The 62,527-nt window shown below is 42.9% G+C and overlaps 3 protein-coding genes across 8 annotated transcripts in view; all 3 read left to right on the top strand.

The window, feature by feature from the left end:
- The first annotated feature begins 5,923 nt into the window (after positions 1 to 5,923).
- On the top strand, positions 5,924 to 19,285 carry BORCS7 (BLOC-1 related complex subunit 7). 2 transcript variants are annotated; one of them, XM_030334975.2, is made up of 5 exons: positions 5,924 to 6,133; positions 15,265 to 15,327; positions 15,440 to 15,483; positions 16,442 to 16,462; positions 17,997 to 19,285. In XM_030334975.2, the coding sequence occupies exons 1-5, from the start codon at positions 5,996 to 5,998 to the stop codon at positions 18,046 to 18,048; spliced, it is 318 nt and encodes a 105-aa protein (XP_030190835.1). In that variant the 5' UTR covers positions 5,924 to 5,995; the 3' UTR covers positions 18,049 to 19,285. The 2 variants fall into 2 exon arrangements, with proteins under 2 accessions (XP_030190835.1, XP_030190836.1); XM_030334976.1 differs by having other exon boundaries at positions 5,954 to 6,133; positions 16,442 to 16,478; positions 17,997 to 18,574.
- Positions 19,286 to 25,709: 6,424 nt separating this feature from the next.
- AS3MT (arsenite methyltransferase) lies at positions 25,710 to 45,291 on the top strand. Of its 4 annotated transcripts, XM_030334799.1 has the most exons (11): positions 25,712 to 26,372; positions 26,563 to 26,603; positions 26,905 to 27,032; positions 27,949 to 28,099; positions 28,709 to 28,845; positions 29,574 to 29,643; positions 31,237 to 31,318; positions 32,989 to 33,120; positions 33,457 to 33,599; positions 36,145 to 36,279; positions 44,634 to 45,291. In XM_030334799.1, coding segments are annotated over exons 1-11 (1,125 nt in total). In that variant the 5' UTR covers positions 25,712 to 26,371; the 3' UTR covers positions 44,739 to 45,291. The 4 variants fall into 4 exon arrangements, with proteins under 4 accessions (XP_030190657.1, XP_030190658.1, XP_030190656.1 ...); XM_030334797.1 differs by having other exon boundaries at positions 25,710 to 26,372; positions 26,563 to 27,032; positions 28,709 to 28,830; XM_030334798.1 differs by having other exon boundaries at positions 25,711 to 26,372; positions 26,563 to 27,032; positions 27,949 to 28,051.
- A 14,723-nt stretch (positions 45,292 to 60,014) lies between these two features.
- CNNM2 (cyclin and CBS domain divalent metal cation transport mediator 2) overlaps positions 60,015 to 62,527 on the top strand; it is a 149,298-nt gene continuing 146,785 nt past the window's right edge. The window contains exon 1 of one of the 2 annotated variants that reach the window (XM_030334031.2): positions 60,015 to 61,802. In XM_030334031.2, coding sequence (XP_030189891.1) covers positions 60,182 to 61,802 — 1,621 coding nt within the window. In that variant the 5' untranslated portion in view covers positions 60,015 to 60,181. The remainder of the gene's footprint in view (positions 61,803 to 62,527) is intronic. The other variant, XM_030334032.2, reaches the window with a different exon arrangement.

Genomic DNA, 62,527 nt, shown 5'->3' with positions numbered 1-62,527 from the left:
AAATAACATTTAAAGAAGTTAATTATTTTAACTTATTTTATTTTTATTAAAAATTTTTTAATGTTTATTTATTCTTGAGAGAGGGGGAGGGGCAGAGAGAGGGGGAGACACAGAATCCAAAGCAGGCAGCAGGCTCCAGGCTCTGAGCTGGCAGCACAGAGCCCAATGTGGGGCTTGAACTCACAAACTGTGAGATCATGACCTGAGCTGCAGTCGGACGCTTAACCAACTGAGCCATCCAGGCACCCTAACTTATTTTATTTTTATTTTTATTTGAAGTATGCTCCTTGGGGCTTGAACTCATGACCCTGAGACCAAGAGTCACACGCTCTACCAACTGAGCCAGCCAGGCACCCCAAGAAGCTAATTATTTTAAAGGAATATCAGCTATTAGGTTACATTATCTACCCTTTTATTTGGGTAAGTTAATATGCCCTAGAAAGAGCCACAGTTTAGCTGTTTAGACAATTTGACTTCTAGTAAGGAACTGGATTTTACAAGAATAACTAGACTACTTAGATCAAACCTGGTGCTGTCACTTTTTATATTTGCTAAGAAGTCAATCAACAACCAACCTTGGGTCAAGATTTAGTATTAGCATGTCCAAAAGTTCTCTTCTGGTCATGGATGCTTCTTGAATTATAGAAACACAATCTAGGATTCTCCTTCATTGCGTAAAGGTTATAGTGTTTCTGGATTAAGAAAGTCCCATCAGAAGATGATAATATGAGAAAGAGAAAGTAACAATAATTCATAATTAGTTAGTGGAAAAGGACTGGGTGATTTCAGTTAGCAAAAGGGATGTAATAGCAGCTAGTCTCCAGTCTTAATAGACCTCAACCATTAAACCTCAAAGGCCAGCTTTGGGGCATCTGGGTGGCTCAGGTGGTTAAGCATCCGACTTCAGCTCAGGTCATGATCTCGCAGTCCGTGAGTTCAAGCCCTGCGTCGGGCTCTGTGCTGACCGCTCAGAGCCTGGAGCCTGCTCCAGATTCTGTGTCTCCCTCTCTCTCTGACCCTCCCTCGTTCATGCTCTTTCTCTGTCTCAAAAATAAATAAACGTTAAAAAAGTTTTTTTAAAACAAAACAAAACAAAAACCTCAAAGGCCAGCTTGGATTGGGTTGGAGACTAATGTGCCTATGATTCCATCGATTCTGTATGGAACACTCCCTTATACATTCAAAAGAAACCAGATAATCCTGGAAAAAAGCAAATTTCCTTGTGACATGGCTTTGTATATAGAGATAAATAATAGCAAAAGCAAGGCAAGCAACAGAATTATCATGTTATTGGCAAAAATATTTATCAAACAATATACCACCAAACAAAAGGTCTAATAAACTTATATAAAGACGTAGATTTCATAACTAGATGGTACATCTCCAGACCCAAAGGTCTGATTACTTAATACAGAGATCCAGGCCTAGTAACCTTATGCAGGTCCAATAAGTGCACCTGTTGCTCTGAGGGTCTGGAATGCTGTAAAATGAGGGTCTTCAAAATGGTCTTGGTGGAATCTCTAGAATTGTCAAAAGATGGTAAGACTGGAGCTCAATAAAAATAGACAAAACTGAATTTGGTGTTTATTATAATAAAGGAGCGTAGGCAGTCTCTCTAAGCAGGATAGACTGCTGATCATAAGAGAGTTTTGGGGAAGCACAGACTTCAGCAACTGATGGACATCAGAAGGTTGATATTATCCTTTGTAGAAGTAACTTGGGTGAGACTATTGTCGATGGACTGGCACTCTGAGGGGTAATTGTTGGCATGGATCAGTTCCTGGATGACTGACTTTCAGAAGTGACCCTGATTGCTTGATTTGCAAAAGGGATCCACTCAGGTGAGTTGTCATAACTGACTGAACAGATTTCAACCAAGTTCTGGTGGCATAATAGGTTTCTATTTCCGTATAAAAATATTACCAGAAACAGTGGCTTAAAACAATACACATTTATTATCTTATAGTTCCTGTGGGTCAGGAATCCAAGTACAACTTTTCTGGGCCATCTACTTAGGGTCTCACAAGGCTGCAATCAAGGTGTGAGACAGGGCTAGGTTCTTATCTGGAGGCTCAACTGGGTAAGGATCTATTCCCCATTTGTCTGATTGTTAGTACCATTCAGTTCTTTTAGGTTGTTTGACTGAGTGCTTCTTTTCCTTTCTTTCTTTTTTTTCTGGTTGCCAGCTGGAGGCTCATTTCTCAGTGACTAGATGATGCTTGCAGTTTCTTGCCATGTGGAGTTCCCCAACATCCCATTTGCTTCCTCACAGCTGGCAAGGGGTAAAGAGATTTCAGCAAGATGGGTCTTATGGTCTTTGTAATCACATAATCATGTATGCACAATCATGTATCTCTCATCACCTGTGCATATTCTATTGGTTAGAAGCAAGCCACAGGTCCTGCCCCCATGTAAGAGAAGGGGATCGCCAGGAGGTGGAGAGCATGGAAGCTACGTGTCAGTGGCCAGTCTGTCTATCACAGGTGACTACTTGTTACCATGGCTACTTAACAGTCTTTTCCTAAATTTGCGGGTGTGGAGCAACTGGAATCCCCTACGCTGCTATTGGGAATGTAAAATGGTAAAAACAAAAACAAAAACCCCAAAGCTTTGGGAAGTGGTTTGGCAGTTTCTTGAAAAGTTAAACACTTATATGACCCAGCCATTCTACTCGTAGACATTTTCCAAGATAAATGAAAACAACCTACATAAGGACTTGTATGTGACTGCCATAGCAGCTTTATTTATAATAGCCCCCAAATGGAAACAACCCACATGGCCATTGGCAGGTGAATGGATAAACAAAATGAGATATATTCAAATGATGGAATATTTCTCAGCAATAAAAAGGAACAGACTAGTGATACACACCAATGCGGATGACTCTCAAAATCATTATGCTGAAAGAAGCCAGACAAAAAGAATACTTTCTGGATTACTCCAATTATATAACATTCTAGAAATGCAAATTAGTTTACAGCGCTGGAAGGCAGATCAGTTGTTGCCTAGAGTGAGGGATAAATGGACTGCAAAGAGAGACTTGGAAATTTTTGGGAGTGATAAAAATGTTCTGTATCTTGATAGTGGTGGTGGTTCATAGGTGAGTGCATCTGTCACACTAATCAAATTGTAGTTTATTTTTTTATTGTTTTAAATGTTTATTTCTGAGAGTGTGTGTTTGTAAGTAGGGGAAGGGCAGAGAGAGAGGGAGACAGAGGATCTAAAGTAGGCTCTGTGCACTGGGTGTTGTATGGAAACCAATTTGTCAATAAATTTCATATATATAAAAAAAAATAAAAATAAAATAAAATAAAATAGTAGGTTAAAAAAAAAATAAAGTAGGCTCTGTGCTGCCAGCACACCTGAGCCACCCAGGCACCCGTAAATTGTACACTTTATTTTTTTTCAGCCACAGAATGGATTTTATTACCATATTTGCCTTGAGAACTTTTAATTACCAAGTCAGAAATCTCTCTTTCTTTTTTACCATTTTCATTATTTTTAAAAAAATTTTTAATTAAAAAAAAATTCAAATCCAAGTTAGTTAACATATAGTGTAGTAGTGACTTCAGGACTAGAATGTAGTGATTCATTCCTTACATATAACACCCAGTGCTCATCCCAACAAGTGTCCTCCTCAATTCCCGTCACCCATTTAGCCTATTCTCCACCCAGCACCCTGCCAGCAACCCTCAGTTTGTTTTCTGTATTTAAGAGACTCTTATGGTTTGCCTCCCTCTCTGTTTTTATATTATTTTTGATTCCGTTCCCTAATGTTCGTCTGTTTTGTTTCTTAAATTTCACATATGAGTGAAATAATGATATATGATTTCACATATGACATGATATTTGTCTTTCTCTGACTTATTTCGCTTAGCATAATACACTCTAGTTCCATCCATGTTGTTGCAAATGGTAAGGTTTCATTCTTTTTGGTTAGTGAATAATATTCCATTGTATATATATGCCATATCTTTTTTATTCTTTCATCGGTAAGTGGACATTTGGGCTCTTTCCATACTTTGGCTATTGTCAATAGTGCTGCTATAAACATGGGGGTGCATGTGCCCCTTTGAAAAAGCACTCCAGTATCCTTTGGATAAATACTTAGTAGTGTAATTGCTGGGTCATAGGGTAGCTTTATTTTTAATTTTTTGAGGAAGCTCCATACTCTTTTCCAGAGTGGCTGTACCAGTTCGCATTCCCACCAACAGTACAAAAGGGTTCCTCTCTCCCACATCCTCGCCAACATCTGTTGTTGTCTGAGCCATTAATTTTAGCCATTCTGACAGGCATGAGGTGGTATCTCAATGTGTCTTTGATTTGTATTTCCCTGATGATGAGTGATATTGAGCATTTTTTCATGTGTCTGGTAGTCATCTGGATGTCTTCTTTGAAAATTGTCTATTCATGTCTTTTGCCCATTTCTTCACAGGATTATTTGTTTTTGGGGTGTTGGGTTTGATAAGTTCTTTATAGATATTTATCTGATGTGTCATGTATAAAGATCTTCTCCCATTGCATTGTTTGCCTTTTAGTTTTGCTGACTGTTTCCTTCGCTGTTTTTATCTTGATGAGGTCACAACAGTTCATTTTTGCCTTTGTTTCCCTTGCCTCCATAGACATGTCAAGTAAAAAGTTGCTGTGGCCGAGGTCAAAGAAGTTGTTGCCTGTTTTCTCTTCTAGGATTTTGATGACTTGTTGTCTTACGTTTAGGTCTGTCATCCATTTTGAGTTTATTTTTGTGTCTGTAGTAAGAAAGTGGTACAGGTTCATTCTTCTGCATGTCGCTATCCAGTTTTCCCAACACCATTTGCTGAAGAGACTGTCTTTTTTTCCCCATTGGATATTCTTTCCTGCTTTGTCAAAGATTAGTTTACCATATGTTTGTGAGTCCATTTCTGGGTTCTCTGTTCTGTTCCATTGATCTATGTGTCTCTTCTTGTGCCAGTACCATGCTGGTCTTGATGATTACAACTTTGTAATACAGCTTGAAGCCTGGAATTGTGATGCCTCTAGGTTTGGTTTTCGTTTTCAGGATTGCTTTGGCTATTTGGCATCTTTTGTGGTTCCACACAAATTTTAGGATTGTTTGTTCTAACTCTGTGAAGAATGCTGGTGTTATTTTGATAGGGGTTGCAAACTGTACACTTTAAAAAACATAGTTCTTGCACATAAATTAAACCTCAGTAAAATTAAGAACAAATTAAATGAAAGAGTCAACAGAGACATGAAACTAGACACTTGGAGGAGAAAGTAATGTTGATACTGAGTACAGGTTATTTTGAACGAAATTTGCAGTATAACACCATTTTCATCTTTCCTGCATTAGCTAATAAAGAAATAGAGCTACATGAAACATTTCAGTTATTCATTTCCAAGGTGATGATCAGTGTGCTTTTAATAGAACAAAGAGATCATTTGTCATCAAAAATTACTAGTGATTTTGAGCACTTCCTTCATTTCTAAGCTGTTTACATGGCTCATCCCACAGCCTGGGAGCTCCTCAGAGACAAGGACTGGATCTTTTTTCTCTACCCTCAGCCTAGCACCCAATTTGATATTTAGTTCATGAAATTTTACTAAAGTTGAACTAAATGATCTTAATTCATTCTCATAACCCTTTGGAGACTTGAACATTATTACTTTTTTCTTATTGATAAACACAAGACGCAAAGATTTTGTAATCTGCAGTCACACAACTAAATGGCAGAAGTAGGCCTGTAATCCAGGGTTCCTGATTCTAACCTATGGATTTACTGAGATTGTCTTCCATCCCGTCCAGAGAGGTGCACCTGGGCCTTGTCTTCCTCAGGTTATCAACTGAGTAGTTTAAATGGATTTAAAGTTAGCTAAGGTCAACCTCCGCTAGGCGCATGCGTTCCTTCCTTTTCCCACGGGGTAAGAGACACCACCTCGCTTCCTTCCGCTTTGCGTTTCTTTTGGCCCCAGCGACTCGCCGTCGCTCAGGAGGAGGCGTTCACTAGATGGAGTGATGGCGACTGGGACGCCAGATTCTCAAGCGCGATTCGGTCAGTCTGTGAAGGGGCTCCTCACAGAGAAGGTGAACACCTGTGGTACGGACGTCATCGCGCTCACTAAGCAGGTGCTGAAGGGCTCCCGGAGCTCCGAGGTGAGCTGAGAGTGGACTTTCCGGCCCGATACCCCGGGGGCCCGAGTCTTCCATAGCTGTGGGAAGGGGGATCGCGTTTCCTCCTGGGAATTGTAGGCTGTGAACTGCTCTGCCGAGGAGTAGAGCTCGTTCGCGAAGGGCGCGTGTTGCATTCTGGGGTGTGTAGTCTCAGTGGGATTAGCGTTGTAGGGAGGGAAAGAAATGGGCCGGTGGGAATCCGCTGTAAAGTGGAGATTGCCACAGGGCAGCGGAAAAGGTAGTGGTCCCAGCCAGTTCCTAATCTGTTTCATGGGGTTGTTTCTAGGGAAGGAAGTTCTTTCTCTTTCTGCCTCCCAAATTCAGCATGGTTTTGCCCTCAACATCTCACATTCTTTCCACACTTTTGTGGATCGTCTATGGATTTGTTCTTTTCTGATTTGTCTTTCTGGCCATATTCTTGGTTTTCTGTCTCTTAGATTAGCTTTCTCCTTTGCCCCGATTTCCCCTTCATCCTCTAGCTGTTTCCATGAATGGAGTCATATGATGACTTTTCACACCAGAAAGTTTTATGTATGTTCACTTTGTATCCCCCCCCCCCCCAAAAAAAAGACCTATTTATTGTACTCTGAGATATTCACCCATGAGAAATGAAAATATATGTCCACACAAAGACTTGTACATGTGCATAGTACCATTATCTGTGATAGCTCCAAACTGGAAACAACCCAAATGTCCATTGAGAAGTGAATGGACAAACAAAATGGTTCTGATGGCTCAGCCATTCCACTCCTAGGTTTTTATCCAAGAGAAATGATTACATGTTTCTCATTTTGTTACACACATAACGTCTTATCTAAGTTCCTGTTTTGGTTTCTTTAAACTGGAACAACATCTTGAATACATCTGTGAAACAATCTGAGTACAAAGTCTTTAGATATTTGTGAATTTCTTCTATAGACCTTTACCATTGTCTTGCTCATAATTAACTCAATAACAGTGTCTTTTTTTTTTTAATTTTTTTTTTCAACATTTATTTATTTTTGGGACAGAGAGAGACAGAGCATGAACGGGGGAGGGCCACAGAGAGAGGGAGACACAGAATCGGAAACAGGCTCCACGCTCCGAGCCATCAGCCCAGAGCCTGACGCGGGGCTCGAACTCACGGACCGCGAGATCGTGACCTGGCTGAAGTCGGAGGCTTAACCGACTGCGCCACCCAGGCGCCCCTCAATAACAGTGTCTTAACTGCTCATCTTCAAGTATTGCTTATTTTCAACTTAGTTTTCATAATAATAGTAACTCTGTCTCTTTTAACTCCTATTTCATCAGTTTCTATATTGTTTTATTAAGTTATGTAATTGTAGTAACAAGCATAATATGGCCAGAAGCTTTTGGACTTGCATGTGAATATTCATAGCAACTTTATTCGTATTAGTTTAGGGTCCAGTAGAATTGTCTTTACAGAATTACCTTTCATTTTATGTCCTTAGCTTTGATTGATAGAGACTACAAGAAACAACTGTATGAAGAAGCATTTACTAGACTACTATTATTGAAGTCACTGATTTGGTGATCCCGAGTATGTTTTGTGTGCGGTTACACATTATATACTCATTTTAGGATTCAGTATCAGAGGAAAGTCTATCTCTTTTTGAAGAATTGTTATGTTGTCTTTTATCAAATGAGAATTATGGACTTGGGGTGTTTCACTTTTTGCCTTGGTTGCACAGAAGTTCTTACATCAGTTTTAGTGGGAGACACATTTACTTCCTTCTCCTTTTAATGACTTTTACATTCTGTTTTTTTTTTTTTTTAAAGTGTGTGGGTGTGTATACACACACACACACACACACACACACACAATTAGGTATTAGGTATAAATTGCCTTGAATCTTTTTTGGAGGAGAAACAAGGTATAAATATATAAGTTTAAAAAATAGTGTTCATAGTTTTTTTTTTTAATGTTTATTTTTGAGAGAGAGAGAGAGAGAGAGAGAGAGAGAGAGAGAGTGGGGGAGGGGCAGAGACAGGGAGACAAAGAATCTGAAGCAGGCTCCAGGCTTGAGCTGTCAGCACAGAGCCTGACGCAGGACTCGAACCTACCAACTGTGACATCATGACCTGAGCTGAAGTTGGACGCTTAACTGACTGAGCCACCCAGGCGTCCCAATAGTGTTCATAGTTAGCCACCAGTATGTATTTGATGGCTTGAGCAAATGGCCAAGAAAGAATTCTTGAGATGTCTTTGGTGCAAAAAAAAGTGATTTTATTAAAGCACGGGGTTAAAGCACGGGGACAGGATGCGTGGGCAGAAAGAGCTGCACTGGGGTTGTGAGGAGATGACTGATAATATACTTTTAAGTTAGTGGGGGTTGGGGATAGCATAAGTCTCTAAGGAATTTGAAAGCAAGGCTTTCAGGACCTTGAGGGGACAGCTGCTGTTAAGATAAGGTTACTTTTAGTCTTTAATAAAACAAAAACATTAAGCAAGTAAGGTAGCCATGAGTTCTTTGAGCAAGGTCATCCTCTGCATGTTTCAGGTGTCTTATCAGTGGGCTGCAAGCCGAAGGGAGATTTAATTTATGTTACTTTTCTCTTGGCTTGCCAACCACCAGTATGTATTGAACATCCATATTCATCATAATAAACTTAACCATGTGCTGGACATTGCTGTGTTTTATGTAGCTTAATTCATTAAATCTTTATTTACATAGAGGAGGTACTTTTCTTACATAGAGGATACAAAGAGGAATTTAATTTGACCAAGGTTACAGAGTAGCTAGGAAGGGGCAGAACTAGGCTGAAACCTACGCAGACTGGTTCTAGGCCCGCAATCTTGGGCACCACTTCTCATGTGGTAGGAGGTGGTTAAGTGGCCAAAAAGCCATGGTGTCATCATTGATTACCCTAATGTCACTTGCTCCTTTCTGTTCCTCCTTGTGTGTTTTTCACATGAGATTCTTCCATAGTAGATTTAGAGTGGGTGCTTAGTGAGTGGTGTGGATTGAATTAAACTGAAATCAGTCCCTCTTTCTGTGAGGATTGACTCATCATCTGTCAATTCTCTGACTTTTGCCTTTTATTGGATCTCTTACATGGTACTTATCACATACCATATTGACTTTTCATATAGTTACTTACGTATTTTTGCCATTTCCTTTACTAGACTATAGATAATTTGGAGTATCTTATTGATTTTCTTTTTTTGTCTTTGGTTTTTTTTTTTTTTGTAGTATATATCAGTACTGTACTTTATTCCTTTTTAAGACTGAATAATATTGCATTGTGTGTATATACCACATTTTGTTTATCCATTCATTTGGTGATGGAGATTTGTGTTATGTCTACCTTTTGACTTTGTGACTATGCTTCAGTAGACATGTGCATATAAATATCTATTTGAGACCCTGCTTCCAATTATTCAGGGTATTTACCTAGAATTATAATTGCTGGATCATATTCACATGGTAATTTTATGTTTAACTTTTTGAGGAACCACCATGCTGTTTAGCACAGTGTACCATTTTTATCTATCTGTTTATTTTTATTTTTAAAAAAAATTTTTTTTTCAACGTTTTTTTTTTATTTATTTTTGGGACAGAGAGAGACAGAGCATGAACAGGGGAGGGGCATAGAGAGAGGGAGACACAGAATTGGAAGCAGGCTCCAGGCTCTGAGCCATCAGCCCAGAGCCCGACGCGGGGCTCGAACTCACTGACCGCGAGATCGTGACCTGGCTGAAGTCGGATGCTTAACCGACTGCGCCACCCAGGCGCCCCATATCTGTTTATTTTTAGAGAAAGAGAGATAGCACGAGCAGGGGAGAGGGGCAGAGGGAGAGAGAGAGAGAGAGAGAGAGAGAGAGAGAGAGAGAGAGAGAGAAAGAGAAAGAGAGAATCTTAAGCAGGCTCCATGCTCAGTGTGGAGCTTGACGTGGGGCTCCATCCCATCACCCTGGGATCGAGAGTTAGAGGCTCAACTGACTGAGCCACTCAGGCACCCCTCATTTTTTATCATAGCCATCCTGATGGGTATAAAGTGGTATTGATTTGCATTTCGCCAGACTAGTGATGTTGAGCGCGGTTCTTGTTCTTATTGGCCATTTGTATGTCTTCTTTGGAGAAATGTCTATGAAGGTCCATTGTCCATTTCAACATTGGATTTTTTATTTGAGTTGTAGGAGTTCTTCATGTATTCTGAATGTTAATCCCTTATCAGATATTATTTGCATATGTTTTCTCCCATTCTGTGAGTTTCCTTTTCATTTTCTTGATAGTGTCTTGAGCTCAGTGAACTGAATCTCCTAGAGAAACAATGTCTTAAGTGTTTACAGTTTATTTTCACAGAACAACCTCTGCTTCTGATATTTTGGGGTCTAGTGGCAATTGTCTTCTCCAGGAGCGTACTCCTTTCTGTTCCTTAGACTTTCTTCTCCATCTCTTTGATTTGATATCGATGTAGCCCAAATTGTTTCAGAACCACAGGGCACCTCCTTGGGTCAGTCCTGAGGGAAAGGAAGCTCTTAGTCTCATTGTAGACATGCAGCCTGATTGTTAGTTTCAATACTTCTTGGCCCTTAGGGCATTGCTTCTCTTTTCAACAGTCTCCATGTGGCTATTTTGTTTGATTCGCTGACAATTTCCACGTGTAAAGCTCTCCTTCCACAGCATTCATGTAATAAATATTTATTGTCTGCTATGTGCCAGGAACTATTCTAGGCGTAAGGGAGAGAGTGGTACACAAAACGAGCAGACCCTGTACTTAGTAAGCTTACATTTTAGTGAAGAGACAGATAAACAAATGAACCAAAAACTCAGGTGGTGATAAATATTACGAAGAAAAACTAAGCTGGGAGTAGAGGGTGATGAAAGGGTTTTCCTTAAATAGGGTGATCAGGGAAGGGCTCTCTGAGGAGGGGACATTTGAGCAGACACTTGAATGAAGTCAGGGAGCAAGCCACGTGGACGGCTGGAGGCAGAGTGTTCCAAGTAGAATAAGTGGCAAATGCAAAGGCCTTGAGATGGGAATGCGTGCAGGGTGTGCAAGGAGGCCAGTGTGGCCGGAGCACCAAGTGGGGAAGAATGTGCCAGCCTGTGCCCTCAGCACAATGAATGCATATGACTCTTACGCTCCTTCTGTGTGTGCCTGCATGTGTCCTCCAGTCCAGTTGTGTGCTGAGTAAAGGGTCCGGTGTATTTATCCTAAACCTGTGTAAGGTGTATGCCTACTATTGTAACCACATTATTTATTTTATTTATTTATTTATTTTTTTTTAAAAATTTTTTTCAACGTTTATTTATTTTTGGGACAGAGAGAGACAGAGCATGAACAGGGGAGGGGCAGAGAGAGAGGGAGACACAGAATCGGAAACAGGCTCCAGGCTCTGAGCCATCAGCCCAGAGCCCGACGCGGGGCTCGAACTCACGGACCGCAAGATCGTGACCTGGCTGAAGTCGGACGCTTAACCGACTGCGCCACCCAGGCGCCCCGTAACCACATTATTTAATGCAATAATATGGAAAATGATTAGAATGAAAAAAAAAGAGGGATGGTATTGCTATGAAAACTAAGCTGAAAAATCTTGTTGAAGACGAGGAGCCAACAAATAACTCAGTAACAATACTTGCTGAAGGTGAATAGCTAAGATTGCTGTTGAGTTACTTATGAACAAAACAATGGTAACAGCCTAGGGGGAAATACTCAAGACGTTGTTCCACTTTAAAGAAGCCCAAACCGGACATCTTCGATGGTGGGTTATGATGTGTTAATGTGCGTGGTTGGTTTATGCAAGAAAATGATGCAGAATGCCCATGGATGCATATGTCATCAGAGAAGGGGCCTTGGCCCTGCATTGCAACAGCTCCTGCATTCCACGAATTGTGAGTCTCCTCGAGTCTATCTTCTAAATGATCGCTCCTCCCACCCCCTTTAACGGCCACTTCCGTGGCTCAGGCTGCTTTCCTTGCTTGCCTAGACTATGGCAGCGTTTTTCCAACCAGTCTCTCTGCCTTCAGTCCCCACTCCACTCCATCCTGCTAGCAACACTTCAAACACAGTAAATCCGATTAGGCTGGACCTTTAGTCTCAGCTTAGAAGTCACTTCTTTTAGGAAGTCCTCCCTGAACTTCTGCCCCTGTAATGGGTCAGACACCTCCCCCCCCCATGCTCTCAGGTCATCCGGTGTTTCCCCATAAGCAGTTACCACAAGGTATTGTAGGGCCTGTGTCTTCTTTGTAACACATTGTGAGCCCTGTGAGGACAGGGGCTATGTCTCTCCCTGGTGGATCTGAGCACTTAATAAACATGCGGTGACTGACTGAGTGAATGAATGAGGAAGATTCTGTTTGAACCTTGTCTTTCTGCCATCAGTTTGTCAGTCACTGTCTCCCATCTGTAGGACTTTGGAATTTGCCACTTAAAAGTGGCCATAGGGAGGGAACAGGCACTCTGATACATTGTGGATGGGGATGCAAAATGGTATAACCCTAATGGAGGCGGATTTGGCAGTATGTAGCAAAACTAAAACCCTCTGATCCAGCAATCACAGTCATGATTCTGTGAGTCTATCCCAAAGATACTATAGCAAAAAGACACCAAGATATATAAGATATTTTTTGTAACGCTGCTTATAATAGCAAAGACTGGAAATAGCTCCAAAGTCTACCCCAGACGACTAGTTGAATAATCTTACAGTGACATTTCTGTATTTCTTTCTTTATTTACTCACTCACTCACTGACTGACATTTTAGAGAGAGAGCACACGAGCAGGGGAGAGGGGCAGGGGGAAGAGGGAGAGAATCTCAAACAGGCTCCACGCCCAGTGCAGAGACTGACACTGGACTTGGTCCCATGATGCTGGGATCATGACCTGAGCCGAGATCAAGAGTTAGATGCTCAACTGACTGAGCCACCCAGGCTCCCGGCTTACAGGGACATCTGTGGAGTGGAGTACTCTGCAGCCGTAGAAGAACAATGTGCAGATGCGGTATATGTTGCTGCAGATCTGTCTCAACATACATTTTCAAGTGAAAATAGCAGGGCAGAGAAGAGTGCATGTAGAAGGTTACATTCTAAGTAAGGAGAGGAGATTATATACATATGTCCACTTTTAAAAAGAAACAATGGGAAGATAAACCCAAAACTAAAACACACACACACACACACACACACACACACACACACACACACACACACACATTTTTAAAAAATTGAGTAGGCTCCTTGCCCAGCATGGAACTTGAACTCACAACCCTGAGATCAAGACTCACATGTTCCACCAACTGAGCCAGCCAGGTGTCCCTAAAAAAAAATATTGATGCGTAGGGGAGAGAGAATGGAGAGGGGAAGGGACAGGGATGGAAGGTCTTATTTTACTGCTTTGACTTTAGAAGCACATAAAGGTTTTTTAATTTTAAAACAAAAATGGAGATAAATAACAGTTGCTGTGGGGGAAATTATCTGGGAGCTGTAGCAGGGCTGGTGCTCCTGGTGAATTTGAGGTCATTGGTCCACTTTTCATCAGAATCTCCCTGACCCAAGGGAACAGGGACAGTGGGTAGGACACATAGTAGTAGCTCTTCTTACGTGGTTGGACTTAATGTCTTCCAGGAACAGGGTGCGACAATAGGCCAGAAACTTCTGTCGATCTCCTCTTGGCTCTCAGTGCCCACTGAGTCACCACTTTTGGCCACAGGCCACCCACCCAAATCAGAGCTCAGCTTTTGTGCTGTCAGGGTCCAGCTATCAGCTATGGGAACTCATCAAAATCTGCATCCACATTTATTTCCTTCCTTCCTTCCTTCCTTCCTTCCTTCCTTCCTTCCTTCCTTCCTTCCTTCCCTTCCCTTCCCTTCCCTTCCCTTCCCTTCCCTTCCCTTCCCTTCCCTTCCCTTCCCTTCCCTTCCCTTCCCTTCCCTTCCCCCTTCCTTCCCCTTCCCCTTCCCCTTCCCCTCTTCCTTCCTTCCTTCCTTCCTTCCTTCCTTCCTTCCTTCCTTCCTCCCTTCCCTTCCCTTCCCTTCCCTTCTCTTCTTCCCTTCCCTTCCCCTTCCCCTTCCTTCCTTCCCCTACCCTTCTTCTCCCTCCCTCCCTCCCTCCCTCCCTCCTTTCCTTCCTTCCTTCCTTCCTTCCTTCCTTCCTTCCTTCCTTCCTCCCTTCCCTTCCCTTCCCTTCCCTTCCCTTCCCTTCCCTTCTTCCCTTCCCTTCCCCTTCCCCTTCCTTCCTTCCCCTACCCTTCTTCTCCCTCCCTCCCTCCCTCCTCCTTCCTTCCTTCCTTCCTTCCTTCCTTCCTTCCTTCCTTCCTTCCTTCCTTCCTCCCTTCCCTTCCCTTCCCTTCCCTTCCCTTCCCTTCCCTTCCCTTCCCTTCCCTTCTTCCCTTCCCTTCCCCTTCCCCTTCCTTCCTTCCCCTACCCTTCTTCTCCCTCCCTCCCTCCCTCCCTCCTTTCCTTCCTTCCTTCCTTCCTTCCTTCCTTCCTTCCTTCCTTCCTTCCTTCGGCTTTCTCTCTCTCCCTTTTAATTGAAATATAGTTGACATACAATGTTACATTAGTTTCAAGTTTACAACACAGTGATTTGCAACTATGCCTATAGTTGTGCCCACCGTAAGTGTAGTTACATTTTCTCCTTGTCTCTGCCTGGCCTGTCAGCCATCCTTCGTGTGATGCTTTCCCGTTTCAGCCCTGAGCTTCTTGTAAGGCCTTTTTTGTTCTGTGTCTCTCATTCCATTTCTAAACAGCTGTATTCTTATTATCCTTTGTAGCTCTACCCTAGTTGCTGCCCCCTCACTCCACCCCACATCTCAGATTTGTCTCTAAGAAACCAAAAGGTTAAGTTCTCACTGGGCCCGTGGAGCCAAAGTTTTCTTTGCAGATTTCTTTCAGCACTTGGCTAAGAAGGTACGTGAGGAGCTCTGCAGTTCTGGAGCTCTTGATCTCAGAGGTGGAAAAGAGGTGGAGCCCATGCCACAATGGCCAGAGTGACCATGAAGTTGGATTTTCAACGTGAACAAATGGAAAATTATCCTCTGTTACATTTGGAGTTTTTGTAATTGTGGGGGGCGGGGAGGGGAGGAGAGAGGGCGGCGGTGTAACAGCTGCAGAGAGAAGATGACAGGAAGTTCCGAGATTTTGATTACCACTTTATTTTTGTCTTCCAGCTGCTAGGTCAGGCAGCTCGAAACATGGTACTACAGGAAGATGCCATCTTGCACTCAGAAGATGTAAGAAACACTTCCTTTTATGATTTGGGTTTTATATACATAATTTGTGTGGCTACAGGAAATGGAATGTATATATTTCTCTTTTTGTGTGTGTTGTTGTTTTTTAATGCAGAGTTTAAGGAAAATGGCAATAATAACAACACATCTCCAATACCAGTGAGTATGCCCTCTCCAGTGACTACTTGCTACAAAATCATTATCCTCAGGCTGCCCCCTGTGGCCTTTGTTCTTCAGCACATTTTCCTGTGAAGGCAGGAGTAAAAGTGGGCTTAGTCAAGGATGAGCTCCTTCTGGAAAAGATGGCTGAGACTGCAGAAGAGGTTGGGGTGTGAGGTGAGATCAAGAACAGGAACTACCTCTGGTGAGCCTCTCTGTATCTCTTTGAGGGCTCCTCAGAGGGAGAGACTGTAAGCCCCCTGAGGGCAGGGTCCACACCAGGACCACGTTAGCACGGTGCCTGGCACCCAATGGACACCGAGTCGGTATTTGTTGACTACCTGTGCCCAAGGTCTCTCCTGGGGAGTCTGCTCTTGCACTAGGGGATCAAGTGTAACTCTGACCTGTATCCCATAGCCTCACGTATGACCCAGCCCTGGCTACATATAAATGATCCCGGAGACTTTGAAATGTAGAGAACCCCTTCTCTGTTGTAATTTTGGATAAAATTATAGTTAGCTTTTCGTCATATTTAATTTTGCTTTATATTTTATATAGTTGATATTATACTTATGTACCTGCTGTATGGTTAAGAGTTTAACTCTTGATATTTAGACAGCTAAATGTTCGTTCTTGGGGTGTGCGCATATCAGGTGTGTGACCACTAGGTTGCACATTGTGGACTGAACGTGAGCCATGCACGTGTATGGTTTTTGCACCATCTCCCTTGATCTGATAGGGTATCGTTACCTGTTTAGGTTTAGAATCCTTCTTTTTAGCAACCCTGCACTCAGATGTTGAACAGAGCTTCAAGAACACAGTCTTAGGCTAGAATGAAGAGAAATCCAGAATGTGACAGAAGCTGGAGATTTATTCTGCCTGTGTATTTCTAGCCAGAAGTTGCACTAGTCTTCTGAGATTTTTTATGTTTATTTTCCTCTTTCCTTTTCTGATTTAGGCAAGAAGCTATTCAGAAGAAGTAAGTAACCCCAAAGGTAGGGGACTTGGGAGCAGGGAGCAGCAACTAAAGCAGGCTGCAGGGAATTCTACTTGCGGGCTGAGGATCATTGTGAAACTCTGGTTGACATATGCCCTTAAATTGACATATGCTCTGGGATAGCTTATTCGGGGTATAAAGAAGACAGTACAGTTGACCTTTGAACAATATAGGTTTGAATTACACAGTTCCACTTACACACAGATTTTTTTTTTATAAATACAATATAGTATTGTAAATGTATTTTCTCTTATGATTTTCTTTTTTTTTTTAAATATTATTTTTATTTTGTGTGTGAGAGAGAGAGACCAAGTGTGCCAGCGGGGGGAAGAGCAGAGGGAGAGGGAGGGAGAGAATCTTAAGCAGGCTCTCCATGAACACAGAGCCTGACTCAGGGTTCGATCTCTGTCATGAGATCATGACCTGAGCTGAAACCAAGAGTCAGATGCTTAACCGACTGAGCCACCCAGGTGCCCTGTCTTCCTTATGATTTCCTTCCTTCCTTCCTTCCTTCCTTCCTTCCTTCCTTCCTTCCTTCCTTCCTTCCTTCCTTCCTTCCTTCCTTCTTTCTTTCTTTCTCTTTCTTTCTTTCCTTCCTTCCTTCCTTCCTTCCTTCCTTCCTTCCTTCCTTCTCTCTTTTCTTTCTTTCTTATTCTTCCTTCCTCTTCCTTCCGTCCTTCCTTCCTTCCCTTCTTTCATTCATTCATTCATTCATTCATTCATTTATTTTTGAGGGAGAGGCAGAGAGAGAGAAAAGAGAGAATCCCAAGCAGGCTCTGCACTGTCAGCTCAGAACTCACGAGATGTGAGATCATGACCTGAGCTGAAATCAAGAGTCGGATGCTTAACTAACTGAGCCACCTACACATCCCCTTATGATTGTCTTAGTAACATTTTTTCTCTAGCTTACTTTATTATAACAGTGTAGTATATAATACATATACAACATATGTGTTAATTGACTGTTTCTGTTACCAGTACGGCTTCTGGTCCACAATAGGCTATTAGTAGTTAAGTTTTGGGGGAGTCGGGTTATATACTGATTTTGACTGTGCAGGATATCAGCGCCTATATATCCCCTATGTTGTTCAAGGGTCGACTGTATATTTCAAAGGTATACAGTAGGTCAATTCACTGATAGTAAAGGCTTTCTAAAAATTACAACGTGTAGAAGCCACCCTTAATGAATAGAAAACCTTCTACATTGATAATATTCATTAAGTAAATTAAATGTGCTGAAGTCAGTAAATAGTCTTGTTTTTTTGAGTGGATTAAATCTGTCCCTTATAACATTGGTTATCTCTAACTGGTTTTACAAACCCTTTTTTTTTTCTTTTCTTTTCTTTTTTTTTTTTTACAAACCTTTTTTTCATAGTTTAAACTTCTGGGACCCTAGAGGACCAATATAAATTTTGATTTAGCTTCGGGAGTACTTCTGTGTTAAAGTACAAACTGAACAAAGAGAGGTCTTTATTGCTCATTCCAGATAAACCTTTTTCTCTTTTCTAATTTCTAGTGTTGAGCAGTCTTCTGATCTACAGGACCAGCTGAATCATCTGCTGAAATAGTGCAGCTTGTAAGAGGGCAAAAGCACTTCTGTGCCGACACTGAGAAGGAAATCTTTTACTTAACCACTGTGCTATGGGTTTGACTTTCCATTTTCTTCTCCAAAAGTTAAGTTAGAACAGATTTGTGATGGTGTATAATTCCTCCTGAAAGAAGCTAGGTGGTTGAATTTTGGAAGTACTTCTTGAAGCAGAGTAACCCATGGTCTTATTGAATTTTTTAATTGCTCTGTTTAGTTTGATGTTAAAGGAAAATTAAAAGAGGTCTTAGTTTTTCCCCTAGAACTTTTATATGTCAAAAGCCATATCAACTAAATATGATCCTTAAGCAAATACTGAATAATGTTTTAAATTCAGAATTAGGGATTCTATTGTGAAAACATAGGACTAATTAATATTCTTTTTTAAAGACTTTTTTTCTTTTAATCATACATTCAGAAATGGTAATAGGTAATACCTGTTCTTTCCCTTCCCTTCCCTTCCCTTCCCTTCCCTTCCCTTCCCTTCCCTTCCCTTCCCTTCCCTTCCCTTCCCTCCCCTTCCCTCCCCTCCCCTCCCCTTCCCTCCCCTCCCCTCCCCTCCCCTCCCCTCTCAGAGGAAATACTTATTTTATTCATTGTAGCAAATTCCTGAATGAAAGGTAGGCAAATGGTATCATATCTGGCCAGGTGCAGTCTCCTCCCTTGACTTGTATTCCTAGAGTTTCTTTGTTATTACTTTTGATTAATTGGCCTTGGGTTCATTTAAAAATTTTGCTAGTCATCAGCAAATTGACTTGTAGAACATTACTGCCAAATGCAAAGGCAGTTGAATTACTGGGAATGGTTGCAGCATAGGGTCCTGCCATGGTGAAAACCTTATGTTTTCAGATACTTACCCATGTTTATTTAACTCATCTTACTAAAAGGCATTGCCTTTGAATGTCTTTGCTTTGTTTGAATTTTAAATGGGACTCTATCATGTTCTAGTTAGTTCTTCACTAAGAAATTGGGAGAAGCTGACAGGAAACTGATGTTTTCACTGAAAGAAAAAAAAAGCGAGTAAGAGTCCAATTTAATTCATATTGTATATCGAGCCAGCTAATCATATTAGATTGTATTTATTCCTCATTTTACCTATACACATTAATTTAAAGTAAAAGAAAAAAAACTAGATATGAAGGAATTCAGTTATGCTATTCATTCTGTAAACACTCATTACAATTATTAAATGTAAATGGGCTCAGTTCACCTTCAAAAAGAAGGGTCACAAATTTCCAGCAAATGTCATGTTAAGAGTAAAACATTTGAGGGGTGCCTGGGTGGCTCAGTTGGTTGAACATCTGACTCTTGATTTTGGCTCAGGTTTAATCTCATGGTTCATGGAATAGAGCCAACACTGCGAGCCTGCTTGGAATTATCTGTCTCCCTCTCTCTGTGTCCCTGCCCTGTTCCCTCTCTCTTCCTCAAAAATAAATACATTTAAAAAAAAGAGTAAGACATTTGAAGCATTATTGGAGGATGTTACCAACACTTTCTATTCAACATTTTGCTGGAGGCCGTATCTAGTGCAGAAATTAAAAATAAATATGGGGCACCTGGGTGGCTCAGTTGGTTAAGCGTCAGACTTCGGCTCAGGCCATGATCTCGCGGTGAGTTTGAGCCCCGTGTCGGGCTCTGTGCTGACAGCTCAGAGCCTGGAGCCTGCTTCGGATTCTGTGTCTTCCTTTCTCTTTCCCTCGCCTGCTCACACACTGTCTCTCTCTGTCTCAAAAATAAACATTAAAAATTTATTTTATTTAATTAATTAATTAATTAATTAATTTTTCAATATATGAAATTTATTGTCAAATTGGTTTCCATACAACACCCAGTGCTCATCCCAAAAGGTGCCCTCCTCAATACCCATCACCCACCCTCCCCTCCCTCCCACCTCTCATCAACCCTTAGTTTGTTCTCAGTTTTTAAGAGTCTCTTATGCTTTGGCTCTCTCCCACTCTAACCTCTTTTTTTTTTTTTTCCTTCCTCTCCCCCATGGGTTTCTGTTAAGTTTCTCAGGATCCACATAAGAGTGAAACCATATGGTATCTGTCTTTCTCTGTATGGCTTATTTCACTTAGCATCACACTCTCCAGTTCCATCCACGTTGCTACAAAGGGCCATATTTCATTCTTTCTCATTGCCACGTAGTACTCCATTGTGTATATAAACCACAATTTCTTTATCTATTCATCAGTTGATGGACATTTAGGCTCTTTCCATAATTTGGCTATTGTTGAGAGTGCTGCTATAATCATTGGGGTACAAGTGCCCCTATGCATCAGTACTCCTGTATCCCTTGGGTAAATTCCTATATTTTTTTTTATTTTTTAAGGTTTATTCATTTTTCAGAGACAGAGAGACAGAACGTGAGTGGGGGGGAGGGACAGAGAGAGAGAGAGACACAGAATCCGAAACAGGCTCCAGGCGCTGAGCTGTCAGCAGAGTCCGACCTGGCGCCCGAACTCACGGACGGTGAGATCATGACCTGAGCTGAAGTCAGATGCTTGACCGACTGAGCCACCCAGGCGCCCCCCACCCCCTGCCAAAATTTTTTTAAATCTCGGGTATAGAGAATATGTTGGAGGATAATATTTTTTAAATAGTGAAAACTCAAATTCTATGCGAGAAAAGTTATGTGATGATACCTAAGCTGTGCTGTAAAGTAAGAAAATCATGCTTTATAGCTCTATTTTAGGGATAAGGGTGGAAATGTTTTGTTTTTTTTTAAGAGGTTTGTGGTTAGAACTTAGAGAGGAAATCAAAATAGAATAAGAAAACCAAGCATGCATGATAACAAATTTGAAAAATGTATGTCATTAATTGATGCTTATAGATTAAATTGGTAAAGTATCAGGGCACCTGGCTGGCTCAGTGACTGGAGCATGTGACTCTTGATCTCGGGGTTGTGAGGTTGAGCTTTATATTGGGTGTGGAGACTACTTAAAAATAAAATCTTAAAAAAAATTAAATTGGTAAAGTATCAGCTCAATCATAAAAGTACAAATTAGTAAATTTATTATTGGGTGGGAGGTACATAGAATACATCAATTAGATTGTAAACGCATGATTTATCAGCTTGATGCTAAAAATTTTATTACTAGTATCAAAATGTCTGGTTCCTTATAAAGCTGTAATATTACAAAACTGACATTTAAAAGAGAATATGTCCGGGGGCACCTGGCTGGGTCACTTGGCAGAGCATGCGACTCTTGATCTTGGGGTTGTGAGTCTGAGTCCCACACTGGGACCAGAGCTTACTTAAAAAATTTTTAAAAAGAAAAAAAAGTCATTTGCTAGTGATAGCTTTCCTGAGACTTTTCCAAACTATCAAAGAACTTCCATATACTGCCAAAGTATAGAGAATGATAGTAAGATACTCAGTTCATTTGCTGAAGTAAATATGACTTTCGTTTTTATGTTAATTTATTTTTAAAGGTTTTATTTTTAAGTAGTCTACACCCAGCGTAAGGTTCCAACCTACAATCCTGAGATCAAGAGTCACATGCTCTATCAACTGAGGCAGCCAGGTGCCACTATGACTTTCAATTTTAAAAATTTAAGTAAAATAGGGGCGCCTGGGTGGCTCAGTCGGTTGAGCGTCCGACTTCGGCTCAGGTCATGATCTCATAGTCTGTGAGTTAGAGCCCTGCGTCTGGCTCTGTGCTGACAGCTCAGAGCCTGAAGCCTGCTTCGGATTCTGTGCCTCCCTCTCCCTCTGCCCCTAACCCACTTGCATTCTGTCTCTGCCTCTCTCAAAAATAAACAAACATTAAGAAATTAAAAAAAAAGATAAAGTAAAATAAGAAAATTTTGGAGATTCTTATTTATGAACATCGATGCAAAAATCCTAATAATATCTCAGAAAAATTGAACAGAGAAATATTTTTGAAGAATTGCTAAGATAATTCCAGAATTATGAAGTTGATGTAACAGCTACAAGACACATTACATTAATAAGAAACATTAAATCGTATATCGCTATAATATACACCAAAAAGGCATTGGAAAAAATTAACTTCTATTTCTAATTAAAACTATATAAAATTTTTTTTCTCTCCAAAGAGTTCTTTCTAATGAACCAACATGTATTATTTGGTGAAGAAGAATCACAGAACCCCAGAATCTTAGAGCTGTACAGGTCCTCAAAAGTGATTGAATTCAGCCCCAGGTTTTACAAATGAAAAACATGACTGGGGACAGGAAATGATTCACCCAAAGTCACCGAGTTTGGTGATAGGCCTTTTGAGTACTAGTCTAGCTCTATCATCTGCTACTTTCCTTATAAATAGAAACAAGGGTGCTACTTGTCATTTCTAGTATTTAACATAATACAAAGGAAAGCATGTTGGAAGTACTTTACCATTTACCCCTGCAGTCGCATTTCTAGCAAGTAAACATCCAATTTGCGGAAGCCTTTACTGAGGGATGCTGGCCATTTTGAAAATCTGCCTCTCTGGACCATTCTGTAATTGTCAGACGAGTAACTTCCAAGGTGGGGTATGTGGAGGTATGTGCAAGGCCGTCCTTGGAGGCAAGGGAAGAAAATACAAAAATGTCTATGTATGTTTACTTTTTATCTTAAGAAACTTAGCTTTTGCTAATATTTAAAATATGGCTTGATATGAGAGGTCTGATTTCATCTCCATAACATACTGATCTACACTAGGCCTGTTACTTAGCAGGGGTGATATTACAAAACAAACAAACAAAAAAGAACTGTGGCTGATGCCCTGACCAATCAGAATGAACTATGGCTGCAAGCACTCTGGTCCCAAACCAGTGCTGCACCCTAGATACCTGAGGGAAAATTGGGAATAACCCAATTTAAGTTGATGACGGTTTGCTTTCTTGTGATTTATCTGTGTGTGGTGAAGTGGATTTAAGGTTTATCAGATGATTCTTGTAAATAACCATAAGTTGAAGGTAATACATTAAAGTACCATGAGTGAACAAGTGGAAAATGGTAAAGCCCTTTCCTCAACTCCCATTAATCTGTTCCTTCAAGATAAAGAGGGCATTTTAACAATGAGTGAGAAAGCGACTGCTTTCCCTAAAGGGGCTCATTTTATGGAGACCGTATATTGAAAACTAATATTTGAGTGTTTTTACCATTACATGAGTGCCAAGAAACTGACACCTATAGAAACACTCATTTTTACACACTTAATAGTTGGAAATATTCTAAGCTATAAAAATACTCCAACAAGGATCGTTTTCACGGGTTTAATTTGTTAAAAATGTCAAAATACAACACTTTCCTATTAATATTTAACAACAACTAATTGACATCAGGGAGACTGTTATTAGCAGATGAGATTGAAAAATGAGTATAACATGGTAAATGTTCAATTTAGATCTCCGTATCTCCTTACTATCCTAATGAATAGAAATGCTTGTTACAACCACAAAAGGAGGTGAGATAGACGAGTACCTTGCACAACATGGTGGTTGGGGTGCCGAGACCTGCACAGTAGAAAATCTGCATGTAACTTTTGACTCCCCAAAAACTTAACTACTAATAGCCTACTATTGACCAGAAGCCTTATCAATAATGTAAACAATTACCACGTATTTTATGTTATATGTATTATATACTGTATTTACAATGAAGTAAGCTAGAGAAAAAAGAAGATGTTATTAAGAAAGTTACAAGAGAGTGGTGCCTGGGTGGCTTAATCAGTTAAGTGTCTGACTTCGGCTCAAGTCATGATCTCATGGTTCTTGACTTTGAGCCCTGCATCGGGCTCTCTGCTGTCGGCACAGAGCCTGCTTCGGATCCTTTGTCCCACTCTCTCTCTGCCCCTCCACCTGCTCTCAAAAATAAACATTAAGAAAAAATTGCAAGAGAGAAAATACGTTTACATACTGTACTTACCAAGAAAATCTACATAGACGTGGACCATGCAGTTCAAACTCGTTCAATATAGGGGAGGAAGAAAAAACTTTCTTCAGGATGGAATAACAATACTGGGGAAACACAAGTGCATTGACTAAAAATGACTAGAGGTTAAAATGCACTTAGAAAAATTGTTTTCCTAAATATAATACAAAACAACTGCTACGTACATGATGATTCCATGGCGTTCTGGAAAAGGAGGGAGAAAACAATTGTGGTTGTTTAGGAGCTGGTGGGGAGAGGAGGGGATTTACTACAAAGGGGCACAAAGATATTTTTGGGGTGAGGGGTGCCTGGGTGTCTGTCTCGGTTAAGCATCTGACTCTCGTTTTCAGCTCAGGTCATGATCTCACAGTTCATGAGATCAAGCCCCTCGTCGGGCTCTGCGCTGAGAGCATGCAGCCTGCTTGGGATCCTCCCTCTTTGCCGCTCCCACACTTGCATATTCACACAGTCTCTCTCTCAAAATAAGTATTTTAAAAAAGTCTTTTGGGTGTGAGAGTCTTGATTGTCATGTGTATGTCAGAACTCACAGAACTGTATGCTAGAGAAAGTTGAATTTTACTGAATGTAAATAATATCTCAATAAACCTGACTTTCAAAATAGATTGAGAATAATCTGTGTAGGGGCGCCTGGGTGGCGCAGTCGGTTAAGCGTCCGACTTCAGCCAGGTCACGATCTCGCGGTCTGGGAGTTCGAGCCCCGCGTCGGGCTCTGGGCTGATGGCTCAGAGCCTGGAGCCTGTTTCCGATTCTGTGTCTCCCTCTCTCTCTGCCCCTCGCCCGTTCATGCTCTGTCTCTCTCTGTCCCAAAAATAAATAAACGTTGAAAAAAAAAAATTAAAAAAAAAAAAAAAAAGAGAATAATCTGTGTAAAAAATGGGTAGAGTACCTGAACAGACGTTTCTCCAAAGAAAGCATACAGATGGCCAACAGACACATGAAAAGGTGCTCATCCTCACGCATCATTAGGGAAATGCAAATCAAAACCAAAATGAGGGGCACCTGGGTGGCTCAGTCAGTTAAGCATCTGACTTCGACTCAGGTCATGATCTCGTGGCTTGTGGGTTCAAGCCCCGCATCAGGCTCTGTGCTGACAGCTCAGAGCCTGGAACCTGCTTTGGATTCTGTGTCTCCCTCTCTCTCTGTCCCTCCCCTGCTCACACCATCTCTATCGCTCAAGAACAAATAAACATTAAAAAATATATACATAAAAAAACCAACACAAGGAGACACTATCTCACACCAGTCAGAATGACTAATATCAAAAGAACAGGAAATGACAAGTGCGGGCAAGGATGTGGAGAGAAGGAAACCCTCATGCAATGTTGGTGGGAATGTAAATTGGTGCAGCCACTGTGGAAAATAGTATGGGAGTTCCTCAAAAAATTAAAAATAGAAATACCATGTAATCTAGTAATGCCACTGCTGGGTATTTACCCAAAGGAAATGAAAACTAATTTGAGAAGGCGCGTGTACCCCTATGTTTACTGAAGCATTATGTATAATAGCCAAAGTATGGAAGCAATCTAAGGTCCATCAATGAATGAAGAAAAGATGATAGACACGCATGTATATGTGTATATATACGTATATACGTGTGTATGTATATATAATGAAGTATGCAACCATAAAACGGAATGAGATCTTGCTATTTGCAACAACATGATGGGGACCCAGGGGGTATTATGCCAAGTGAAATAAGTCAGGCAGAGTAAGATAAATACCATATAATCCTTTTATATGTGGGATCTAAAAAAAAATGGGCAAAATAGGTGAAGGGGATTAAGAGGTACAAACATTTTACAGCTGTAGAATGAGTAAGCCATGGGGATGAAAAGTACAGGATAGGGCAAACAATAGTATTTTAATAACTGGTGACAGATGTTGGCTATGCTTGTGGTGAGTAGTGTGTAACTTGGGGAATTGTGGGATCACTAAATTGTACACCTGAAACTTACATAACATTGTACGTCAACTAGACTTCAGTTAAAAAAAAAAAAAAGATTGAGAATAGGTGATTTCCATTCCCCACAGGGGCAAAAATCATATGGGTGTTCATTTAAGTCCGCATAGGAGGTTTACAACACGAAAATCACAGCGGAGCAATAAAGGAAGATACTAGTTAATAGCAATCTCCTCTTTCCGGTTGGAAAGACTAACTGGGCCCAGAAGGGCCAGAACGCGAGGTGAGGTCGGGCGGTCAGCCTGTGCTGGAAGCTGCTGGAAGCGGCAGCAGGTTCCTGCCTCACGGGGTGGGCGGGCTGGTACCACCTACCTGCTCAAGCTCGGGAAGCCCGCCCCGCGGGAGGTCAGGCCTGCCTGTCGCGGGGGCGGGGCCTCAGGAGCCTTGGGCCCGGGGAGCTAGTTGCCGGGAACGCAAGTCCCGGAGTCCAGAAGCCGAGGAGACAGTGAGTGTGCTGCCCTTCGCCTCCCCGTGCCCCTGAATCACTACCCCCCGCCAATCACCCCCCGCCAGCGTGCCCCATAACCACCCCTCTATCTTAGCGTGCCCCTTTCCCCTTGCAGGTGCTCAGCACCTTCGCCTTTCAGCTTCCTTCCCTCCCCCCCGCCCCCGCCCCCCCCCCCCGTTTCTGTCAGTGGCCGCCCCTCGAGACGCTGAGATCCGGAAGGACGTGCAGGTGCCAGCAAGAAGGACCTGTAATGGCCAAGAAGGAGCCTCGGCTGAGTGGGAGCACTAGGCCTTTGGAAGCCCAGCCCGGCCTGCGCCCTTGCCCTCCCCTCCCCCCTCCAACCCCAGGATCAGGGAGGGGCGAGGGGAGGGTGCAGGGCAGAGTCTGAGCTTAGAGCTTTGCAGGAAGCAAGCCTAGCCAGGCCTGAATGTGTGGAGATGGGGTGGTGGGCATGGGAGCCGTTACCCTGCGCTCACCAGCTCCGGCTCTTCTCTCTCCCCACCCCCACCCGCCCTTGCCCCCTGGTCAGACCTACTATGGGCAGGTGCTGAAGAAATCAGCGGACCTCCAGACCAATGCCTGTGTCACGGCAGCCAGGCCGGTCCCCAAGCACATCCGGGAAGCCTTGAATAATGTACATGAAGAAGTAGCCCTGAGGTAGAGTGCCCTGGGCTGCCCCCGCCCGCTAAAGACTTTAGACAGCAGCTTTTTCAAAAGAGAGTTGATACGGTCCCTAGGGAATTGATCCGTTTCCTCCAATCCATCCAGTTTGCCTTGTCTATCATAAAACTGGTAAAGTACAGCACTGATCATCTTACCAGCTCTATTTAAGAAATTCCAATGACCCGCCCCCTTCACTCCCACCCACCTTTACTCAGGATACACGTTGGACCTGACATTCAAGGCTGTCAGGTTTGGCCCTCCCTTCCTAACCAACCCCATCCCTCTGATGCACGACACTACTGTAGCCAGACCTTTCCCTTCCTCCTGCCCCGCATGCCGTTGTTGGTCTGGAATGCCTTCCTTCCCCTTTCTCCTTTCCAAATCCTGCCCTTCCAACACTTCACTGATGTCCTACCTACTTTGTGAAGCCTTCTCCAATCCTTGAGCCCCGTCTTCCCTAAACCACTAGAGCACTTACTGCCTGTGCCACTCCATTTGTCAATAGATCATGGGAAATGTTTTCTGTGCTCATGTTTAACCTCCCCAGTTAAATACCCCTAGGGGACAGAAATCTTGTGTTACATTTCTTCTCCGTAACTAGCCCAGTTCTGGACCTGTAGTAAATGTTCAGCGAATGCCTAACTAAATGTTTTTATTCCACAGTTACTGTAAATGGCTTGTCTTGCCATGTATCTGGTACATGCCTTGTCTTGTCTTGTACCTGGTACGGTGCCCGACAATATAATGGTAAACAAAGCAGAGAGAGTCCCAGTGTCCATGGAGCTTCCGGTTTAAGGGGGGAAACTAAACACCTAAATAGAAATCCGGTGAATGATGAAGGAGGGACAGAAAGGAAGGACGGAGGTCAGAAGGATGTGGGGGGGATCTGTATGTAGTTTCTGTTTCCCAGGTATTATGGCTGTGGTCTGGTCATCCCTGAGCATCTGGAAAACTGCTGGATTTTGGACCTGGGCAGTGGAAGTGGCCGAGATTGCTATGCGCTTAGTCAGCTGGTTGGTGAGATGGGACATGTCACTGGAATAGACATGACAGAGAGTCAGGTGAGGCAGTGGTTTGGAGGACAAGGAGGAAAAACTTCTCACAGGCATTCTTTTAGAGATAAAGCTGTTTCCGTTGCGGCTCTTCAAGGATAATCTAAGAAGGCTGCTAAATGCGATGCTCATTTGTGCCAGTATGCCTCCTGCCCCGAAAGCTGAGAACTTTGACAATTAGGGGCTCTTCTGGGAGAACAGAGTCAGGGGTTTGACCTGATCTATGTATTTCCTGATGACCCAACAGAGTCCGATTTTTCCCTTCCTTCTACTATCTATCTTGAAAGATTTTGTTATTGAGTGAAGAGTTCGTTCAGTGCCTGGCTGGCTCAGTTGGTGAAGCATGTGACTCTTGATCTCAGGGTCATGAGTTCAAGCCCCATGTTGGGTGTGGAGCCTACTGAATTAAAGAAAAATCCATGTATTGAGCAGGGAGTTTGTGTTCTCTTGAGTTATCCCAGGCTGTAATATATACTACATGCCCAGAGAAGTATTGCCCAAAATAGTCTCGGGTAAGTATATTCCATGAGTAGCAGGAAACTTATAATAAAAAAGTAGTATATTTAAAAAAAATGATTATCAAATTCACATATGCTTTTTTGGGTTTTGTTTTATTAGGTAGAAGTGGCTAAAAAGTATATTGAATATCACATGGAAAAATATGGCTTCCAGACCCCCAACGTGACTTTTCATCGTGGCTACATAGAGAAGTTGGAGGAGACTGGAATCAAGAATGAGAGTTATGATATTGTTATGTGGGTCTCTACATAACTATAGCTTTTGTGACTATAGCTCATTTCCTACTGAACACAGATGTCACTACCTTTTGCTGAACTTCTCTCATTTAAGGTGTTAAACTAAACGTAGCCTGACTTCACAAAGGGAGGGAGCTGCCCTCAGGCGCTTGTGGTCCACTGGCCTCAGAACACACTAGCCCAGGAGAGAACTGATTTTAAACTTAACCGTGAACCCAATGAGCCCAAAAGACCAGCAGGACCACTGAGTCTGCTCATACAATACACACTGACCCGTTACCTTTAGTATTATCGTCACACCAAGGTGTAGGGATCTGCATTTCCCCTTTTCCTTTGAGGTTTTGTCAAATCATGCCCACGTGAGACGCCTGACCAAGCTGCTTTTGAGGAATTTCGCCTATTTCCACGTGGCATAAGGAACACATTGTGCAGCAGGCGTCTGGTCCCAGGTTTCGTGCTGTTGCGAGGTGACCACGAGGGCAGAAACAAATCAGCGCGCCTGCCTTCTTTTCCTGCACACTCAAGTTTGCTAACAATTTACTGTGTTTTTAAACACTGTCTATCTCCTTTAACTTGGGGGCAAAATTGAGTGTGGGGAAGAGAGGAGGGAGGCAGGAAGAATGAGGTAGCTTTGAGAAAACAATGAAAGACATCTTCAGGGACTGAAGGATTTGAAGAGCTCTGGGTAGTGTGCAAATTTGCCTGACAGTCCATCTGTTCTTTTTTAGATCAAATTGTGTCATTAACCTTGTGCCTGATAAGCAGCAAGTGCTACAGGAGGTTCACCGAGTGCTGAAGGTGAGGGAAGGCCGGGACAAGTGGGCTTTACGTGCCAGTAAGAGCAGTGGGGCCTGTCCTATTCTTGCTCCCTTGAGCCGAGAGCTCAAACTCTTGTAATTTATTCCCTAAATCAAAAAGGTTGGGGGGCGCCTGGGGTGGGTCAGTCGGTTAAGCGTCCGACTTCGGCTCAGGTCATGATCTCACGGTTCGTGAGTTCGAGCCCCAGCACAGCTGTGCTGACAGCTCAGAGCCTGGAGCCTGCTTCAGATTCTGGGTCTCCCTCTGTTGCTGCCTCTCTCTTTCTCTTTCTCAAAAATAAATAAAATATTAAAAAATTTTGCAAAAAGGGATGGCCAAAGGGGTGTGGCAAGAATACCCTAGGCATGGATTCTTTTTCTTCTCACATTGTAAATGGTCATAAATCTGAGAGTCGCGGTAGTCATTGAACATGTTAAAATATTTGCCTTATTGCTGTCTCTCCTCCTGTTCTCTGCTGTGCATGCTCCTGGAATGGCATCTGTAGAACCTGCAGGAACTTTGGGACTGACTACTAAAGGCTGCTATGAATATATTCTTCTAGCTTGTATAGTGTTTCTCACGGCTGCTTATTTTGTCTCTGTCAGGATTCTAGATCTTCAGGAAGTGAAAGAAGGTAGAACTTTTAAATTAACTGTTTTCTAAAAGGAGAACTTGCTGGAGCTCCATACCTTCCATATATATCATGAGATGTGTATCTTCATGATAGAAGATACGGGATTCTGAGATTTGGGGGTTCTAGGGCCGTCGGAGAGATCAAACAAGAATATCTATGTAAAAATGATTTAATAATGTCTTAATTGACATACCACCTTATAGACCAGCTTACTATCTTCACCAAGATGTACTTCTAAAAGGTGGAGACATTACTGTTCAATCTAGACTCTAAGCCCTTGAGATTAGCTAAATACAATCTTAAAATTCCTGATCACTCATATGTCTAAGATTTTAAGGACAATATTTTAAAAATATAGTGTATTATTGGGGCACCTGGGTGGCTCAGTCAGTTAAGCGGCCGACTTCAGCTCGGTCATGACCTCGCGGTTCATGGGTTCCAGCCCCGCGTCGGGCTCTGTGCTGACAGTTCAGAGCCTGAAGCCTGCTTCGGAGTCTGTGTCTCCCTCTCTCTCTGTTCCTCCCCCACTCACGTGCTCTCTCTCTCTCTCTCTCTCTAAAATCAACAAACATTTAAAAACATGAAAGAAATTTAAAAAAATATAGTGTATTATTACATCACAAAAGTTACATAATTTTTAGAAGAATTTAGGAATACCATTTATTTCCACTAGTTATACACCTACTTGGGACTGCGTTTGGTTCAGACTGGCAAAAATTCTAAGTAACTTGAGTCTCTTTATTTAGGAGAGAAACACTCTTGGAAAGTCATTTTATTACCTGATGGGTAGGGCGCTGGAAAAAAATCTTGGCATGCAGTTACTGCTTGTGACTAGGGAGGCAGCTGTGATTTGTTTGTTCTGTTGGTTTTTAAAATTGATTTTATCTCCTCATTCCTTTCTATGCTATCTGGGACTAATGTCATCTTTAACCTTGTTTGGACTAATACTGCTGTTTCAGCATGGAGGGGAGCTGTATTTCAGTGACGTCTATGCTAGCCTTGAATTGCCAGAAGAAATCAGGACACACCGAGTTTTGTGGGGTAGGTGTTGCTTTGTTTTGTCTTACGGCAGATACTTGTTCAGGTACAGAACTCTGGTCTGCTAATATCCAGGATGAGGCTTTGTGACATGGGAACACGTGGGATTAGGCTTATGTTTTCTTCCACTTCTGCCATTCCAGAGTGGTATGACCTTGGACAATTTAATTAGTCTCTTGGAGTCATTGTTTTCCAAATTGTAAAATGTAGATAATAATATAATCTGCCTTATTGGGCTGTTATGAAGATTAAATGAGATAGTGGATATGAAAAGTACTTTCTTTTTTTTTTTTTAATTTTTTTTTTTTAACGTTTATTTTTTTTGAGACAGAGAGAGACAGAGCATGAATGGGGGAGGGTCAGAGAGAGAGGGAGACACAGAATCTGAAACAGGCTCCAGGCTCTGAGCGGTCAGCACAGAGCCCGACGCAGGGCTCGAACTCATGGACCGCGAGATCATGACCTGAGCTGAAGTCAGACGCTTAACCGCTTAACCGACTGAGCCACCTAGGTGCCCCTGAAAAGTACTTTCGAAACTGTAGCACGGAAATGAGGGCAACCGTTCTGGAACCGAAGCCCCCTCAATCGCCTTCTGTCCGCATCGTTATTGTGTTGTTTATTTCCTCACTGTCATTTTAACAGAGTCTCTGGAAGTTGAAGGAGATGAAGGCATGTGTGTGGTCAATCTGACTATGAAATCAAAAGTTCTTGCTTTTAGGGGAGCCTGGCTGGCTCAGTTGGTAGAGCCTTAGACTCTTGAGCTCTGGGGTTGTGAGTTCAAGTCCCACATCGGGCTCGCTGCTGTCAGCACAGATCCCACTTTGGATGCTCTGTCCCCTTCTCTCTCTCTGCGCCTCCCCTCGACTCTCTCTCTCTCGAAACAGATAAACTTAAAAAAATAAATTACGTTAACTTTTTTCTTGTCATACAGTAATAAATGAATCTTGTTAAAACTTTGGAAAACACAAAAAGAAAAAGGAAAAAATACTACTTATCATGTAACTTAGTAATTAACCTCTTTAACATTTTAGTATACATCCTTTTAGGATGTGTGTTTGTGTGTGTGTGTGTGTAATAAAATAAAATTGGGAACATGCTGTATATAGAATTTAGTATTATAATTTTATTTAGCATGTTTCCTAAGCCTAAGATTTTTAAAAATGTATTTTACATGTTTGTATTATACAACTGTAGTATATAGCTGTACTGTACTTTATTTGACCATTTCTCTATGGGTAGTCACTTGGATTGTTTCTGATTTGTTGATGTAATAAATTTAAAAATTAGTATGAATATTAGTAGTAGTTATTGTCTAGTAGCACATCATTATGATAATCTGGAGCTAAAAGGCAATTTTGTAAATTATCTCTTATATGTTTTTTACTCACATAGATAGTGCTTTTCAGATTGTGACCTACTCAATCCCAAAATAGGATTGCAGCTGGGTGGAACTAGCCCATTAGTGACTGTCTTGAAGAATGGTTCCCAGAGGCCATTAGCTAGTATATTCGATTTTGATTGTGACTTTAAGATCTTGGGGGAACACTCAGGACCTTCTTCGATTTCTAGGCCCTATGTTTTAACAAGCACCATATCCCCATCAGTTTGACAGAAGGGTAATTTCCTGAACACCTAGTTGTTTGGGTTGGTATGTGATTTTTCTTTGTTTTTAGGTGAGTGCCTGGGTGGTGCTTTGTACTGGAAGGACCTTGCCATCCTTGCCCAGAAAATTGGTTTCTGCCACCCACGTTTGGTCAGTGCCAACCTCATTACAGTTCAAAACGAGGAACTAGAAAGAGTGATCGGTAAGAAAGAGCGGGGGTGGGGGGGGAGGGGACGTTAAAACTGCTCCCTAAATGGTTCAGATGTGGTGATTAGGAAGTGTGTAGTGAGTGAGCCCCATTGAGATAGACTTTGGATCATCTGGAAACCTCCATCTTGTCTTCTGCTTAACAGCAACCTCCAAAGTTTGGTATAAAGCACTTCGAAGTTATTCAGTAAATAAAGTGAACTCGCCAGAAAGATAACTCATGGCATGCAAAGAAGAAAATCGCCTTGATAATATATATGCTCTTCATCTGCTAAGCAAACCAATAGCCATTTGGGTGCTGGAGCTGAATCATGGGTAAATTCTGTTTCAGGTGACTGTCGTTTTGTTTCTGCAACATTTCGCCTCTTCAGACTCCCTAAGACAGGACCAGCCGAAAGATGCCAAGTTATTTACAATGGAGGAATCACAGGACACGAAAAAGAACTAATATTTGATGCAAATTTCACATTTAAGGTAAATAAAATTTTCTGTACTTTGGGTATTCTTTCTACTCTTACCCTTGATCCAGGTACTTTTTCTTTCTTTTTTTTTATTAAAAAATTTTTTTTTAGTTTATTTATTTGTTTTGAGAAAGACAGAGACAGTACATTGGGGGAAGGGCAGCTAGGGAGGGAGAGAGAGAATCCCAAGCAGGCTCTGTGCTGCCAGCACAGAGCCCAATGTGGGGCTCGAACCCAAGAAGCTGTGAGATCATGACCTCAGCCAAAGTCAAGAATCGGACGCTGAACCCAGGTGCCTTGGGAATCCAGGTACTTTTCTTAACTTTGCATTGCTTCTCAGTTTTCTGGTATTGGGGTGTGTGTGTGTGTGTGTGTGTGTGTGTGTGTGTGTATGCTTTCACTGAACCATTAAAAGTAAGTTGCAGAGGCGCCTGGATGGTTTGTCAGTTAAGCATCTAACTCATAATTTCAGCTCAGGTCATGGTCTCACTGTGGTGGGATCAAGCCCTGCATCGGGCTCCACGCTGACAGCCAGAACCTGCTTGGAATTCATTCTCTCTCTCTCTCTCTCTCTCTCTCTCTCTCTCCAAATAAATAAACTTTAAAAAACAAAGTAAGCTGCAGACATTGTGACATTTTACCCTAAAATATTTCAGCATGCATCTCCTAAGAATAAAATATTCTCCTATGTAACCACAGTATTGCTATCACACCTAAGAAAAGTCTTTTCTTAAATGGGAAAGGGATGGAAAGGATGGGAAGCATCCTTCAGACATCAGATTAATGGAATTATAGAGAAACAATGGAAAAGGATGGACAATTATAGGGAGAAGGATGGAAAAGAATAGTAGTTGCACAATAGTGCAACAATATTTCAGTTGTTCACTTGTATCTTGAATCAAGGAACTGTTAGTATTTAATGACAACATGTTGATATTAATACTACTCTTTGGGGGCGCCTGGGTGGCTCAGTTGGTTGAGCGTCTGACTTCGGCTCAGGTCATGATCTCTCGGTCCGTGGGTTCGAGCCCCGTGTCAGGCTCTGTGCTGACAGCTCGGAGCCTGGAGCCTGCTTCGGATTCTGTGTCTCCCTCTCTCTGACCCTCCCCTGTTCATGCTCTGTCTCTCCCTGTCTCAAAAATAAATAAAACATTAAAAAAAAATTAAAAAAAAAAACATTAAAAAATACTACTCTTTGCAGAATAGGCTTTATTTCCTCAAAATGGAAAAGTATAGGCTTTGGAATCAGATACCTGGGTTCAAATTCTGGCTCTATTATTTATTACTTGGGTAAACTTGAATAAGTCCTTCTTTGAGATATAGTTGGCTCCACTGCAAGAGTGGTGGTAATAATACCTACTGTGTAGAATTTCTGTGAGAGTAACAATAATATAGGTGTGCCTGGCTGGCTCAGTCAGTAGAGTGTGCGATTCTTGATCTCGGGGTTGTAAGTTGATCCCCATGTTAGGTGTAGAGATTACTTAAAAAAAATAGAATCTTAAAACTCAGTAAAGACAAGATAGTTATTATTCATTCCAAAGGTAGAAGGGTTTACTGTTTTCCACCTCTATTTTTTTTTTTTTTTTTTTGGTCCAAAAAGATTTCTTAATTACCCCCTGGTACTTTCTCACCAATGCTTTCTCACCGATCCACTGCGCCTTAATGTACTGCCTGCTCCTTAGAGCCACAGAATCAAAGTGGGAAGGACCTTTGAACTCATCACTCTGATACAGTGCCTCTCAAAAAAAAAAAAAAAAAAAGAGTTTTAATAGCAGAATTATTTTTTAAAGCTAAATCTTCTTTTAAACACCAATAGTTAACCATGCGTCAGACATTGCTTTATATAACTCCAGTATATGAAGGGGTAAAAGCAGAGTTTATCTGAAGGGAAGGGTTAGGTAACCCAGAATCTCCTGGTTCCCAAGGCATGAGCCCTTTATACACCCCCGGGCACCCTTGGACGCACAGAAAAACACATTAAGAACTATTTTTTAATTTAAAACTTTATTTTAATGATGAATAAGGTGAAGCTCAGATAAGAGTGGTTTTCTACATCTGTCTCTGGAGAGACTGGCAACTGGAGCAATGAGTGTCTTTTTTTTTTTTTTTTTTTGCTTTGCCACCAAACAAAAACTGATTATGACACTGGTCAGTTCCATTTTGAAATAAGCATGAAACTCGCAGCAGGGTCTGAACATAAGAGAAAATCATATTATAAGGTATAGTATTTCATCCTAAAAGGCCACTCCTTAGTAAAACGTTTGCGTATTTTTTCTTTTATTGAGATTAAAGTGGCATATCTTAATATGTGTTTTTTGGGGCGCCTGGGTGGCTCAGTCGGTTGAGCATACGACTTCGGCTCAGGTCATGATCTCGCAGTCCGTGAGTCTGAGCCCCACGTCGGGCTCTGTGCTGACCGCTCAGAGCCTGGAGCCTGTTTCAGATTCTGTGTCTCCCTCTCTCTCTGACCCTCCCCCGTTCATGCTCTGTCTCTCTCTGTCTCAAAAATAAATAAATGTTAAAAAAAAAAATGCGGTTTTTTTTCTGCTACCCTTCAGGAGGGTGAAATTGTCGAAGTGGATGAAGAAACAGCAGCTATCCTGAAGAATTCACGATTTGCCCAAGATTTTCTGATCAGACCAATTGGAGAGAAGCTGTCAACATGTAGAGGGTGTTCTGCATTAGAATCAAAGGTTTGTTTGACTTTCAATCCCTACCCTCAAACGGAACAATTAAAAAAAACATTATGCTTGCCACAGGCTACTGAAACAAGAAACAAATCATTATTCTTTTAGTTGGCCACTATAATGTTTATTTATTTTTGAGAGAGAGAGACAGACAGACAAAGCACGAGTGGGGCAGGGGCAGAGAGAGAGAGAGGGAGACACAGAATCCCAAGCAGGCTTCAGGCTCTGAGCTGTCAGCACAGAGCCTGATGTGGGGCTTGAACCCACGAATGGTGAGATCATGACCTGAGCCAAAGTCGGATGCTTAACCGACTAGCCACGCAGGTGCCCCTTAGTTGGCCACTATAAATCATTTCTAGCATATTTGTATCTACAAAATGATTTGAATTAATTTCATAACTTTATTTTTCCAATCCAGACAGTAAGTCAGAGACTCTTAACCCAGTGCCCCCATGAATGGACTTAAGGGCATCCATGAACCCCTTAAAATTATAGGCATGTATGTGTATTTTTCTCAAGAAAGGGTCTATTACTTTCATCAGATTCTCAAAGGAGTCCAGATACAAAAAAAGATTAAGAGCTACCTTGGAAAATATTATTCAAATATTCAAATATTTGTAAGTCTTCATGAGATCATCAAAATGCCCTACAGAAAGACTGTACCCGTCTACATGCCTACCTCCAATGCATGAGAATACCTTTTCCCTGCCCTCTTACTAATGTTAGGTTTGTTTTTTTTTAATCTTTGCTTGTCTGATGGGCAAAAAATAATTTGTTGTTTTATTTTGCATATATTGAACCTTCTGGTATATTTACTGGCCATTTATGTTTCATCCGTTGTGAACTTCCTCTGTAATTCCTTGAACCATCTGCTATTAGAGTGGTATTTGCCTTTTCTTACTGTTCTGTAACAGACCATCTATTATATGCTGGAAATACTTTTTCTCAGCATGCCATTTATCTTTTTATTTGCTTATTTTTCCTGAACAGACATTTTCAATTTTTTTAAAGTTTTATTTATTTTGAGAATAGAGCATGAGCAGAGAAAGAGCAGGGAGAGAGGGAGAGAGAGACAATCCCAAGCAGGGTTCACGCTGTCAGTACAGAGCCCGATGTGAGGCTCAAACTCATGAATGGTGAGATCATGACCTGAGCCTAAGTCAGATGTTGAACCAACTGAGCCACCCAGGCACCTGGCATTTTCAATTTTTATGTACTCATTTCCCTTATGATTTCTGTCTCTTATGTTATGCTTACAAAGACCTCCATGTGAATATTATAAATTTACCTATATTGTCTTTTATTTTTTTAATTTTTTTTTCAACGTTTATTTATTTTTGGGACAGAGAGAGACAGAGCATGAACGGGGGAGGGGCAGAGAGAGAGGGAGACACAGAATCGGAAACAGGCTCCAGGCTCTGAGCCATCAGCCCAGAGCCCGACGCGGGGCTCGAACTCACGGACCGCGAGATCGTGACCTGGCTGAAGTCGGACGCCTAACCGACTGCGCCACCCAGGCGCCCCTGTCTTTTATTTTTTTTAAAGTTTATTTATTTTGAGAGAGACAGAGACAGCGTGAATGGCGAAGGGGCAAAGAGAGAGGGACAGAGACAGAATCCCAAGCAGTCTCCCCACTGCCAGTGCAGAGCCTGATGCGGGGCTTAAACTCATCAAACTGCAAAATCATGACCTGAGCCAAAACCGAGTTGGACGCTCAACTGACTGAGCCACCCAGACACCCCATTCTTTCCATTTTCATTTTAATGTTTAATTTTTAAAAATTTTATGTTTTTCAAGATTTTCTTTTTCAGTCATCTCCACACTTAATGTGGGGCTCGAACTTACAACCTCAAGATCAAGAGTCTCGTGCTCTACCAACTAAGACAGCCGGAGACCCCACCTATATTTTCTTTTAGTACTGAAGAAATTTTGAGGCAAAATTCATATAACATAAAATTCACTATTTTGACCACTCTAACGGGTACAATTTAGTAACTTTTAGTACACTTACAAGGTTGTGCAGCCATGACTACTATCTAGTTCCGGAAAAGTTTCATCTCCCCAGAAAGAAATCCTATACCCATTAAGCAGTCATTCTACAGTCTCCCCTCTTCCCAGCCTTCTGCAATAACTAGTCTGCTCTCTCTCTCTCTGGATTTGCCTATTGTAGACATCTTCTATTCATGTGATCATACTGTACGTGGCCTTTTGTGTCTAGATTCTTTAACATAACATAATTTTAAGGTTTCCTTCTTGCAAGGTTTGTCCATGTATCAGTACTTCATTCCTTTTTGTGTCTGGATCATGTTTCGTTGCGTGGATATAACATATTTTATGTATCTATTCAGTTGATAGATGACTAGGTTGTCTCTGCTTTTGGCTATTAGGAGTAGCGTTGTTGTGAACACGAATGGACATGTGCTTTGTGTACTTGTTGAAGTACTTGTTTTTAATTCTTTTGGGTCTATACCTAGTAGTGGGATTGTTGGGTTGTATAGTAGTTCCGCATTTAACGTTTTCAAGCCCCATGAAACTGTTTTCCACAGTGGCTACATCATTTTAAATTCCTACCAGCAATGTACAGGATCCCAGCTTCTCTACATCTTTGCCAGCACTTTGTTATTTTCTGTTTAGTTGTTTTTTTTTGTGTTTTTTGTGTTTTTTTGTTTTTTAAGTAGGCTGCACACTCAGTATGGAGTCCAATGTGGGGCTTGAACTCTACAACCTTACGATCAAGACTCCAGCTGAGATAAAGAGAGAGATGCCTAAATGACTGAGCCACCCAGGCACCCTTGTTTAGTTTTGGTTGTAGTTGTCCTAGTCAATGTGAAATGGTAGTTCATTGTGGTTTGGATTTTCATTTCCCTAAGGACTAGTGAGGCTAAGCATCCTCTCATGTGTTTGTTGACTATTTGTGCATTTTCTCGGGGGACACGTCTATTCAAATCCTTTTCCCATTTTTATTTTTTATTATTAAAAAAATTTTTTTTAATTTAACTCCAAGTTAGTTAACATATAGTGTAATAATTATCTCAGGAGTCGAATTTAGTGATTCATCACTTACCTATAACACCCAGTGCTTATGCCAACAAGTGCCCTCTTTAATGCCCATCACCCATTTAGCCCATCCCCCCTCCAACACCCTGCCAGCAACCCTCAGTTTGTTCTCTGTATTTAAGAGTCTCTCATAGTTTGCCTGCCTCTCAGTTTTTATCTTATTTTTACCTCCCTTCCCTTATGTTCATCTGTTTTGTTTCTTAAATTCCACATATGAGTGAAATGATATATTTGTCCTTCTCTGACTGACTTACTTCACTCAGCATAATACACTCTAGTTCCATCCACATTGTTGCAAATCCTTTGCTCATTTTTAAATTGGGTTGTCTTTTTATTGTAGAGTTGTAGGAGTTCTTTATCTCTTCTGGATACTAGACTCTTATCAGATATATGTTTGCAAAACTTTCTCACATTCTGTGTGTGTCCTTTCACTCTCTTGATAGTGTCCTTTGATGCACAAAAGTTTTTAATTTTGGTGAAGTCCAACTTTTCTTTTTTTCTTTTTTGATTGCTTGTGCTTTGGGTGTCAGTGCTAAGAAGAATCCACTGCTTAATCCAAAGTCATGAAGATTCTTCTAGTACTTTCATGGCTTTGCTTCTCACATTAAAAATTTTAAACCACTGGAGATTATTTCAGCCTAAATAGTGAGGTACAGTGTGGCTATTTTCCCAAATATTAACTAGTTCAAAATTTCTTATCCATTTATTAAATCAATTCTCCTCTGTTTTGAAAAGCTAATTCTTATCATATCTCAATTTCTTGAATGTATATTTGAGCCAATATACCACTATTTTCTAAAATGACATTTTCTAAAATACTTTAGATTCATTTTTGGAATTATTCTAGTATCTGAAATATTGGTATAGTATTTTCTTTTTTTTTTAATGTTTTTATTTATTTTTGAGAGAGAGAAAGTGACAGAGCAAGTGGGGGTAGGACAAAGAGAGAGGGGGACAGAGGATCTGAAGCAGGCTCTGAGTTGCCAGCACAGAGCTCAAACTCAAGAGTGGTGAGATCATGACCTGAGCCAAAGTCGGACGCTCAACCGACTAAGCCAACCAGGCACCCCTGATACAGCATTTTCTCAAGCATTTTATCAGTATTTATCTCATGTCATTTCTACAACTACCCTATGAAGAAGACACATAGGTAGTTATGATAGACAATAGCATCCCTTTTTGCCTTTCTCTTTTATATATTTAATCCTTTCCCCCATTCATGCTATCACAATTATTTTTTTATATCAATTATTAATTTATAATATTGTATTGTTTAGAACAGGCTTTGTGATGGATTCCAAGTCTCTCTTTTTTTTTTTAATTTTTTTTAACGTTTTTTTATTTATTTTTGAGACAGAGAGAGACAGAGCATGAACGGGGGAGGGGCAGAGAGAGAGGGAGACACAGAATCGGAAGCAGGCTCCAGGCTCTGAGCCATCAGCCCAGGGCCCGACGCGGGGCTCGAACTCACGGACCGCGAGATCGTGACCTGAGCCGAAGTCGGACGCCCAACCGACTGAGCCACCCAGGCGCCCCTCTTTTTTGTTTTCATTGTTTATTTATTTTTGAGAGAGAGAGAGAGCCAGAATGTAAACCGGCGAGGGGCAGAGAGAGAGGGAGACACAGAATCCAAAGCCAGCTCCAGGCTCTGAGCTGTCAGCACAGAGCCCAACGTGGGGCTCGAACCCACAGACTGCGAGCCAAAGTTGGACGCTTAACCGACTGAACCACCCCAAGCCCCCTCAAGTCTCTTTCGGCTGATAGAACTTCTAACATTCACCAGAGTATTACCAGTGATGCATCTCAAGGCACTGCATGTTGGAATCCCAAAGAAATAAGATATTGATATTTATGCAAGGATAGAGGCGGAGCGTGGGGTGTAAGGACACAGGCCTTGGAGTCAGATAGATTAGGTTCAGACCTTGGCTCTGCCATGCATGTGTGATCTTGGGCATGTTACCAAACTTCCCTACACCTTCAGTTTCGTGTGTAATAGGAAGGCAATAATCACTTCTTTCCCTCAGGATGTGAGGCTCAATTGGAATGATATATGTAAAATGTTAGCCTGATGCCTGGCACATAATACAGACTCAAGAAATAGTTACAGATTTGTGCTAATTAAGATTCTTGGTCACTTCGAACTGTGTTCTAGGATTTATCATTCTCCCACAGACCCTTTCTCCCCTGGCCCAGAAATTTTTGAATCTTTTGCCATGAAATTTTACTTTCTCTTGCTTGTATTTTGTAGTAATTTTGGATACATTGAGCATACATTGATGCACGAGTAACTCATGTCTTTTTCTCCTCTTTTTGTTACACTGTAAGCAGTCTTTTAAAAAATTTTTTATTAAAAATTTTTTTTCAATGTTTTATTTTATTTTATGAGAGACAGAGAATGAGTGGGAGAGGGGCAGAAGGAGAGAGAGACACAGAATCCGAAGCAGGTTCCAGGCCCTAAGCTATCAGCACAGAGCTCAGGTGGGGATCGAACCCATGAACATGAGATCATGACCTGGGCTGAAGGCGGACGCTCAACCGACGGAGCCACCCAGGCGCCCCACATTATAAGCAGTCTTTAAGAGCAAAGCTTATTTAGAGATCACTCTCCAAGATGGTAAATTTGTAGTTGGGAAAGTTTAACTGAACCCAAGAGGCAGGAACCCGTGAGCCAAAAACCCTAATCTGTTCTCGTTTGGCCACAGTTAGCAGCATGAATCAAGCCCCAGCTAAGTATAGAAGCCACCTCTAGAGCTGGAGAGTGATTTATAGTGTTTGCTTTATTGAATTCTCGAGTACTCTGCTATTGTTACTCTTCTGTTTTTCTAAGAAGATGCCTTTTTGGAAAGTAGAGAAATTTGACTTTGGACTTTTCAGTCCACGTAACCTTTCACAAATGCGTTATTGGTATCTTGAAATGCTTGGGAGCTCACCAATAACAAAACCTTGCTGGTGAGAATCAATATGTATTTTGAAATGTTTTCATCATTCTAATTCTCCTGGAACTTGGCTTCTTGAGTTCTAGCTGTAAAAGCTGTCAGAAGATTACAGTTACAAGTAAAGGTAGAGTTTCCTCCAACCACAGCATTTCCAGTGGACTCGGGCTGTAAAAAAACAAAAACCAAAAAGCAAACATGTAGTTAAGCAGGATGGTTTCCACAGAGACCCCTTTCTTCCAGCCTGGCTCTCCTTGACCCTCCTCCTCGTGTGCACACAGGGCGGACAGGAGGCCTCCTGACCTCGGATACCAACCGGAAGGTGCCACGTACTTAAACTGGTTTATCCCAGCTGTCTCCTCTCTCATCTGCCTTATTTCTTTCAGCCCGCTGATGCGCCAAAGTCTTTAGATCACTGCCAAGGTTTTGAAATGGCAATAATTGACAGTGAGGGAAGATTTAAAGAATGAAACAGCTGTGCGTCCTAGAAATATAACCTTGTGCTCTTGGAGGAGGACGTTCATATCTTTTTTATGGAAGACCTTTCTGATAAAACCGGGAGCACAGCACAGGCAGGCTGTGCGTGGGCTGCTGGGACATGCCTCTTCCCACCAGCTGCCGCCGTAGGGTAATGGAAGGCACAGCTCCCTACCGAGGATTCTCAGTGATGACTGTTTCTAAGAGCCATTCTTCTTTTTCCTTCGTCCTCTTCCTCCTCTTCTCTTTCCTCCTGCCCTTCCTCCCCTCCCCCTCCCCCTTCTCTTCTCCTCCCCCTTCTCTTCTCCTCCTCCTTCTTCTTCTCCTTCTTCGTTTTCAATCCCGGCAAGGAAAGTGTGTTTTGCTATGAACAGAATTACATTCGGCACACACACCGCAGTGTCTCAAATAATGCACGTAGGGTCTGTGCTCTGGACTGTCTCGCGGCGGTTAATGGCAGTGGTGGTAACAGCGCGGACAATGTAGGAATAACACGGAGGAGCTAGTCTTTATTGAACAGGTAACGTGTTCAGGGCACCGTGTCATTTTGTCCTCACAACAACCCTTGGGATCCTCATTTCACAGACAAAGAAACAGACTCAGACAGATTAATGTACTAATCCAAGGTCTCATAGCTAGAAAGCGGTGAAGTTGAACCCACGCCTGATTCTAGAGCTGACGTTCTTACCCAGTATGCTGTCCTACCTCTCTCTATTTAGACTTTTGACAGAATCACAGGATGCTGGTTCTGGAAAGGACTGCTTATCAAGGTGTCTCACCTTTTATTTCCTTTGAGTCTTGAGATCGTTTAGGGCTAGGAGCATGCATTAGGAAGTGATATGGATATCACTGTCTCTTATTAGTAGACAGGCTATGGGGTGGGAAGAAGAAGAGTGGAAACTCATTTCCCTGGGGGGAAAAGGAGGAGAGGTAACTCTTCTGACCAAGAATTCCAGTGCAGCGAGTGGACGTGAGGGACATAGCTTGCCTTCTCCCAGGGTTGGGGATCCCCTGCTGGATGCTGGCTTCCCTGGTAGGGAGCCCAGATCCAGGCAGGCCTCTTCATTCTAGAAAGGTGGAAACCGAGGGCCAGGGAGGCAGAGGCCCTTAGCAAGTTACTTCAGTAAAGGGAGTGGCCCATAAGTCTGTCTTTCATGGATGTAGGATCTGTGCCTCTCTTGTCCTGTCTCCTATTCACAGTGACCACTGAACAATAGTAAGAGTGTACATTTATGTTTCATGAATGCATTCTTGTTATTTGAGGTGGCTTGTTCATGCTCTGGATTTCCTACCTTTGTGCCTGGTTTTTCTCTGGCCACACTGGTGCTGCTGTTGGAGGCATCTCATTTGGAGGTAAACAGAGCAGAAATAAAGACTTCCATCTTGTCTCCTGAAAATTCCACTCACCCTGCCCTGAGATCTTGCTGGCCGTTGTCGGGCAATCTCAACATCTGAACATCAACAATTGCTAACGGTGACCCTGGCAGCTAGGACTTGCCTTCTTGTCTTGCACACGTTCCTGGAAATTACAGTGAGGGAAGGGAAGAAGTTTCAGCATTTCAGGATTCAGTTCCAGAAGGGTGAAAGGCACGTACAAATGGGACTCCCATAAAACAAAATTAAGCAACGCGACTTTCCTGGTCCCATAGGGACCACCTTTAAGAAGCTTGAGATGAAGGTTACCCTGAAAGGAGTAATAACTTGATCAGAAGCTTCAGGCCGAGACAGCCACCTTTATAGCTGAATGACTGTTGCTACCCCAAGGATCCCACGGAAGTATAAAATTTTATCTATCTTCTAGCTAAATCAACCTAAGTCAAACTGAAATATTAGTGTTTGGGTACCTCAAAACACCTTTAACTTGTCATTTCGTTTTGGTTTGCCTTTTGACAGGATATAATCACAGATCCATTCAAGCTTGCAGAAGAGTCTGACTGTACGAAGTCCAGATGTCCCCCTGATGTTGCTGGAAGTTGCTGTGGCACAATTTACAGCTGACCAGAAGACGAGGGCAGGAGGCTAAGGAATGAGTTACATATGTCTTTTAATCTCCTCTTTTCCATAGCACAGACCACAAGAAAGAATAAATGGCAAAAAGCCACTATATTCTAGATCACTGGTAAAAAATAACGGATTATTTTTAGAAGGTATTAATTGAAGGTTCGTAGCAAATGGCCTATAGGCTGGTTAAAGAGTTTTTCTCTATTTTAGCTAATTCAAAGTTCTGGTGCCACTTAGTGGTCAGATATGGAACTGAGAAGCAGCCTGTAGTCCTGGCCAATGAGCAAGAAAGGCTTCAGAAATAACACTTGGCAGAGGGTCTCAGGAAGAACATCTTCCTTCTGACCTGCATAGCACCTTTTGGACTTTTACCGTGTTTGCTCATAAAACAAAACTCCTACTGACATCATGCTAATCACGCCAAAAAATTTGCCAAATCAAATTTGGTAGGAGTGCTCTTGAGATAATTGGTGTTTTAAATCAAACACTTTTTTTTTTTTTGCGCAATGGAATGAAGAAAATAAATGAATAATAAATCTCTTTGACCTCAGTTCATCCTTAAGAATACAAGATAGTGGTGACTATTGGTAATAAATCCTAACAAGATCAGGGAAAATTAATGAGTGATAATTAAACAAAAAAAAAAGTTTATTTTGAGAGAGAGAGAGAGCACAACCAGGGGAGGGACAAAGAGAGAGAGGGAGACACAGAATCTGAAGCAGGCTTCAGGCTCTGAGCTGTCAGCACGGAGCCCGACTCGGGGCTCGAACCCACAAACCATGAGTTCGTGAGCTGAGCTGAAATCAGACACTCAACCGATTGAGCCACCCAGGCGCCCCAAGAGTGATAATTTTTATTTATTTATTTAAAAAAAATTTTTTTTAACGTTTATTTATTTATTTAAAAAAATTTTTTTTCAACGTTTTTTATTTATTTTTGGGACAGAGAGAGACAGAGCATGAACAGGGGAGGGGCAGAGAGAGAGGGAGACACAGAATCGGAAACAGGCTCCAGGCTCCGAGCCATCAGCCCAGAGCCTGACGCGGGGCTCGAACTCACGGACCGCGAGATCGTGACCTGGCTGAAGTCGGATGCTTAACCGACTGCGCCACCCAGGCGCCCCTAACATTTATTTATTTTTGAGACAGAGAGAGACACAGCATGAACGGGGGAGGGGCAGAGAGAGAGGGAAACACAGAATCGGAAGCAGGCTCCAGGCTCTGAGCCATCAGCCCAGAGCCCGACGCGGGGCTCAAACTCGCAGACCGCGAGATTGTGACCTGAGCTGAAGTCGGACGCTTAACCGACTGAGCCACCCAGGCACCCCAAGAGTGATAATTTTCAAAAAGGGAGGTAGGAAATGTAAAAATGGTTGCTTTTTTCCCCTTTATAACTGTGCCCTGGTTAAATTTTTAGGAAAGTATAAGATTTAGATCTAGTTTCCATAGTTAAACAATGAGATTGAGGAGTATTTGAGGATGATTTTATCATTAGAAATGAGGAACATTATTTAATTGAAGTCCAGTTGCACTTGAAGACTTTGTCAGGGGACACAGAAAGGTGCAAGTCATATATAAGCCATGGTCCTTGTCATCAGGAACTGATCAGTTTTTTAATAACAGCCTTCAAGCAATGAAGAATTTTAATGAGCAAATTTCAACCAGTTTCTCTGACCTCAGTGCAAAAAAACCCCAAGGAGGTGGGGGGAGCTGGCATGATCCAAGAGGTTTTCTATTAAGGGTATGAGAATATTTAGGCCTCGTAAAACATTGGAATGGATTCTAGCATCCAGACCCCTCTTTCAATAGAGCTGTTAAAAATGGAGAAATTCTCAGATTTCTGAATGGGTTCGGCTGTAGGTCCTGACATACTACTACAGACGAAGGAGAGGACTGGATGGTATCTTTTAAGCTCTATTCCTCTCTGTGACCTTGATTCTAAACAGTGCTTTCGTGGTTCTAGAGTTCAGCATTTACCCGGTCACCATACCACCTGCTTTAGCGACCACATTAGTGAGAATGGTATAGCTAGGATTAAGCATACTTCACCATCCATGAGCACGAGATGGTCCTACTAGAGGGGAAAAGGATGAAAAGAAAGGGTTTTCTGGTTATGTGGTTTATTAGGCTTCTCCAAATTTAGAGGGAGGAGGTTTTAGTCTATCATTTGTCATTCTGAATTCTCAGTTCTCTCAAAAGATGTTGAGGGAATGACTTTGAACTGGAATGTGGACATTCGCATTGTGTTTTCCTAAGAATAACATATTTTATACGTTACTCTCTAACAAAAATATACATCGTAAGAATTGTATTTGTCCTAGAGTCTAGAAAAAATATTTATTAGATAATATCAAATTAAACACGTTTTGTTCGGAAAAATGCCAGACATGGTTGTTTAAATATTCAAGATAGGTGAAATAGACAACTAGGAATGTATGGCCCTCGTCATAGAGGATACATGTCATTTAAGAGTGAGAGGCAGTGTGGAATGATGATTAGGAGCAAAAGCCTGACGCTGAGGTGCCTGGGTGGCTCCGTTGGTTGAGCATTTGACTCTTGATCTCGGCTCAGGTCATGATCCCAGGGTTGTGGGATCAAGCCCCATGTCAGGCTCCATGCCAGTATGAAGCCTGCTTAAGTTTCTCTCTCTCTTTATTTCCTCTCTTTTTCCCTTTACACCCTTCCCTGCTCATACATACTCTTTCTCTCTCTCTAAAAAATAATAAATAAATAAATAAATAAATAAAGAAGCCCTAAAAAAAAAAAAGCTGGATGCCAAACTTGATAGTTTTTTTCCTTTCAACTCTGCCACTTGGCATTTTGGCCTTGAGAAAGTTATTTAACATCTCTGTGCCTTTGTTTCCTCATCTGCCTGAAGTTTTTTTAAAGATTGGGTGGCACGTAGTTTAGATTGTTATTAGTTTGTTTATTTATTTTATTTATTTTAAGTAGGCTCCATGCCCAACGTGGGGCTTGAACTCATGACCCCAAGATCAAGAGTTGCATGCTCTGGGACACCTGGGTGGCTTAGGCGGAGGAGTGTTCAACTCTTGATCTCGGGATGGTGAGTTCGAGCCCCACGCTGGGTGTAGACATTACTTAAATTAAAAAAAAAAGAGTCACATGCTCTACTGACTGAGCCAGCCAGGCACCCCTAAATTATTACTGGTTTAGAGCTAGCAGCATATGAAGTCAGGACCAGCAGAAGACCAGCCCTTCTTTTACTGCCAGAGGATGGTTTAGGAAGCTGTCTGTGGCTCTTTTGACAGCAGGCAACTTTCCCCCCAACATTGTATTATGACTGCTTTCAAATATAACAAAATGTTTAAATAATTGTAGTGACTACCTACCACCTAGGTAGTAATCACCTAGGTTACTTGTTAACCTTTGGCAATCATTTCATGCATTTTAACATTATGCTTACTAACAGCAAGGCCACCGAAACAGGTGCCTAATTCTTCTGTAGCTACAAACACTTGTCAAAAGGTATTGGACTGGGGCACCTGGGTGGATCAGTCAGTTAAGCATCCAACTCTTAGTTTCAGCTTAGGTCATGATCTCACAGTTCGTGAGTCTGAGTCCCACATGGGGATTTTCACTGAGGGTGCGGGGCCTGCTTGGGATTCTCTCTCCCTGCTGTGTGTGCGTGCGCGCACACACTCTTTCTCAACATAAATAAATAAAAACTTAAAATAAAAAGATATGGGACTAATGGGACACCTGGCTGGCTTAGTTGGTAGAGCATGCAACTCTTGATCTTGGGGTTGTGAGTTCGAGCCCCACGTTGGGTACAGAGCTTACATTAAAAAAAAAAATAGTGGACTTCAAGGGTTTAAGGAGCAGATTTTCTCTTAATTGATTATTGTATCAAATACAGTATTTTCAGTCCTTCATCATCACAGGGAGAGGATTCGTATTTAAGCCTCCAGAGGCTTTTCAGCTTACCTACTGGAGGAAACCCAGCAGTTTAAACAGGATCCCCGCCCCACCCACCCCCTCCAGCCATACACTGCTGAAAAGGGCATGTCTCTGTGCCAAGACAGCAAGCAGAGCCTGCTTCTCTTACTGATTCCCAGCCTTTCCTTGGATGACACCTAGGAAGCAGCAAAGGAGTGCCTAATTTTTCCTTATTAGATTGGGACGTCTGCTAAATGAGTCTGGAGAGGAATGTGAACCTATCCATCCAGTCTTTCATTTATTCAATATTATTAAGTACCTACTGTGTACCAAGCACTGTCCTAAGCACAGATGGCTAACAATCCAATGTGATGAACTCGATGAGCCAGCCGGATAAAACCAGCTAAGCATATTTTCTAAACTTCGCTGCCACCTGTCCTAACTTGTGTGATTTGCCAAGTTTCTTCAACTGCACACACACAGCACGGTTTGGGTCTAAACAAGGGTTCTTTTGAAGACCCTGCCCAAAGAGTCAGTGGAGGAAGATCTCACTAGATAACAAAAACAAACTCTTTTGCAAATATGGAGCTGGAATTACACAGCCCTACTCATAACCTATGGCTTGAGCTTTACTGCCTCTTTCCAGTCTCTCTTCAACTGCTGACCCTGTCATTCCTGCAAGCACAGCTCCCTGAGGTTAATGGGAGTGTTATGTGAATGTAAGTTCTGTACTTAATCTTCTCCTGCCGAGCGAGCCTTGCTTGTCTTGGACTGATGACCACGCCAATCCCCTCCCCCAATGGGAACACGCTGGCCCCTCCTTTCCTGGAGCAGAGCCATGCCCCAGGTGAGGGGAAAATCAACTTGGGACGCAAATGTTCTGCCCTGATGCTACTCCGTTAATGCTTCAGATAACGGCACACTGCCTCACACACGCTGTCCAGAAGCCAGAGAGAGTAAAATAGTAGAACGGTAAATCGATACCGTGCCGGGCGCACTGTAAGCCAGACTTGGGCCTGCTAACTTTTACCCAGGCTTCGGCCATTAACTTTCTTCTCATTTGTGGAATGAGAAGTGAGGCAGGAGACAGGCAGTGGGCATTCTTTCTCCATCTGGCTCTGCACTGGCCCATAGGAAAATCACGTGTCCACTCTGGGGGTCACGTTCCCCGTCTGTAAACTAAGGGGCTGCTGAACTTGGTACACTCCACGTTCCCTTCCAGGCTTGGAAACCGATGTATGGATCTAGATTCCGGAGAGGTCACAGTGCTTTTAAAATCGTTTGAATTAGTTGCCCCCACTTATGAACCAGAGGATTTTACATAAAATACGAATTTCTGGCTTCTCTTGAAAAATCGGAAGTGTTGGCATCATGACTCGTGCATTTGTGCACAGTTGCCGTGGCCAGAGTGAGTAACTGCTTCTCCTTCAGACAGAGTGTGTCCCATTACCCTGTTGGCCTTCATCCCTGTCCAGTCAACCTTACTGACCCCTGTAGGCTTCTGACTTTGTGGGCTGTTTTAGGACTGGAATTAGCAGTTACAACAAAGTTACAAGTGAGGGGGTTTTCCCCCTATGATAGTTCAAGCGATGGCAGATTTATGGCCTAATCTAGGAATCTGACTTAGATATTTAATTCATTACAAGCCGAAGCCAAGAAGGGCATGTGCAGCTTTGCAGAGATGCTCGCAGGAGGGGACCAGGGCGTTGGAGCCGCTTATGGTAATTTGACATATAACTTAGGGCCTAATTGTGTCAGGTGAGGTGGCCTGGACTGTTTATTCTCTGTTCCCAGAGTTAACAAGCTTCCATCACATAACTTTCTTTGTGAATATTAAATGAACATCCTCTAGAAAGCAAAGCCTCAAAAATGTCAAGTTGCTAGGGAGGAAAGGTTTGCACAGCAAGTGCAGAAGGACTTGTGGGGCTTCTAGGCTTAGTGGTTAATCTTTTATTAACTGTCCTTATTCTCTTTTTCTTATTAACCTTATTATTTCTTTCAATTGGATCTAACCAGGGAAATGTTGTGAAGGAGGTCTTTTTATTTTTGCTTCTAAATAATGTAACAGGATGAACATAAGGGAAGGGAAGCAAAAATAATATAAAAACAGGGAGGGAGACAAAACATAAGAGGCTCTTAAATATGGAGAATAACAGAGGGTTGCTGGAGGGGTGATGGGCTACATGGGTATGGGGCATTAAGGAATCTACTCCTGAAATCATTGTTGCACTATATGCTAACGAACTTGGATGTAAATTAAACAATAAATTAATTTTTAAAAAACAGCAAAAAAAATAATATAACAGGAGCCCATAAAGCTGATGCAACCTTTTAAAAATGGTGATTTTTTTTTTCAAGATAGTGAGGAAGATTCATTGTGGATATACACGGTGCCAAATACCCCAAGTTGTTTCTTTACTGAAGATAACACTCTTTTACCTCCTTCACAACGCTGGTTTTTCTAATTTTACCCAAGGGAAAACCGAGGCTGAGGGTATTTAAATGACTTGCACGATGGGAGTTCAGCCTAGAAAGTATTGTGACTGCCACTAGAACTGGGTCTAATGTAATACTGTTTTGTTATAGGGTTTGTCCTTGCTCGCCTTTTGGGAATTCCCAAATTAAAAAAAAAAAAAAGCAATTAAAAAGGGAAATGATTGCTATAAAAGTAAGGGTAGGGTGGAAGAGAGGGGTGTGATCTAGAGGGACATATAGGGTCTTTCTCAACGAGGGGATGGTTGCTTTACCATTATAAATTCTTACAAGGTGAACACAATCTTTGTCTGGGACTGTCCCAGTTTAAGCCTTAAACTAGGTTGATTATTAATAGTACCCTTTTTTTCACTCTCAGACGGGTTCTGTTTTGGATGATAAAGGATATGGTCAACTATTTTACATTTGTGTCTTAGATGCTTTTATGTATGTTTATTGTATGTCGAAACTTTTTTAGAAGTTTGAAAAATGTATCAGCAAGTGTCAGCTGCGATCAAGAATGTTGGCCAATCTGGGAAAACTTAATGTTTGCTCTAAGACTCGCAGTTACCACCCAAACCACGGTGGCAGTAGCTGTGATTCAGGCGTGGACACAGGGTGTGGTGTCCCATTTTTCTGGGGACTCCCGTGGCACGCGATAGCTATATCTGTTTCTTTGTCCTACATGTGGCTGGAGAAATGGTGTGCCCTTTAGTTCTAATTGTGAAGGTCAGTCAAGATAACAGATGGGAAAGTGCTTTGTAAATCATGAAGGTTTTTTTCTACTTTGAGTGGCAGGAGTTTCTTAAATTCCTAAGTTGGCAGGGCCCCAGCATCACGACAGTGGCGAGGTCAGTTAATCTCCCTATAACACAGCTCTTCTACGTGTCACTTTTTATAGCTCCTGAGTGCTACAGAATGAAATCCAAATTTCAAAACACTGTGGCATTCAATTCACCACAAACTGGCCCAATCAATCTTCCAACATTGTTCTTGCTGTTCCTCCTTATGAGCCATAGAACTCAAATCAACCACATGATGTTCCAAAAAGGCTGCTCCCTTGGCAATCTACTGCATACTTTTCTCTCATTTCGAATGCCTTTTCCCTCTTTCTTCTCTCTCAGTCCCTTTGTCATGGCCTGAATAGTTGTGTCTCCCCATCCCTCCCCCCCCCCCCAACAACCCCAGTTCATATGTTGATGCCCTAACCCTCATATGTGGCTCTATTAGGAGAATGGGCCTCTAAAGAAGTAATTAAGGTTAAATGAGTTCATAAAGATGGGGCTGTGATCCAATAGGATTAGTGTCCCTATAACAAGAGACACCCGGGAGCTCATTCTCTCCCTCCCCATTCAAATTCAGAGACAAATCCATGTGAAGACAGGGAGGCCATCTGGAAGCCAAGAAGAGAGCTCTCACTAGAAACCAACCCTACAGGACCTTGATCTGGGGCTTCTAGCTCCCAGAACTGTGAGAAAATACCCATTTTTTCCCTCTGTCTAAGCTACCCAGTCTATGATATTTTGTTACAGCAGGCTGAGCCCACCGAGACACCTTTCCTGGATTAGCTGTTATATTGGCCATATCTAAAACCTATCTGTTCTTTAAGGACCAACTCAAAGGCTGTGAAGTCTCAATTCCTCCACTTTATTTGTACTTCTTTTTAAGATATTTGATATTGTATTCTGCATATGTCCTTATTTAGCACACATTTCCTAACGTCTTTACTGATAAGATTTTTGAGGTAACCTCTGATTCAATATTAGAGCTCTACAACACCTAACACAATGTCTGGAACTTATTAGAGACACAATATATACTAGATGAATGAATGAATGAGTAAAAGAGAAAAAAGGAATTGGGGTAAGGAGAAACAATATTTTATTTAAAATTTAAAGAGGACACAGAATTGAGATGTGGTATTAATAAATGGGGAGAAATAAGTTAAGTCTTTGGTGATATTTAAAATAAAACAAATAGGTATCTCAGAGGAACTAAAAATAGAATTTTTTTCCACTGAGGTCTGACATATTATTTGTCTATACACAGGGGGTCTGACTTATTGGAATAGATTTCTTGCTCCAGTTTCAGAGGATATGGGAAAAAAAAGACCATGGGAATGAGCTCAGCTGGTATGGGAAGACTGGCATTTTATGTCTGGAGTCATAATCATAAATTCCAGCTCTAGAATCAGACTCATGCTGGTCTCAGTCTCATGGGAGGGCTCAGAACTGGATATTCAGGATCCATTCTTTCCCCTGGGCTTCCATTCCTACTTACCAGCCTCCTGTCAGTCTTTCTCATCAACTGCCTCTTCTCACTCCCCAAATGTGTTTTTTTTTATGTTTATTTTTTGAGAGAGCATGAGTGGGGGAGCAGGCAGAGCGAGGGGGACAGAGGATCTGAAGCGGGCTCTGTGAACTCATGAACCGTGACAGCTGTGACCTGAGCTCAAGTCGGAGGCTCAACCAACTGAGCCACCCAGGTGCTTCCCTGCACCCCTCAGCCCCCACCGCCAGCCCCAATGTGGTTTTAAAATTTAGATCTTTGAAGAGGTGATACTCATATGGCTCAACATTTAAAAATTATGGAAGTGAAAAGTTTTCCCCAAACCATGACCTGGGTTGAGTGTTTTAGCCATGATGATGAGGATAACCGAGCTTAGAACGTATCTTACACTTTTGTCCAAGTCTGAGCTGGAGGCTGGAACCAGGATGGAACAGCAGTGAGAAAGAACATGCTAGAAGATTTTAGAAAATCCTGCAGTTGTGGGCCTGACAGTCAGGAGGATGGGAGTCCTGGAGCAGGGCAAACAGTGGGCTTCTAGCCCAGAAACATGTTTCTCTGAGTAGCCTAGTTCACGGGAACAGTGGAGGAAGGAAGCAGGTGACATGGCAGAACACAGGAGACCTCCTGGGGTTGCCTCGTGGAAGGGTCAGGAGGGGCCAGCTCCCTGGGAAAAGGGCAGTGGTGGTGTAGGGTGCTGTCCAGTGCCTAAGGTGGCTGGGGGGAGGGGTGGGAAGGGCAGGAGGGGGCTCCCTTGCACCTACCAGAGTGCCTGACTAGAGACTCAGGATTCCCAGGAAGGCTGCACCCAAGGAGCTGGGGCCCATATCAAGGGAGGAAGCTTTTCTCAAAACTCCATCAAAAAGCTGCTTTTTTTCTTCCTCTTCCTACCCCACTGACTGCATCCAAGAAAATATCTAGAAAAGGTGAGGAAATAGGAAAGCCTGAAACAGAAAGTTTGAAAGGTCCTCTAGAAAAGGCAAATGGCATTGCTGATTTGATTTGATTCTTGATTCCGGCTTTTTTGTTTGTTTGTCTGTCTGGTTTTTTTTTTTTTTTTTTTTTTGGTTTTTTTTTTTTTTTGGCCCCTGATGTGAAGCCTCATTTGGGCTACAAGAGTACTATGTATTTAAACAAGTGAACAACGTTGCTTCGGGGGAGCAGATTTCATTCTAGGGAAAGTCTGCGTAATTCCAGTATTTGCACAGTTCCTATTTTTCCTCAGACGACCTGGTGCTTTGGTGTGAGCTTGACAAATTTTGAATACTTTTCTAAAACCACTGGCAATTTTCTGGGGGCAAAGATAAGGCTTCTCTGTAAAATTTGAGATTTATGTTGAAAAACAAAATGTATAGAGAGCTTTTGGTGATCTGTAAGAAAGTCAAACTCAAAAAGACTTTTAGGTCTGGACGGAGTAATTTCTCAAATTTCTCAAATCCTGGAATCCACACAGGAGAGTTTATCCTTTGCAGATGAAAGAATTGAATAGTCGCTCTTCGCCTTTAGGAGCAGGTGAAGGATTCTGGCAAGAGAGGGTTAGTTAGGGAAGGTGTTTGCTACCAAGTTCTGGCTTTACCTGAATGGCTTGCTTAAGGTCAAAGTCAGAACCTATTTGGGATGAGACAGCTGCGGCACCCCCTCAGCAATCTTGGGCCTTGTGTAGCCCTTTTTGGAAGTGAGATATTATCAGGATTCAAAGTTTTATTGTATTTTTTTCCCTCTAGATTTAAAAAGAGATCCCTAGGAGCAAGTGTTGCCCTTGCCCTCCATTCATACAGATGGACAGATCCAGAAGCCCCTGGAAGTCATGATAAATCTGCACCAACAGCCCCTCGCTAAAGAGAGAGTGACTCCCTTGACCTAAAAAGCCTCCAAACTTGAAGGAAGATCCTTCTTTCTGAGGCAAACTCACTTGGTTTTTTGCTCTGTGTCTTGGGTGTACATGAAGAAGATGACCTCCTTGACCTTGGCACCACTCAGGATAAGCATCACTCGGTGATCCCCATGTGAATCTGAGCTTGGCTTATTTGATATTTTAAGTTGTCCTGGTGGGTCCTTTCTTACGTATTTGTGATGAAGTCCTGAATGTCTAACTTGTTTCTAAATTGCTGAATGCCACACTTTCCTGACCGTTGTAGTTTTCTCTGCAATGCACCGGAAATATCTGTAGGTTTGGCAAACTCTCCCCCGCCCCCTTCTCCACGTTTATTTCAAAAGCGTACATTCAGCATTTGTGAGCTGTTAATGGTCTCCTTCTTAGCTCCCTTAAACACACTTGAACTCATGTTTTTTAAGAAGTGAAAACAGTTTTTTTTTCAATCAGCTGATTTAGAAGGACCATATCTATCTTTAACCTTTGTCAGATAGCCCTGAAAATCTCAACTTCTTCCCCCAAAACTTTGATAATGCTGTTTTTATAAATGCATGCCAAGTGTGTGAATCAGATTCTTTTAATCTGAACTTATTTTTCAAATATAGCAATGAGAGGGTTGGGGGTGGAGGAAACATCGCCAGAAACTGAAGTGCTGGAAAATAGAGTCAGGGACATTATTTGGAATGATCAGAATAAAAATTATTCCATTTCTTTAACCTTCTACAAGTGTGGTTTGCAACATCTACTGTTATTCTAGGTCCTGGTGATACAGCAGTGAACAAAACACACAAAATCTTTGCCCTGGGGAAGCTTAAGCTCTGGTGGAAGGAGACAGATCATAAACAAAATTAAGGGAAATAAAACAGAGATGGAGTATAGGGAGTGTTTGCTTGTGAGTTTACAAAAAGGTGACCTTTAAAGGGCACCTGGGTGGTTCAGTCGGTTGAGTGTCTGACTCTTGATTTTGGCTCAGGTCATGATCTTGTGGTTGGTGAGTTTGAGCCCTGCGTCAGGCTCTCGCTGATGGTGTGGAGCCTGCTTGGGATTCTCTCTCTGCCCCTCCCTGGCTCACGTTTTCTCTCTCTCTCCCTCTCTTGAAATAAATAAACTTAAAAGTGGCTTTTGAGCAGTCTTGGAGGGGGACTGATGGGCTACGCTGTGACCTGGGGGAAGAGAGTCCCAGGCACGGGAAACAAACAGCGAGTGCACGGGCTCACAGAGGAGCATCCCTGGAGTGAATGAAAAACAGCCAGGAGAAGCCTGCTGGAGCAGCAGTTGATGGGGTCAGAGAAATAAGGGGAGGCGGTACGCCCTTTCAGGCCTTGCAAGATATTGTAGGTATTGTGGCTTTTACTGTGATGGCATGAGAAGCCAGATGGGGATTTCGAACAAAGGAGCAACAGGATCTGATGTAACAAGACCACTCTGGCTGCTGGGCTGAGAAGGGAAAGGGGCAGGTATGGAAGAAGAAAGAGCAGTTAGGAGGCCGTTGCTATTACCCGACCAGAAATTAATCAGGAACATCTGACTGGTTTACAAAAGGGAAGAAAATGTGCTTGCAGAATACAAAAAAAAAAAAAAAAAAAAAAAAGGAAATAGTAATTATATTTTGGGTGCTTAAGTTGCAAGAAAAAGACCAATTTGGCAGTTACTTTGCTACAGTGCCTCCTCCAGACAAAGTGGTTTGGGAGTCCCGGGGAACTAGATCTTCGGGATTTTTTTCTCCTCCAGGGACCCATGGACCTAGCAGGGTTTGGTCAGTGTGATTAAGAAGCAGCCTTTATGTGTGTCTTTCCCATTTCCCAAACTTTCCTGGGTGTCTGTTAGAAATGCAGATTCCTAGGTCCTACCCCTTTAGCAAGTATGGAATGGGGCCCAGGAATATATATACTTTCAGCAAGAATATGAGAGAAATCTTTAAAAAAAAATTTTTTTTTTAATGTTTATTTTTGAAGGAGAGAGAGGGTGTGAGCGGCGGAGGGGCAGAGAAAGCGGGAGACACAGAATCCGAAATGGGCTTCAGGCTCTGAGCTGTCAGCACAGAGCCTAACCCGGGGCTTGAACTCATGAACTGTGAAATCATGACCTGGGCCGACGTCAGACACTTAACTGACTGAGCCACCCAGGCCCCCTTGAGAGAAATCTTTTTTGATTATTGAGGTAAAATTGGTATAATAACATATACGTTTCAGGTGTACAGTCTTATAATTTGATATTTGTATATCAAAGTGATCACCACCATAAATCTAGTTACCATTCAGCACCATATACTTGAGATCTTTCCCTCATTTTACCCAACCCCTAATCCCTCCCACCTTTGGTAACCATCAGTCTGTTCTCTGTATGAGTTTGTTTTTATTTATTTTGTTTTTTAGATTTCACATATAAGTGAAATCATACTGTATTTGTCTTTCCCTGTGATTTATTTCACTTAGTATAATACCCTCAATGTATGTTGTCACAAATAGCAAGATTTCCTCTTTTTTTTTTTTTTTTTTTTTTTTTTAATGACCGAAGACTATTCTATTGTGTTTCCATATCTTGGCTATTGTAAATAACACTTTTGCAAATATAGGAATGCATATATCTTTTCAAATTAGTGTTTTTGTGTTCTTTGGCTAAATACCCAGAAATGGAATAGTTGGGTATACAGTGGTTCTATTTTTGATTTTTTGAGGAATCTCCATACTGTTTTCCATGGTGTCTGCACCAAGTTGCCTTCCCACCAACAGTGTAGGAGGGTTCTTTCCTCCACATCTTCTCCAATACTTGTTATTTCTTGTCTTTTTGGGAATAGCCGTTGTAACAGGTGTGAGCTGATATTTCATTGTGATTTTGATTTGCATTGCTCTGATAATTAGTGATGTTGAACATCTTTTCATGTGCCTGCTGGCCCTCTGTATGCCTTCTTTGGAAAAACGTCTGTTCAGATTCTCTTGCCCATTTTTTAATTGGGTTGTCTGGCTTTTTGTTGTTGTTACTGAATAGTGTGAGTTCTTTGTATATTTTGGATATGTGGATATTAAAGCCTAATCAGGTAAGTGCTTTGCAGGGGCCCCAGGTGGCTCAGGTGGTTAAGTGTCAGACTTGATTTCAGCTCAGGTCTTGATCTTAGGGTCATGAGTTCAAGCCCTGCCTTGGGCTCCATGTTGGGAGTGGAGTCTACTTAAAAAAAAAAAAAGAAAAACAAAAAAAGGTAAGTGATTTGCAAATGTCCTCTTTCACTGAATAGGTTGCCTTTTTGTTTGGTTGGTTTCCTTCACACTGCTGAAGCTTTTTAGTTTGTTGTAGTCCCATTTGTTTATTTTTGCTTTTGTTTACCTTGCCTTTGGGGTCAGATCCAAAATTAAAAACAAATCACTAAGACCAATGTCAAAGAGCTTGTCACCTTTTCTTCTCGGAATTTCATCCAAGTCTTTAATCCATTTTGAGTTAATTTTTGTGTATGGTGTAAGATGGTGGCTTAGTTTCATTCGTTTGTATGTAGCTGTCCAGTTTTCCCAACACCATTCATTGAAGAGACTGTCCTTTCCACATTGTATAGTCTTGGTTCCTTTGTCCTAAATTAAAAAAATTTTTTTTTCAACGTTTATTTATTTTTGGGACAGAGAGAGACAGAGCATGAACGGGGGAGGGGCAGAGAGAGAGGGAGACACAGAATCGGAAACAGGCTCCAGGCTCTGAGCCATCAGCCCAGAGCCCGACGCGGGGCTCGAACTCACGGACCGCGAGATCGTGACCTGGCTGAAGTCGGACGCTCAACCGACTGCGCCACCCAGGCGCCCCTGTCCTAAATTAATTAACCATATATGTGTGGGTTCATTTCTGGGTTCTCTATTCCATTCCTTTGATCGATGTGCCTTTTTCACGCGATTACCTATTGTTTTGATTACTATAGCTTTGTGGCACAGGGAAGAGATTCTTACAACTCGGAAAGGTGGGGGAAACTGCTTCCCTATAACCTCCCCACCTCTGGCACAGCTTTTGGGGTTTGCAGACCTGGAAGCCTTGCAGGGTACCCATGTGGCCGGCAGGTGGTGCTACCTTACCACAAGCGGCAGAGTGAGAGCATTCCCCCCTAGGGAGAAGTGAGGCTCCAGAAAAAGCGGGTCGATAGGTACTGGGGCCACCGAGCCACCGCTTATCCTGGGCCGAGCGGCGCGCACAAGTAGAGGAGAGTGGCGCGGCCGCTGTCCCGGCTTTTCAGGCAAATGGGCAGCTTAAGCCCTTCCTAGTCGGTTTTTCGCGCTCCGGGGGCAGCCCTCTCCGCACGAGCTTTGGGCACTGCGGGAGCTTGCAATGCAGAGCAGCGAAAACGGACCGCCTAGCGCCCCAGGATATTAGCCCAACACTGCCTACCCAGGTGCGGGCATCTACTACCGAGGCCCCTCAGGGAGTACCAGACCCACAGACGGCCCCTTTTCATTGGCAGCCAGTCTGAGGGCCCCGCCCCCTTTCGTACAGTTCTCATCTGTGACTGGCTCTCGGGCTCTAGCTGGCCACACCTCCTCCCCTCGCACATACACAAGAGTCACGCGCCTTTCAGTTGGAAACTTGGCGTGCTGAGGGGGACGGTGGCCTTCACTGCCCCACCCACTTACCTTGTCATTGGTCCGCGGCTCCCCTCATGGCCACGCCCCCATTCCTGCCCCCTGGCTGGGAGGGCAGGCACCCGCTCGTGATTGGCTGCCTTGGCTGCCTCTCGCGGGAGCCGCTGGCGCTTCCCCCTCCCTTCTCCCCCTCCCTCGAGTGTCCAGGTTCCTCCGCTAGCCCAGGCCGAGTCAGTGTCAGTCAGGGAGCCGGACTGCCGAACGGTGTGTGCGGACGCTCCGCTGCAGTCTCGCCCAGGGGCCGGTGCCTGCGCTCGCGCCGCCGGGTGGGAAGGATGAAGCCGCAGCTGGAGCAGCCACCCTATGATTGGCTGTGGCGCTTGTGAACCCGAAGTAAAGATGGCGGGCGGGCAGGCAGCCGCCGCACTGCCCACTTGGAAGATGGCGGCGCGCCGCAGCCTCAGCGCCCGCGGCCGGGGGGTCCTGCAGGCGGCGGCCGGGCGGCTGCTGCCGCTGCTACTGCTGAGCTGCTGCTGCGGCGCGGGCGGCTGCGCAGCAGCGGGCGAGAACGAGGAGACGGTGATCATCGGCTTGCGGCTGGAGGACACGAACGACGTGTCGTTCATGGAAGGGGGGGCGCTGCGAGTGAGCGAGCGGACCCGGGTCAAGCTGCGGGTGTACGGGCAGAACATCAACAACGAGACGTGGTCCCGCATCGCCTTCACCGAGCACGAGCGGCGGCGCCACAGCCCGGGCGAGCGCGGGCTGGGGGGTCCCGCGCCGCCAGAGCCGGACAGCGGCCCCCAGCGCTGCGGCATCCGCACCTCAGATATCATCATCTTGCCCCACATCATTCTCAACCGCCGTACATCGGGCATCATTGAGATCGAGATCAAACCGCTGCGCAAGATGGAGAAGAGCAAGTCCTATTACCTGTGCACATCGCTCTCCACGCCAGCCCTGGGCGCCGGCGGCCCGGGGTCCGCAAGTGGCGCCGTCGGGGCCAAGGGCGGCTCCGGGGTGGCCGGGCTCCCGCCGCCCCCGTGGGCCGAGACCACCTGGATTTATCACGACGGCGAGGACACCAAGATGATAGTGGGCGAGGAGAAGAAGTTTCTGCTGCCCTTCTGGCTGCAGGTGATCTTCATTTCGCTGCTCCTGTGCTTGTCGGGCATGTTCAGCGGCCTCAACCTGGGGCTGATGGCCCTGGACCCGATGGAGCTGCGCATCGTGCAGAACTGCGGCACCGAGAAGGAGAAGAATTACGCCAAGCGCATCGAGCCCGTGCGCAGGCAGGGCAACTACCTGCTGTGCTCACTGCTGCTGGGCAACGTGCTGGTCAACACCACGCTCACGATCCTGCTCGACGACATCGCCGGCTCCGGCCTCGTGGCGGTGGTGGTCTCCACCATCGGCATCGTCATCTTCGGGGAAATCGTGCCCCAGGCCATCTGCTCCCGGCACGGCCTGGCTGTAGGGGCCAACACCATCTTCCTCACCAAGTTTTTCATGATGATGACCTTCCCCGCTTCTTACCCGGTTAGCAAGCTGCTGGACTGCGTCCTGGGCCAGGAGATAGGTACTGTCTATAACCGGGAAAAACTGCTGGAGATGCTCCGGGTCACCGACCCCTACAACGACCTCGTTAAGGAGGAGCTGAACATCATCCAAGGGGCGCTGGAGCTCCGCACCAAGACAGTGGAGGACGTGATGACTCCGCTCCGGGACTGCTTCATGATCACCGGCGAAGCCATTCTGGACTTCAACACCATGTCGGAGATCATGGAGAGCGGCTACACTCGTATTCCAGTGTTTGAGGGGGAGCGCTCCAACATCGTGGACCTCCTCTTTGTCAAAGACTTGGCCTTCGTGGATCCAGATGACTGTACTCCCCTGAAAACCATCACTAAATTTTATAACCACCCCTTGCACTTTGTTTTCAATGACACCAAGTTGGACGCTATGCTGGAAGAATTTAAGAAAGGTGGGAAATTTTGGTATCTTTCATTGGCTTGCTCTTTCTCTCTCCATCCTCCTCCCTACTTGAGCCCTCTACCCTCAGACCAACCCCCCAAGGCGAGTTGACCGGAATTTCTCCTCTCTCTTAATTGCAAAGTTGAAAGGGTGGCATGGATTTGGGGATGGATTGAACTAGGAAGCGCTTCTAGGTTTTTTAAAAGCCCAAGACTACCGTCATTCTCTTGTTCACATTTCAAAACGCAGGCTTTCGATTTTCTGTGCATGATACTGCCGGCCCTCTGGGCTTGAGGGGTTTGCGGCATTCATCACCGGGGTTCTAAGTGGGTAGATGCAAGTAAGGGCCAGCTAATGCCATGCTGTGCCATCTGGTTGACATGTACTTATCTCAGGCATTTGGAAAACATTTGAATAGCTTTTCTAAACTCAACACAGTCTTTTTCCTCCTCCTTAAACATTCACCGATGTTTCAGAGATTGGAAGTGCATTTTCAGTTTTTGTTCCCGGTTGTCGGGCCAGCTGTGGGGCAGATTGAGGTCTGCCTTTGAGGATAGGGCATGGGGTCAGCCAGGTATCACCAAAAAGATTCAGTCATTTGGATGTAACTTACTTAGCTAGGAAACAGGGTTTTTTAAAAAGTAAAGTTAGTTACTAATATATAACTTGGAAAGACTAGAGGTAAGTTAAACTTTTATGAGGCTATCTTGCCTGGCTTTCTTCACTGTTTGTTTA

The sequence above is a fragment of the Lynx canadensis genome, chromosome D2 (genome assembly GCF_007474595.2).
Source record: "Lynx canadensis isolate LIC74 chromosome D2, mLynCan4.pri.v2, whole genome shotgun sequence".
In the NCBI taxonomy this organism is placed as follows: domain Eukaryota; kingdom Metazoa; phylum Chordata; class Mammalia; order Carnivora; family Felidae; genus Lynx; species Lynx canadensis.
The sequence above is the reverse complement of the archived record's forward strand: the minus strand, read 5'-3'. Positions and strand labels throughout refer to the sequence as shown.

Excerpts from the sequence above, each read along its gene's own strand:
- BORCS7 (XM_030334975.2), top strand. The coding sequence starts at position 5,996 with ATGGCGACTGGGACGCCAGATTCTCAAGCGCGATTCGGTCAGTCTGTG. Across the intron at positions 15,328-15,439 it reads CCATCTTGCACTCAGAAGAT|AGTTTAAGGAAAATGGCAAT; the intron begins GTAAGAAACACT and ends TTTTTAATGCAG. Across the intron at positions 16,463-17,996 it reads CAAGAAGCTATTCAGAAGAA|TGTTGAGCAGTCTTCTGATC; the intron begins GTAAGTAACCCC and ends TCTAATTTCTAG.
- AS3MT (XM_030334796.1), top strand. The coding sequence starts at position 26,803 with ATGTGTGGAGATGGGGTGGTGGGCATGGGAGCCGTTACCCTGCGCTCA. Across the intron at positions 33,121-33,456 it reads GGAACTAGAAAGAGTGATCG|GTGACTGTCGTTTTGTTTCT; the intron begins GTAAGAAAGAGC and ends ATTCTGTTTCAG. Across the intron at positions 36,280-44,633 it reads GTTCTGCATTAGAATCAAAG|GATATAATCACAGATCCATT; the intron begins GTTTGTTTGACT and ends GCCTTTTGACAG.